This window comes from Scardinius erythrophthalmus (assembly GCF_964197995.2).
Source record: "Scardinius erythrophthalmus genome assembly, chromosome: 15".
In the NCBI taxonomy this organism is placed as follows: Eukaryota; Metazoa; Chordata; class Actinopteri; order Cypriniformes; family Leuciscidae; genus Scardinius; species Scardinius erythrophthalmus.
In genome coordinates this window covers 34,829,044-34,901,132 of record NC_138235.1, presented here as the reverse complement: position 1 = coordinate 34,901,132, position 72,089 = coordinate 34,829,044, and the positions used below count along the sequence as shown (strand labels likewise).

Below are 72,089 nucleotides of genomic sequence, written 5' to 3'. Positions count from 1 at the left end.
CTGTCTGTGAAACCAGGCCTTAAAGTTCTTAGTAGATCTTCCTGAAAAGTGCTCACTGACTTCTTAATGACTTTTTTTTTTTTTTGCAGCTGAACCGATTTCAATCTTGTGCATCCGGATTTCTAGAAATTGTGTAAAGCCAGCTGATTGCATTTGAGATTTTTGAGAAAGCTCTTCCCATTTTTCTGTGCAATATGCAGATGATACTGGAACTAGCTTGAGGCGATCAACAATCTGGGTAAGAAGGAAACAAAGACTTCCTAAGTTTTATTATTATTCCAATACTGTATCTTAAGATGTAAGACTTGCATCTTAAGATACAGTATTGGAATAATAATAAATGGCCATAAACTTCCATGTACTGTTATGTATATGTAAAATAAGTTTCCAGCAAAAATGTCATGCTGATGTCTACGCACTTTGGCTGCGTCTGAAAACGCACACTCTCTTAATTATACTTATTTTGAATAAGTAATTATGTAAGGACCGCTAAAAAAGGTATGTTTTATGTATTATGAATGTAATCTGGATGTACTACATTCACCATGTTGTCATTATCATGTGACCTACCAGCGACAGTTACGTCCCGTGGCCTCATGGGATAGTAAAGTGTCCATCGTATGCACACAGAATCTCACCAGAAGTAGTAGGTCATCCGGGTACATTTTGCCTTCACTTTATGAGTACTGTGAATTCGGACATACTTCTTTTGTCACATACTGTTTTTCACCACCTAGGCTATATAGTAGGAAATTATGTGATTTCGGATGCAGAACTTTTATCATACATGGGTTTCTGTGTACAGCAGATCACAAGTTTTAGGCTGAATTACCCAACTCAGCAAAGTTTAGATAACCCTGATTGCAACATAAGTTGCAATTTCTTTGTTATATACTATTATCCTAAACGTTATTGCTCGGTTTCACAGATAAAGAGCCTAGTCCTAGACTAAAATGCATGTTTCAGTTGTTTTAACTGAAAGCAACTCTTTTTTGTTTTGTTTCAAGATGAACACAAGTAATGATTTTTTTTCCAAGGCACGTTTATAAAAGCTATTTAAATGTCCAGATTGAACTAAGGCCTAATCCTGGCTTAATCTAAACCCTGTCTGTGAAACCAGGCCTAAGTGTTCATCTAGTAAAATCTTATGTTGTACTTTTAAACTGATGTGATTTTTGGTGTTTTAGACCACATTTGTTTGCTTCGGCCTCCTCTTATATGCATTTAAAATAGAAATTTGTCTGTCTTGTTTTCAGTTTCAAGCGATTTCATGTGTTCTTTAAATGCACACTACCATATACAATAGATTATCCTCAAAGCTAACAGACATGGACTAAAAACCACCAACAAAGTCTTTAAACAAATTTGCGTAACTGATGCAATAGGACATCATGCTATTTGTGTGTGCATGACTGTCTGTACAGTGCAAGGATGAGTGCGATTGTGACAGATATAGTGACAGATCTAGTGATCAGTGTCATAGTGAGTGTTATATGCTCGTCTTCAGACAGAGTGGAGTCCGGGGTTCATGAAACTGAGCATCTCCCAGGACAGACCCCTGTGGCACTCCAGTAAACTCGTTAAACTCAGTCTGCGATCACCCCAATGGCACACCCTTCCCCTTGTCCGCCAGACATACATCCGTCATTGTATCTCTATCCCTCCACTACAGGGGGGATGGATTGACTGATCTGCAGTAGCATCTCACTCCTGGAATAGCAATGGGAATGTTTGTATAGTGGCTGTTCACCTTCCTAGTTTCAACCAAACTTGGCAACTTGATATTCCAGGACATGCTTAGGCGTACATGTTCTTTCTCTGGGAATCGAAAATGTTTTTATTGTGCATGTGAGTGTGTGTATTTAAGGACAATGTCGTGTCTCTGGCTGACGCTATGTGCCCAACATGTTGGCACTGCGTCTGAGATGATCTCATTCTGTAATGTCTGTAATCATTAATAACTTTCATATGACACCTCACTGATGACATCTCAGCTCATTTTCTGCTGTGCTGTAGTCACGGCGCCGGCAAGTATGCATGGGTCATTCCCTGGGATCAGATCACAGTCGGCTTTTTAACCAGTCAACGATTTTAAAGGCACGATATACTGGGAATAAGGCCGCCTGTATGCTAGAGTTTGAATATGTTGATTTGAATGGCTGTATCCCCACTGTAAACCACATTTTACTCAGTGGTGTTTAGGTGCCTGAAGTTCTTTCACTGGGTGAAATAATTACCTTAAAAGAGTGCAATTTATGTGCCACTAGCGTCACTAAATAGAATAATAATCATTGTATTCAAACAGGTTTCCCCAACAGTTCTCCTGACTTCCATTGTTTGGACAAACAGGTAATTTCTCCCTAAACTCACACATGAGTCAATGTTGTGTCGGGCTGGTTTCGAAAAACAGTCATGTGATTTCTTGTGTTTTATAGCGAGCTGATTTTTAATAGTTATCAGCTTTTGTTTCACATGTAAGCGTGAGGAATTTTACATGATTCTGCTTAAACCGCCAGTGTGTTTTTGTCAGGGAAAGGGCATAAATAGGTCAAGCAAAAACTTGATTTATGCTTTTTAGAGGGATTATATAGCCTGGTTAAAACCAGACCATTCTCAGTAGTAACTGAGTTATGGTCTGGCAAAGCTTCATTAATAACTCATTTCCAAAGGGGCGTCACTAACGGACGTCGCTCAAATGCCTCTGGGTGCAATTGGATAGACCTAAAACCAATCAGAGCGATCGTCATCGTGTAAAGCCATAATGCTGCGTCCCAATTCGCCTAAGTTACACTACGCCATAAAAATATGTACTCTTTTTGAGAAGAAAATGTATTTACTTTTGAATGTGTAGCAAAAAAGTAGGCAAGCTTTGGGACATACTACTTCATCATCTTTATCGGACGGATCTGTCGCGTGCATCCTGTCACGTAAACTTCCCTGTCAATCATCTTGTCACAGTTAAAATCCTCTATTAAATCTAATTTAATTTCCTACCATTTCGGAGAGAAATGTAGTAGCACGTTCATCTGCCAGTGGGTCTTTCTTGGAGACTGTCCTCATGTGTTTGCAATTTGAATATAATAATGCATTTAAAAGTTGCACTTCACCAACGTACGTCGCTCAAATGCCTCTGGGCGCAATTGGATAGACCTAAAACCAATCAGAGCGATCGCCATTGTGTAAAGCCCGCCCCAACATTTCTGATTGGTGCCGCGATTTCGACGGATTAGAAATGGGCTTGAATGAGCTCTTTGCCAGACTACTTGCAGAGCAAATCTAAATTTGCCGGAAGTTGTCTGGGTTTTCCCAGGCTAGGGATTATAGGCTTTTGGGGCATAAACTCGATTTGTAGACCCTTTCTTCTACATTTTGTCAGCTTATCGAATCTGTTAATTTGACAACCACACAAGTCCATGTCGATACATTCTCCTCTTCAGTTTTCTATAGGGTTCAGGTCAGGGGACTGGGATGGTCATGGCAGAACCTTAATTTTGTGATCAATGACCCATTTTTGTGTTGATTGTGATGTTTGTTTTGGATCATTGTCCTGATGGTAGATCCAACCACGGCCCATTATACGATTTCTAGCAGAGCCCGTCAAGGTTTTTTTTTTTTTTATCTGTTGTTTTTTGATAGAATCCATCATGCCATGTATCTGAACAAGATACATGTTCAGGACTTCCGGCAGAAAAATAGGCCCACAACAATAAGATCCAGCAGTATATTGGGTTATTTTAAAGGGGAACTATGCAGTTTTTTTTTTGCATAATTTACCTTAACTGAACAGCTTCTGAGTCATTGGAATGGTTATATTTTCGGGTTGAATGGTGGCTGTCTCGCACCCCCTAGCGCTTGTGAGCGGAAAAACCACCCTTGCAACTTTGGGCCGGCGGGCCTCAGCGTCAGGAAGTATTGCGTGTTATCAGGTCTCGCAATGTAACAAGTTGCTTTACGGCACTGCACACATACACGTTTATATGCTAGCCTTCTGTGTATCATACATACCTCAGTGGACACGGCTCTGCTTTCGCTGGCTTCTTTGAAAACAAATGCACATGACCAGAGGGAAAAGATGGGGGGGATAGTCGCCAACGAGTTTTTACGACAGTGTTGTCAAATATCTATTCCGAAGCTGTAGGGGGAGCTCTATAGAGAAACCTGCGAGAAAACAGCGAAGAAATTGCCAGAACTGCATAGCGCCACTTTAACATTCATGTGGATACTGCCAGTAACCCACTCACAAGGGATTTCAATTATTGCTTAGACAGTGTTGGTCTTGAGCAATATGTGGACTTTCCAACTCACTCTAAAGGCCAAACTCTGGACTATTATCTTTATAAAGATGCTCTTCATGCTGCCAAAAATGTTTTTTATTCATATTTAATTGAGTCTGGAGATGGTAATACTATAGCACTGTTCTCAGCTGTAAATCGTATTCTGAAACCTCCCGACACACTCCCCGCACGCCTGTACTGCACTGCTCAATGTGATAAATGTCTTTCTTCAATGACAAAATAACTACCATCCACCAACAATTGGGCTCTTCGGCTACCCCTTACTGTAGTTCACCACACGCCGTCTCAATTAATTTTCCACTCTCCTTCCTTTCTTCTTTCAACTTGCCATCCGAAGAAGAAATTGCTCAGTTAATTTACAAATCTAATTCTTCCACGTTTACTTGATCCTATACCAACTCATTTGGTAAAGGCCTGTTTTTTCCTTCTCTTTCTTCTCTTATAACTCGTATTATTCACACTTCTTTTTGCTGTAACACACACACGCACGCACACACACACACACACATACAGATATAGGCCTAATATATTATATTATGCATATATATTCCGTCCCATCTCAAATCTTCCATTTATTTAAAAAATTCTTGAAAAAGCAGTGGCAACACATGTTCATGCTGACCTTAGTAATAATAACTAGTATGAGTGTTTTCAGTCAGGGTTTCGTTCTAAGCATAGCACGGAAACTGCCCTAGTGAGAGTAACTAATGATCTGTTAATGGCTGCTGATGGCGGGTTCTCATCTATTCTTGTTTTACTTGACTGGAGTGCAGCTTTTGACACAATTTCACACAATATTCTCTTGAACCGTTTTTCCGATATTGCTATCACTGGTATTCCTTATGCCTGGTTCACTTCATAACTTTCAAACCGTACACAGTTTGTACAACTAAAAAAAAATTCAATTCATGAATAAATTACTGTATTTTAGTTCAATAATGTTTTTTTTTTTTTAGGGGATTTTATGGTACTTAATTATCAATTTTGAGCTTTATCTAAAAAAATTGGCTTTCAGTAAGATTTTTGACCGCGAGGAGCTCAAGTGTGTCTATTTTTTTCAGGACCATTTAATCTTTTCGAATCATTTCCATGATTTTTATATATATGTATATAGACCTTTCTTTTCATTAAGGTACACTAACCGCTAAAGCTTTGGAAACTATCTAAAAGTATAACCCCTTTTTTAAGCAAAAATGTGAATGAGACATTCAGTCAGTTTGCTGCTGTAAGGAGGTTGTGGTTGCTGTTGCTGGTCTGAGGGACAGTATAGAGATCAGGTGATAATCTTCTCTCTGACAGCAGCTGTTGGTGGAGTTCACATTCCCACGTGTCAGACTGACTGAGAGTGTGATTTTCTCGCCCTCTTGGGCTGCTCTATTCTTCACTGTCTCAGGCGCCGAGCAAACGAGTCAGGACTGCTTTCACACTCACTAGAACTTTAGTCTTCTGTCTTTATACTTCAATCCATGTGATGTTTAGTGCTTATAAGTAAAAGACTTTTGTAACTATCGCTTTTTGTTGCAAGGCCTTTATATGTGTATTAATATATATGTATTTGCTGTCAAATCAATTATTCACATCTAACATCACATTTTGTGTTTATATAATATATGTGACCCTGGATCACAAAACCAGTCACAAGTCGCACGGGTATATTTAAACTATACATTGTATGGGTCAAAATGATCGATTTTTCTTTTATGCCAAAAATCATTAGGATATTAAGTAAAGATCATGATCCATGAAGATATTTTGTGCATTTCCTACAGTAAATATATAAAACATTTATTTGTGTGAGTGAATGCAGCACATTCGCGAACATAAATGGACAACTTTAAAGGCGATTTCCTCAATGTTTTCAGATTTTCAAATAGTTGTATCTTGGCCAAATATTATCCTATCCTAACAAACCATACATCAATGGAAAGCTTATTTATTTATTCAGCTTAATTGAAAAAAGTGACCCTTGTGACTGGTTTTGTGGTCCAGGGTCACATATGTGTATGTGTACATAATATTGTATTTAGATATATATTAGGCCCATTAATAGGTATATGTGTGTGTGCGTGTGTGTATACATGCATTCATACACACACATACACATTATATATATATATATATATATATATATATATATATATAATACACACACACACACACACACACACACACACACACACACATACCTGTATACATATATAGGCCTAATATATATCTAAATATAATATAATCCCATATTTAGTATTACAAAAGGACCTAATTGTATGCAATTATTTAACAGTTGTTTAAGATTTGGTCCTTTTGTGATGCATTGTTTGACAAACACATCATGTTGAGTTTTAATCGGGGTTGGAGCTAAACTCTGCAGGACAGTGACCCTCCAGGACCAAAGTTGCCCATCTCTGGTCCTAACCTATCAGAGCATGTCTTTTCAATAATCCAGTTGTCAGCACAGACCATCAGGACTGACTGTCAGGTCTGTATTTTACACAGGACTGAGCTATATCCGTTGTGAAGACAGTTCTCTGGATATAACCGAGCCATTAGCAGCAACCTCTTTTAACCTGTCTGCGGTATATAGCGCTAAATGGAAGTGTCTAGCTCTAGAACATCTGTCATTGGAGTTGGAGAGGGTTTTTTTAACTGACAGCTGTCTCTCTTAACATTCAAGGTCGAGCTGTGTTTTTTATGTGCAATGCCATGCTGCCCTTGTTTACCTTCTAAAGCTGAGTTCACATGACTCTAGACAGCATGAGCTCGATACACAGCATGTCAGTTACCACAGAAACTCACTTCAGACCAGGTTATGTAAACAAGCACAATTGTGTTTACATGTGTGCACTACTGTACACTACCGTTCAAAAGTTTGAGGTCGATAAGATTTTCTTTGTTTTTGAAAAAAGTCTCTCCTGCTCTCCAAGGATGCATTTATTTGATCGAAAATACAATCATATTGTGAAATGTAACTACAATTATTACAATTTTAAAATTATAAAAATATTTTTTTTTTGAATATATAGTAAAATGTAATGTATTCCTGTCATCAAAGCTGAATTTTCAGCATCATTGCTCCAGTCTTCAGTGTCACATGATCCTTCAGAAATCATGCTGATTTGCTGCTCAGGAAACATTTCTATCCATGTTGAAAGCATTGTGCAGCTTCACATTTTTGTGGAAACTATGATTTCTTTTCCAGCATTCTTAGAAAATTTGTAACATTATGATTGTCTTTGCATTTCTTGAACGAGATTAATATTTTGTACATAAAGTGGTTAATTATTTTTTTGTATTTTTGCACAAACAAATCACTCACGTCGTAACCTTCATAAAATTGAGGTTAAAACACTGGAATCACATGGATTACTTTTATGATGTCTTTACTACTTTTCTGAGGTTTACGGGTTTAGAACGACATAAGGGTGTGAAATTAATGAGAGAATTTTCATTTTTGGGTGAACTAACCCTTTAATCTACGATTGTTTAACTAATTGTATTTATACGACTGCTTTCTCCCATGCAGGTATTTATTTCCCTCAGTTATCTCAAGAGTTTCCTACTGGCATTACTGCAGTAAAAGTGTCAGGTCAGTAATCTGAGGAATGAATGTGGAAAATGATTGGCTCAGGGAGTTTTTGGTTCTCTACTGTGCACATGCTGTCGTCACTGAGGGACATTCAGTCTAGGGCTTTTGTTATGTAATAGTTATTTAACAATATTTAACACTGAACTAAATTATTATTGATTTTGGGGGAAATGAAAATGCTTTTCATTTCAGGGGAATATACTTGTTTTTAACTGTTATAAGTGGTGAAATACATTAAGATACAGTACCAGAATCAAGATACAAAAGTCTTAAAGGGTTAGTTCACCCAAAAATGAAAATTCTGTCAGTAATTACTCACCCTCATGTTGTTCCAACCCCGTAAGACTTTCGTTCATCTTCGGAACACAAATTAAGATATTTTTGATTAAATCTGAGTGCTGGATCATTCCTCCATATGGCTTCTAAGTGATTGGAACTTGCTGGCCCAGAAGATGTATTAAAGACATTGTTAATATAGTCCAAGTGACTCCAGTGGCTCAACCTTAAGTTTATCAAGCGACAAGAATACTTTTTGTGCGCAAAAAACAAACAAAAATAACGACTTTATTCCACTATTCATTTCCTTCTCTCTGGGCCTCGAGTTTTTTCACTTAGTAAAACAGCGCAGCGCTTCTGTGTTGTACGTCACACCTATGGAGGAGTGATCCAGCTTTTAGATTTCATCAAAAATATCTTAATTTGTGTTCCGAAGATGAACGAAGGTCTTACGGGGTTGGAACAACATGAGGGTGAGTAATTACTGACAGAATTTTCATTTTTGGGTGAACTAACCCTTTAACTATTGTAATTATACGACTGCTTTCTCCCATGCAGGTATTTGTTTCCCTCAGTTATCTCAAGAGTTTCCTACTGGCATTACTGCAGTAAAAGTGTCAGGTCAGTAATCTGAGGAATGAATGTGGAAAATGATTGGCTCAGGGAGTTTTTGGTTCTGTGCACATGCTGTCGTCACTGAGGGACATTCAGTCTAGGGCTTTTGTTATGTAATAACTTTGTTACCACCAGAGTAATGCAAGAACAGTAAGTGTGCTTCTGCAGGAAGACTGCGTCCAGTAAGGCTGCAAATGTCGGCTGCCACGTCATCATGCGCCGCCGTCTCAATAAAGGATACTTATTTCAAGACAACAAATATTCTCTATGCAAGCATGTAAATGAATAAACTCACTGCACCTTAAAATTGTCCAAATGAGGTGCGAAGAACAAAAACACCAATTAGGCAAACACTTCAAAAAGCAGCACTCTCTAACAATGAAGAGGGCCAACCAAAAAAACATAACTTTAATGAAAAAGTGGCAAACGTTTTGGTCCCATCATGTGACCTTTCTCAATGCCTATTCAATTCACATTTATTTGTATTGCGCTTTTCACAATACAGCTTTACAGAAAATGCATGTCTACATTACAATTTAGAGTGATCTGTAATCAGAGGTGACTGTGTCAAAGTAATGGATTTCAGAACTGTAAATCACGTTGTTAGCTAATATCACGTATTAATTTAAGGCAGAAACAATGAGCTCACTGAAGTAATTATTCCAAGTTGTGAACATAATGATTACAGTATAATGAAAATTTAGCATTGGTGCATGTTGATTCAGAGCCTGTGTCATCTGAAGTCATAGCTGAAATCATCTCTTCACATGTGTTGGGCATCTGAAGTCTTCGTAAGAGGCTGGATCCAAACTGGAGCTAAAGTAATCTCTAGTTACCACAGGATGGGCATCCCGAGATAAAACAGAAAAGCGAATGGAAAATAATTAGTGTAGCTGTTGTTCATAACATTTCAAGCTTATATAATTGGAGTACAAGGTTATGAGATGCATTATGTGAATGCGTGGCTAAATATATCCATCTGTCTTTAATCTAGATTTAAACTGGGAGTGAGCCCGAACATTATCAGGAAGGCTATTCCAGAGTTTAGGAGCCAAATGTGAAAACGCTCTCCCTCCTTTTTAGTGGACTTTAGTGGTACAACAAAAAGCCCAGAGTTTTGTGATCTTAAAGAGCGTGATGGATAGTAGGGCGATAGAAGATTGGTTAAATACACAGGAGCTAAACCATTTAGGGACTTATAGGTCAGTAGCAATACTTATACTTCAATATAATTGATACGAAACTTAATAACCAGTGTAAAGATGTTAGAGTGTGCAGGCTTTTTTTAAGTGTTTCTCAACGTGTATATGAAGAGACAAATGTTTGGCCAAGGCACTGCATGTGCATGTTTTCTGTGGTACATACTTAGTATGCATTCTTGTGTTACTGTGTTGGTTACAAATCTCTGTACACTCAAGGGGATCTTAGAGCTACCATGTAATGTCTGATTTGACTCGAATTGAGTGGAGGTGAGGAGTTGTAAAGGAGTTTGCAAAGTTCTCTTCAAACTGTTGCTCCATCATAACAATAGAGAAAGCGGTTTGGAGAATGATTGGATGGGTGCTTGTGCCCTCAATAACGCCCCTTTTGATAAAAAGTGAGAATGCACAATGTAGTACTTGACTACTTGTATTATGATTTGCGCTTCAGGATGCATCAACATGTAAATCAAACTTGCATAGTTAGAAGCATTTGATTTGCTAACTTGTGCATTTTATTGTACATTTTGGGCCACTATTGTATCTAATCATTTACTTGCATAATCTTATATCTCTTTCTCTTTTTATGTAGTGTACTGCAGCAGGAGACACATGGCAAGACATCTGAAGGGCTCCTTACTGGTTGTCTTTCCTCTCTGACATCACAGATGTGTTACTGGGCAACTCTTACACATTCAAGCGGTTCCCCATACACTTCTACAACAGCAGGTGACACGGGCCGAGATGATCTGAGATCAGCGTTCACTTACAGAGCTTTATATAGCCAAGTTGTCTGTGTTCTGCTGTCCAGGATTAGACGTTGGTAATTCACCAGTTGCACAGAGACGTCTTTGATCATTCGCTATTGCTATTACTTCAGTTTACATCTTACCTCAGAATATACAAAAGATTTAGCTATTTGGTCTGCAAGTAACTACTCAGCAATGCCCTAGCTGAAGAAACACCTTTGCAACCACCTGACAAACATCCTGGCAAAGAGTTTTGTTTGGGTAAGCAAAGCACCACTCACACAAACATCAGGTTTTCAAGCATGCAAAGGTGGTGGTTAAGGGGGTAAGACTCAGGGCTGGTAACCAGAACGATGCTGGTTTGAACTCAGCAAGAAATGTGCAATGCATTTAATTCCAGGTTACTCCTGTCCTATAATCACAAGGTCATGTGGCGTGCTATGAAGACCTCACATGTAAGTTGTGAACATCTATCTATATCTAAAGGCCTCATTAAGATACTGCTCTGTGCTTCCAGGGTGGTGTTATGATGAAGGGAAGCCTTTATTGCTCATTTACAGATTCAGAGTGAGACCAGTGAGAGATGCCCCCTGGACATCACACGTCCCCGTTAGCACTGACACGTCTAAGATTTCTGGCACCAAAACAACGTCACGCTTCATATTTCAGGCACAGGTGCAACATTTCAGCAGCGGGTCGAGTAACCGGGAGAGCAGGGCTCAAAGAGAGAGAGCAAAGCTCAGTGAGAGTAGGCTACATTAGGACCCTGAATGAGGAACAGGACACTTCCTAATAGCTTTTAGTAATGTAGGATAAGAGCAATGTTAATACTGTTTAACAAGGAGATAATTAAAGAGGGGGCTTCAATGTTGGCATAAAGCGTCTTATACTGTAGTTTTGCTTTTTAGGAAAATGAGCGATGTAAGAAGAAAAATGTACCCCCCTGTTGCCATATTCTCAGGAAACTATACTAGATTTTTACATTACATGCCCTTGGACAAGTTGCTGAGGTGCTACTAGGATATTATTGGTGTTTGCAAGTTTGTTGCTATGTAATTATTAGGGTGCTCAGAGTGGTTGTTAACACATTACTATGTGGTTGCTTACTGGCTAAAAGTCAAAAGAACCCACTCCCAAGTCCCTAGATGACTCGGGTTGATCCATAAGTTGCCTGTTTTATTGTCTTCCAGGTAGAAGACGGAAAAGGAATATAAGTGCTAATATTAGCAATCACCACTAAAAACAAAAACAATGAAGTGCACAGAGTCTAAAGTTCAAGCGTTTCACTGACTCGTCAAAGCACTTGCGTTTATTATACAGAGAAAGAAAAAAAAGACAAAAAGCATCACGTTTTTGTAAGGATCATATCACAACATTAAATAAACATTCCGAAGCATTTCTTCATTATAATATGGTCAAAAGACATAATATACTTTTCACAGATGTTGAACTTAAAGGATTTTTTTTACAAGGCTGGAGAATGCAGACATGTTCCCGCAGAAAGGTGCCATGCACCGCGTGGTTACAGCCCACGTCAGGCGCAGTCAAATAAGGCTTAAAAACGATTATGAGCCCATTACGACCTCTGTATGTCAATATTATGAAGCACTAATGCAGCACTGAAATGGACTTTGACAGAACATCAAAACATTTGCACACGCCTTTACAGATAATGCATAATAGATAAGGCTCAATAACTCCATGTTGCCATGTATGCTTAAATGTTATGCGTGTTGCATACATGCTTATATGATTACAAAAAATGCCCTACATGGCACCCAAAGAACTGAACCGTACACAGAGCACTCAGGAAAATAGAAAAAAATTGTAAAATAATACAAAATGTAATGAGAATGACAGAAAGAAATGAAGAGAAAAAGGCAATGAAAGGTTCATAGGCACAGAAGTTCACCAGGTCAGAGAATTTCCACTCAAGTTTCTTTCCAAAGCACTTCAAACAGCGTAGAGTTGAATGAAAACAGTATCCTTTGAAGTTATTTAATGAAAATATCATAAGCCATCTAGCAGGCTGCAATAATGTACTTTGAAGTTGTAGTGGTTATATACAAAAAAGTAGATCATGTTCTACAAAAGGTCAAAGGTTCGTCTATTCCCTCTGGTGAAAATGTCCTTTTACGTGTCCATTCAATGTTGTTCTAGTCTGGTCACATGATCACCGTTTCTGTGTGCCGGGAATATGAATTCAAGAACTGTTTGGCTTTAAGGCCAGGGCTTGATGGGCAGGATGTGTGGGTGATTTTGCTTGAGGGGGTATGCTTTGCCCACCTGGATGGACGGCGTTGATTGGCTGGTCTAGCAGGACGGGAAAAATTGCTACTGCTGGGGGCAGCAGATGACTCGTGGTTGACCTGGAGGGGAAACATTTTTAATGTAAATATATTTGTGCATAAATGATCAATACTTGGGTGATCAATATTCTTGCATTTTATGTACCAATATGTTGTCTTAATTGGCAGGTTAGAAGAAACAGAAAAAGTTAGTGTAGAAAGTAGTGTAAAGGAGAGAGGGGTGAATGGGATCGGGAGCACTACAGCTCAGAGCAGGGTTCCTCATTCCCGGTCCTGGAGAACCACTTTCCTGGAGAGTTTAGTTTCAACTTTATTTAAACATGACTGAAGTAACTAATCGAGGTGTTTGGGTTTACCTGAATTTAATTTCATTTAAAAATAAGTGGAATTACCCAATCATGTTGGAGCAGAGTTGGAACTAAACTCTTCAAGAAAGTGGCTCCCCAGACCCAGGAATGAGGAACACTGGCCGAGAGCATGAGCACTACCATTGCACCATCACTCAGACAAGGATGAATACTGCATTGTAATTTAGTGTGTGCAGATCACATTTGAATACCCTCTTCACCTGATTGGTGTCCAGTTGCTGGGTGAATGTGGCCCTCTGACTTCTGTTGTTCTCTATTTCCATCATTTCTAGAAGTTGCTCCAAGTTGTCATTTCCTTGTCTCATCTTATCAACACCAAGACCTGTGTGTATCTTACTGAAGTTTTGAGTTCCTGCTGCCAGAATCCTCTCCACCATCTGGTAGTCAGACAATAGGTCCTCACCCTGGAAGCCTGCTTTGTGGGCTTTTAGCCCTGGAGGCGCCTTGTGATTCTTCGATTTAAGGTGAGACTGTGATGGGCTTAAGTTATATGCCAAACCGTACTGTTCAAGAGTACTACCACCCCTCCCACTGTCTCTGTCTCCATTCAGGAGGTGTCTAGAAGGACCAGCTGCCCAAGGCTCCTGGCTGGACTCCAGTTCTGTTACCAGTATGTCACAGTTTGCAAGGCATTTCTGGACGGGCGCACGTGTGGATGCCCGCTTGGCGTCAAACTTGCTCTGGCAAATAGGAGTGCTGGTGTGCCTCGGAGGTTCAGTGGAGACAACGGTGGTCACAAGACCATCCTCTATCAGGGTTTTCCCCTCGTTCTCCTGCAACATGGCACCAAACTTACGTAACACTGATGGGCTGCCAGATTTCCTGTCAAGCAAGAGGCACTTTCTGTCAGGTTGTTGTGATGACTCATGGTAAGTGGAACGAGGGGTTACAGGAGAAGCATCTCTCTGTCTGACTGCCAGTTTGGAAGCTGCATTTTTAGGGGGAAGCTCGTTTGATGAAACTGGGTCTTTCCAGCTAACATGGCGGGCTTGGGAGTCATCCCAACTTGATTTCTTGTTCTTGTTATTCTCAGCCTCCTCAAACTCATCCAGAACTACACATGAGGCAGCCCTGAAGTGAAAAGACAAATCAACCAAAATCAATCAAAAGTATTCACAAAAGGGAATTGGGCGAACACTCATAATTGGTCAATCATCCAACAAGAAACATGCATGATGATAAGACAAACAATAGGATTCATTCTGATGAATTGAGATAGGAAAGGCTTTACCTGTTTGTCACCAGGCTAGTCTTCATGCTATCTTGATAACTGTGTGTAACTGGATATACCTTGGGGTTCTGATAGCAAAAAGAAGGAGATATTGGATTTACGACGGATATCAAAGGTACCAAATCCTTGGGGTTTAAGAGTCTAGATGAAGGATAGATTGATAAATAGTGTGAGAGGTACTCACTGCATTTGGATTTCCAAGATTCCCTAAGTTCTTTCCAAAATGCGGGCCCTGTTGGAGATATCCATTGAGGATGTCTAGGGTGGCATCTTGCCTTTCAAGATCATGACAACTGGCAGGATAATGGCTGCTGTTGCTCAGGGAATTAAGTGTGTAATTGTTGGAGCCATTATAGTAATCACTGGGGTGGTGAAACCCAAGGCTTTGCATAACTGAACGATCTGCTCGTACTTCATTGCACTGACGAATTGGGAGGTTGTTGTTGGGGTGACCATGGGGTTCATGATAACCATTGGCCTGGTGTCTATACTGAGAGTTGACAGGAAGCAAAGTAATGTCCAGGCTTTTGTTGTTTGTGACATTGCTAGTGCTGCTTTCGCTGGCTTCTCTTCGTGCTTTGACCTCGTTGTACAACTGAAATACATATCATAATATTAGAGACAAACTCGGCAGCTGCAAAGCATGTTTTTTTTGCCTACACTGTACATGAAAGCAAATGTTTCAAATGCACAAGTCAGCAAATACTACTGGTATAATGTCTAGACATGAAATCTTTGCTTAAAGAAAACGTTTCTTCAGTAAGGGGTCAGTGAGAAACGTTATTTGCTTAAAGGTTAATCAATCTACCAATAACAACATACTCACTTGAGAGAGAGAGAGAGAGTGAGTGTGTAAATGTTTTTGGGTTGTCTGTTACTCCTAGCCCTTTGGGTTTAATAAACTTGTTTACATCTGTCAAAATCATAGACCAGATGGAGGGCGAAGCACCTATTATTATATCCAAGAGATGCAGCCAACTTTGGCAACAGGAGGTCAAGGCCCTTTCAGCCAATCACGATCCTAGTTAGTGGCCACTATCACAACATAAACAACTTCATGGACTCTAGTAAATGCAGGATTGCAGTGCCGCTGGATCTTTTGGCATTGTTTATAGTCAAATCAGAGCATCATATTTTTTTATGTTTATTTACATCTTTATATAGGGATCGGGATGAGTTTTTCTCTCTCTCTCTAGATATGGAGATGGATTCTGTCACACTGACTGGCGTCGCTGCAGTTGAAAGTTTTTCTCACCTCTTCAATCTTCCTCTGCATGTCCTGTAGCTGATCTTCCCATTCCTGCATCTCAGAGTCAAAACTATCAAGCAGGTCAGCTCTCTCTCCACCCCACACACAACTCCTGGGCTCCGGCCCACAGTGCAATTCCAATGCGGCCATTCTTTTGCGCTTGCTTGTCTGTGCTCAGAATATTATGCTGCAATGCCTGAAAGGTCACTGGAGTGACCACATTGGCAAGTCCACCAATGCCTCTGTGAAGACAAAAAAGACATTCATCACTGAGAAACAGCCTATTGATTATTTAGAGTATTCTTAAGTAAATAAATGAATTCTACTGTGTCAACTGTGGATTGCTTTGCAGTTCACAGGTGCAATGAGTCTAAACATTAGTGAAGTCTTCCTGATTGTTTTGCATTCAAGAAGACTTATAAAAGGAAACCAAATCCCAGCTATTTGCTTTGGACACCTGCTTTAAAACTTTGACTCATTTCTATATGCATTCCCTGTCCTTCAAACCAGCCCTTAACTGTCAAAATTGTCAGCACGTTCTTTACACACCAACTTCATTAGACATGCTCAAGTTACCTAAAGGGACTTCAGGGATTCTGAAGTCAGCTTTATAACATGGACAGTCTCCCTGGGGTAACCTGATCTCTCTTGATCAAGGGCACAATAGTAAAGGGTAATTGGTTGCCCCTTACAAAATAGGAACCTACACCTTACAGCCAGCTTAAATCTTTAACTGTGAAGTAACACCACTTCTTTCGGGATAGGGATGAGGTCAAAGTTCCAAGCAAGTGAAGAACCCTTTACCCGCTTGGATGAGCTCAGAATAGTTGCATCCTTTCCGTGGTAACGTCACTGAGTTATTCTGTAACACAGCTTTGATTTACGGCAGTGATTTAAGGATGGACTTTTCTGCCATCAAGGAACATGACACCCAGTTTAACTCATGAAATTGCCAGAATGTACCGCCATATGACGTGTAGGCATTGAGGGATATTTATACCCTTTGCAATTATGTGTCATAAAACTAAAAAGACATAGAGAGTAAGTGTGTACCGGTTTATATTACAACATGCATGCACACTTACTATACGTAAATCTAACTGATCACAATAGTCATACTACTAATACTGTATTTACAGACAGTTCCAAAAAAAAATTACATATTAGCAAGTACATGCACTTACGTATGTAAATACTTTTAGTGTAAAGAATGACCAGTGTGGCTGCAAGGTTCTTAATGTTGTATAACACTCTCAGCCCAAGTGAAAGATCACAAAAAAGTTAAAAAGCTTCTAAGGAGTTACAAGTAGTAGTAATAATTTCATACTTTAAAGGCTTTAAAAGACTGTTCCGTTCTTGTCTACAAGCTTTCTTAATCCTTACCAGTTAAAATTATTGGTTCCTCCGGTAATTCCCTCTCATGAGCTTGTGATGAACTGATGCTCCAGAATATGAGTATGTTGCTCAAGTACAGGTTTGTCTCTTAAATCAAGATCACTCTTGTTTCAGTGCCACCTCTTCTTTGAAAGCTCCTGCACTCGACCAGCATGTAACAGCGCAAAAGACCCCGGAGTCAGATGCCCCACGGCGTGACGTAAAAGTCCTGCGTATAGGAACTTAAATGTTTCCTCTGTCCGGAGCTCAGGGGTAAACAACTGTAGTCCTGAGGGGGCCCCGGGGCTTTATAGTGACTCTAAGTATTTACCCCTGCGACGTCAGACCCACTAGGTATCCGGTGTCATAATGTCAGATTTATTCCAGCAATTGTGGTCTCCATGCAAGAGACTGTCGTCACCGACATTCTAGGTTAAAATTACAAAGGCAGAGGGAGAGTGTTTACATGGCTATTTTAAAATGCCCAGTTCTACCCCACCTCTGTGAAACTGTTGCTAGTCTGCTTTTAGGACTTGGCAGATTTTGCAGTCTTGTGACTCCTATTCCAGTTGTTTCGATTTCTACTAATCCTAACAGGCAACTGGGCTATTTGTGACTCTCAAAACACTCTGTCCATTTTATTTTTAAGATACCACCGTACAGAATTAGCGCATACTAAGTGTGCTGTCCGCGGCTCTTAATGGGCGCCTCACGCTTGTATTTATTTGACACATGTAGCTGTTGTGCAATAAACAGTCAGCCGACAGTTCGGCCCTAATATTGGCCGCTGACTCAAATAGTTTCCAGGCACAATAATGCAGAAAGGAAAACAACAAAGCAAAAACCTCGGAGAATGGAGACACCGTAAAAACTGTCAAAACCGGAGATGTATGTTTGACTGTTTTTCACTAATGTTACTTTCAGCTGGCAGGAAAATGAGAAGCAATTTCCAAATTCCAAAAAGAGACTCATTCTAGAAAACAGATGCGTTGCTGTTCTCTAAGTTTAATTGTCTTGTAAATAACCTGGACTCATCTAAACCAAAACAAAACAAATGTGAACCCAATGCCTCCATAGTTTTTGGTTTAAGCAATTATTTAATGGGATATTTCACCCAAAAAAATGTAATTTCAAATCCATAAGACTTTCATTCATCTTTGGAACACAAATGAAGACCTTTTTGATGAAATCTGAGAGCTTTCTGTCCCTCCATTGACAGCTGCGCAACTACCACTTTGATGTTTCAAAAACTTCATAAAGAGATCGAATAAATAAAATAACTATTGAATAAAAGCCTAAATCTGTTCATCATATAAAGCAAAAATTTTGGACTAAACTGCTCAATTCATATGGATTACTTTTACGATCTCTTTATGAACTTTTTGAAGCTTCAAAGCGGTAGTTGCTTAGCTGTCAACGGCGGGACAGAAATAGCTCAGATTTAATCAAAAAAGATCTTCATTTGTGCTCAGAAGATGAACAAAAGTCTTACGTGTTTGCAAAACATGAGGATGTGTAATTAATGATAGAATTTTCTTTTTTAAATACTAAAGAACTTACTAAGGAACTACTGCCGAAGACTTAAGAAGATTTGGGTCCGTCAACAGAGATTAAAACTGGAGATGCCAACAAGCTAAATAAACTCATAAAGAAAGCAAGCTCTGATGTTCAAACTGCTGATGAGTAACGCCTCCATAATAGACTTGCTGGAATGAGGAGCACGTTCAGCAAGAGACTGATCCAGCTCTGGTGCAACAGAAGGGGCTTTTTGCATACTGCTATCATGTACATAAGCACTTTCCCACACCCAAGCCACAGCTGTTATTTAGCATATCACATGAAACGTTATGCAACATTTCTGCTACAATTTCCCCAGGTTCTTGTGAAAAAAAACGTATTTTTTTCCTATTTATCTATCTATGCAAAACTGTTGTTCTTGTCACGCAAATTACACGTGCAAACAGATGATTCCTAGTTCCTACCTGTCATTTATTGTCTATCCTTCCATGTCAAGGCAAGTCAAGTCAGGTTTATTTATATAGCGCTTTTCACAATACAGATTGTATCAAAGCAGCTTCACAGTATTAAATTAAAATAATACATCAATGTTTGTTTCTAGTGGAAAACGTCCACGTTTGGTAATGCTGATCAATAGTATTGTTGATTGATGAATTAAATTAAATATCCCCAATTATCCCCAACTGAGCAAGCCAAAGGCAAACATGTGTATCCATGTGTATGCATGTCCTCTGTGACTGTACAATTGAATACCAGGTTCTTACTCACCTTGCTTGCTGCATGCTTCTAACAGGTAATCATTCCAGCTGATGTATCTTAAGAGTGCAGTGGCTGGCATTCTGGCAAATGTGGTCATGTGCTCCTTAATGGTAAATGCAGTTGCATATTTCGTTGCAAGTCTTTGGTGGCAAAGCAAGTGTCAATGTGCCAGATAACCTCAATGAAAGAAATGTCTTCTGGGTAATGTAGTTTCCAGTGCCTCAATAATGTTTATGTCTTCAATTTGACAAATGCATGTAATGTTTTTCATGATGTATAAAAGTCTTTATTTGCAAAAAAATTCATCTCGATGATGTGCCTTCCAGTGGCAGCCGTATGTCTGTAATTTGGGTAAAACAGCCTCCAGCGTTTTGGAAATTAAGGTTTTGCAGACTTCTGTGCTTAAGCGTGCTGTCTGTGCTTGGAAAGTGACTGTCCTGTGATTCTCCAACCATGGTGACATACACAACATTGACAAACAAACGAAACAAAGGGCGAGACTATGCTAATGAGTGGACGGATGGAGATCACAGGACAAAAAAGAGGGTAAAAAGAAATACAAGTTTAAAAATGGTGGCATAGGAGAGTGAGGAGAACAACACTAGAATGAGGATGAATAAAATGATGGGCTGAAACATCTGGATGAATAACCGACAGGATTGACGAACATGCATTAAAAAACAGGGGTGTGTGGGAAGACAGGATCAGAGAAAGAGAGAAAGGTTAAGATATTATAGCCATTAACATTTTCTATTTGCATAGTTTACAAAAATCTTGGCAAATCACAAAACTATGCTTTGTTATTTTGCTAAATGTTTAAAGCAGTCAGGCAATAGACTCTGTTAGCCAATAGTTCACCCAAAAAAATTAAATAATTTACTCACCCTGTGATTCTCTTTTTTGCTCAAACTTTAAATAGATTTTGTTTGATGAACAGATTAAAATATAAATTATAATTCACTGAAAATATTCCCTTTTTATTCGTTTTTTTATATTTCTATTTAGCTTTAATTTATATTTCAGTTTTAGTTGAAGAGATTTTAGTACTACAACTTAAACTTTCCAATTTTCCAAGTTTTTCATCTAATATTTGTTTTATTTTATTTAAACCTTAATTCAACTAACAAAAATGCTCTGCTGTAAATCATATCTCATTTGTGTTTGCGTACATTTCAGTAAAGTTTCACATCAGTAACATCAAATGTCATTGGTTCTGGCAAGCCGCTTTTCCACTGTCGGGCCGGTAGCTCCATAGATATCATATAAAGGCTAGATGTCTCGTGCGCGCTGCTGGCCAATGGAGGTCGACGTCCGCACACGGCGGCCATCTTACCACAGGGTGCTCGCTCACTCGTAACATGGTGCTTGTACTTTTAAATAACCATAACTTGCTCAATTTTCTACCGATTTTCAAACGGTTTGGTTTGTTATAAACGTCGGAGATGTAGTTATAACACTGCATACATATGAATAATTATGTTCAAAATGCTTAAGCATTCAGAATTATAGCCACGTTAATAACGTTTGTAAGAAACCAAACCGTTTGTAAATCCGTCCAGATTTCAGCGAGATAAGAGGATTTGTGTGCGTGCTGATCACTCACCTTAATTCACAGAGCCCTGTGGTAAGATGGCCGCCGGTGATGCCGGAAGTGACTCCGCCGTAAGACATCTAGCCTTTATATGATATCTATGGGTAGCTCCGCAAGCGCTACCCTAAAACCCGCCCTTAACACGCCTCCATAGAATGACGTTACACAACCCCACCATTTCATCAAAATGGTATTTACCATTTCACATGAGAGAACACACACCTATTCAGTTGCACCTGCTTCCATTTATTTGGAATGCACAAAACAACTCCAGTAAGGCTTTTAAGTCCAACGGCTTACAGGAAAATATTTATAAAACGTCACATTTCTTTAGATAGAGTAAGCATTTCTATTAATTTTCCATGAAATTATGCGCTTTGAGGAGGTTTGAGTGATCTCCCTCTCTCTCTCTCTCTCTCTCTCTCTCTCTCTCTCTCTCTCACTATACTGTTATCCTTTCAGCCAGAGCAACAGAGGGAGCTCACGAGAAGAAAACAGGAGTTATTAGTTACGTGTGTTAACCAGAGTGCATGTTTTTAACAACATATGCGGATGTATTCGTGTGGTCTCAACAAAGGCACAGGGAAGAGAAAGATAAAACATTAAACCAAATAAACACTCGGTTATAATCATATACTGTATGATTTGTCTACATTCTTCAAGCAGTCTCTGATATTTTCCATAAGCATGTATTTATTATCAAATGGTTAGCATAAGTAGCCTTTAGCATCGCATATAAATATATTTCTGCCTCATACGGTGATCAGATTCCCTATCGGATCTAAAGAAAGTTATTTCAAATACTCTGAAAGTGAGTTTTGAGATGGAAATAGTTTAAAATGTCTTAAATGTTGAAGTTGGTAGCCTGATAATAATAACAATGGAAATGAACAGCGGTGTTGACCGTCTCCTTTGTTCATGACCACTCCTCGAGCCCCAGTTGGCCAGCTTTGGACCAAGGTATTCGGTGGGCAAAAACCCCAGCCGTTGGCCCCAAGGAAGCCCGATCAAGCCTTGGAAGTGACAGTGGAAACGTGACTACTTATATGCCACGCACTAGCACACCAGCTTTTGGCCCGACAGTGGAAATATGGCTATTGATGTCAAACTTAGTGTCATGCATCTTGACGCAAATGAGATTTTCAGTGAATAAAGTCCCTAACTTTTTCTCTATTCCTCACTCAAATGTATTACTGTATATGGCTTTGGAAGACTTAGTGCAAGATTTATACAGACTACTTTTATTATGCTTTTTTTCTACTTTTAGGAGCTTGACAGCCCCTGGTAACTGTTCCAGCGAAGAAAGAGAATCATAAGGGTGAGTAAATGACAGAATTGAACTGAACTATACCATTACAATGTGGTAAACATTCTTATTGTGCTTCACATAGACACACAGACTCTTGCCAGACTCACAGATAATGGTTCTTCTGAATCTCTTTCCTCTGGTTTTGGGACTTCAAGTCGGTCTATAAACCCCTGTAGCTCCTTCCTGAAGGCTTTCATTTGAGCGTTGATGCGGTAGAGAAGCTCGTGCTCCCTGATCCGGCCACCGTCCTCATCATCTTCCATACGGCTGAAAAGATCCCCGTTAGATACGAACACCCGTGCCTCTGCAATGATGGTACTGGTGTCGGCTATGAGCCGATCAATGGTTCGTCCCAATCGCTCTGCTTCGGCACGGATGTCAATCATCTGTTGTCTGTCCCGAATGGAGCGCGAGAGGAGGCGGGCGGATTCAGGAGAATAGAGAGAGCGAGTTGGCGTGAGGCACCGAGCGTTGCGGACTTCGTCAGAGTCGCTTTCTCCTCCAACAGGACCCTCACGTTTGCGATGGGGAGGAAGACGAGAGGAAGACGAGTCTTCATCGCTACCTCTACGCCCTCCGACTCCAAGACCAGTGTCGCTCTCTGCGTCACTGTCCCGTGGCGTGACGGCTAGGTGAGCTGATAGATCATACCGTTGCATGTTGGAAAGCAGCACACGGTTCTCGTACTGCAGCTGCATCACTTTCCCACTCAGTTCATTGATCTGCTTCCTCGCTGCCTTCAGCTCCTCCTGCAAGGCCTCGGCTTTGGAGCTGTCTCCTGCTAAATTGGCGGCACTCATTGCATTACCAGCCGAGGCATGCCTCGTACCCTCTTTAAAGCGCAGTTTGTTCAGCTCACATGTCACTCTCTTATTCTGCTCCTCTACATCCGCCAGGTTCCTCCGCAGAAGCTCCGCCTCATCCTCCACCAACTGCAGTTGTTGCCTCAGCTCCGACAGCTCCGACCCCTGCTCGCGCCCCATTCCTCCTTCCGCTCCGGACAAGCCCCCATTGGACGAATCTTCCCCTCGAAGATCATCCAACTCCGCCCTCAGGCCACGGTTCTCAACCTCCAATTCGACAATTTTACGTCCCAGGATGTTGGCCTCCTCTTCCACCAATCGCAAGCGGAGTTTCAGCTCTGATTCCCTTGTTGTGGGTGGGCCACCAGCTTCACCCTTTGGATGAGGGCTGTCCAGATCTCCATAGAAGGAACGATACTTATGTAGTTCTTGTTCCAAACGGTCCTTTTCCTTGTCAATCTTGGCCATTTTCTTTCTCATTAAAGTAGCCTCCTCTTTAATGAAGGCCAGCTGGCATTTCAGGTCCTCATTGTCCTCCTGTGGACAGAAGTGTTGCGTTAAGGTACGGGACCAATCTCACGGGACAAGATTTTGCGGACAAAAAGAGGTCTGCTGAATCACTTTCAAAGGGAAATTTGTGTGGAGAATTGTTTGAATCTCACGTAAAACTCCTGATTGCACTGAAATGTTTCTACTGTATATTCTACTGAAATGTCTGAATTTCACCCATGACATTTTGAAGAGTAATGGTAAATGTGACCATACCTTTACATGCTATGGTTTAATAAATGTTTTCTGTGTATGCTATCTTTTCATTCTCTCTATAGTTTACGATGCACTTCATTTCTTTGCAAAAGACTGCATAACTACTTGAGCTTGAACTTGAGCTTGTCACTTAAAGTAACAGTCTTCATTTGACCCAATACTGGTTGACAGCAGTGTTTTGTCCTCACCTCTGTAGGAGTCTGAGTCTTCCTCTCAGGCTTTTGTGCATCTTTGCTTCCTCTTCGTTTCTGAGACTGGACAGAACAAATTTTTATGAATGCAATGCAATTAATATGTATTTAAACCTATTTAGATGTGCTTTATTAACTTGTGTTTGTATTCCTACTTCTTTGGCTTTGTCCAGCTCATTTTGCAGGGCCTGTTTGGTGACTTCCACCTCAATAAGTTTCTGTCTCAATCGCTCGTTTTCTTCTTCTGTCTTTGTTCGTTTCTCCTCCACATTCTCCAGCTCGTGGTGGAGTCTCACAGACACATCCTTGGCAACCTGTCAGAATGGTGGTGGTGTGGCTTAGTGGTTGCTTTGGATAGAAGCATCAACTAAATGACAAGTTAATAATCAGATAGAAATTGTGCAAACAAGTCATTGGGGATGGGTAATTTATCATAGACCTTCTCTGCATGCCCTTAAAGATATCAACATAGGTACTTGCCTTTAAATCTTGCTCTAAGCTCCTTAGGAGGTCCTCGTCAATTTCTCCAGTTTGTGCATAGCGAAGTCGTTTGCGTTCAGCCTTGCGGAGTCTGTACTGAAGGATGCGGCAGTTCTTATTCGCTCGCTCGAGCTCACGCCGCATGTCTTGTAACTGACAGGTGTCCTCCTCATAAAAGGTGTCGCGCATCTCCTCCATCTCTGTCCGCATCTCCTCAATCTCATTCTGTGAAAACCAGTGTGCTCATTAGAGCTTTCTGCTCTCCAATTACTGCAGTTGCATTATTTTAATAAGCTGTACATTATTTCCACAAATTACATGTTTAATGAGTCTCTTGGTTGAACATGCAAATTATTGGGGGCATATTTTGAATAAAACCAAGGCTGTTTTCATAACTGTATTTAGCTTTGTTCTAACACGGGCTGAATTGGAACAATGCTGCATTTCTCTCATTGTTCTGTTCATTTTTAGAAGGCAACATTTTTTAAATAGACCAAAATTCAATGATAATAAAAGACACATAAGCAAACTGGGTCATCAGTCATAATGTTTATGTCCTGTTTATGTAGAGCTATTTCCGATTTCAAGATGGCTGGACAACATCTCTGCAGGGTTATCATTGCTTTCTTTCTGTTAATTACCAGAATTCCTATTTATCAGGTTGAGCAGGAATCAAGATTGTGTTTGGAAAACAATATTGCCATGAACCTGCTGAGAGGAGTCATCAAAAAATGTACATGCAAACCCAATGATTTCGGATATGCTCAGTTACCAACATCAACAACATGCCAACTTTGCTAATGGTTATCAACATATGTATTGTTCATCAAATGAATGTGTAAATCTACATTTATGCAGGTATATATTCATATCTATCTATCTATCTATCTATCTATCTATCTATCTATCTATCTATCTTCTTCAGCTCTTAAAAAAGAGTTGTCTATCCATCCATTTTCCTCTACCTATCTATCTATCTCTCTGTCTATTTTGCCCTAACTATCATGTTTTCATTCATCCATATATATATATATATATATATATATATATATATATATATATATATATATATATATATATATATATATATATATATATATATATATATATATATGCATGATTAGTGTATCGTACATTTTCTCATGTATAACAAACAAACCTTAAGGTCTTCGTTTTCATCCTCCAGCCTCTCGATCTCGTCCTGCAGGGCTTCATTCTGCTGTGTCACGGGCTCGTCTGCGGCGCTCGTGGCCTGTGCGGCGGGTCCCGGTCCCGGTTGCGTCTCGACCGACGCTGTGCGCTGCATCCTGCCGCTTTTCTTCAAGCGCTTGTTGATGTGAAACTGAATGAGCTCTGACTGCAGACAGCCTCCGCCCCAGAAGGCCGGTCCGCAGCCCACGTACTCTCCTCCCGCAGCGGCCTCTCTTTCCCTCTCTTCCCCTCTCACAACACCACCGTACGAGCCGTCAGGCTGCGTAGCGGACGAGTCTCTGTTGACGCACGGTAAACGCAGCGCGCGGCGCGTGTCCGGTGGTGGAGGGCGATCAATCCGCTCCTCTGTTTCCCAAACCGCCTCAGTTTCAGCACCACGAACAGCTGCCGCACCTCGCACCCTCACTTCACGCGCCTCTTCTTGAGCCGCCTGCTCTCCCTCGCGTGCTTTAACGCCTTTAACGCCTTTTCCTCCGAGCTTCGACGCAGCGGGTGATGAGGAGCGGCTGGCGCTGGGTTTTGAGGCCGGTTTGACGGGGTTTTGTCCGGGAGACGGTCTCCTCCTCCCTTCGGCACTGTCCGCTGATGGTGGAAAATCCGCAGCGCCACTTGCGGCAGAGCTCATCATTTCATATCGCAGACCTCCAACAACACTTTTATCAATTTTATGACATTTAAAAGGGAAAAAACGAAATATTACACTTTGTTAGTGCAGAATACAACTAGGTACATCATTACAGTAGGCCTATACTGTATTTATGGCTATAAGTTTGTGTGTGTGTGTGTGTGTGTGTGTGTGTGTGTGTGTGTGTGTGTGTGTGTGTGTGTAGCCTACATATCATTTAATTAATAAATAAAATCCATAATATAAACCAATATGATCGAATAAGAACAGCAATTTTCAACACACACACAAAAAAAATGCTGAGTTGTGTTTCAACCGATGTTTGGGTAAAATAAAACACAATAATAAAAAAACTAAAACAAGAGTTGGTTGATTCAATTGTAAATGAATTTAACCAACAGTTGGGTTTAAAAATGTAAACAATGTAAAACAACCGTTGGGTTTGTCCATATGTGGCCCAAACATGGGATGAAACGACCACAACCCAGTAGGCCTATTTTTAGAGGAAAGGAGGACAAAAAATGTGAATTAATGTAATTTACAGATCGACAGGTGAGTTCTATGTACATGCACATTCATTTCAACACATATGTAGCTTTTGACAGTAAAGTTTTTTGACATCCGTCGCAGTAGACTTCCTTTCCTATAGCCTTTATGTTTTCTCAACTTTGCAAGTGTATAACTTGTCCAAATAAGCATACAGGCTTCTATAATGGTTACATATTTGGTGCAGTCGTAACTTGCGTTATTCTCCAAGAACATTAAATATCGCGATGTTTTCTTACCTGTTTATGAACTGTGCTCATTTGTTTCCTGAGGGAGCGGGACAGTTCCCTTCAGCTCGAGGGTACCAGGCACTGCTTAGGCTCGCGAGACACTGACGTTTAATATTCATGAGGTGACGTAACATAAGGAAGTGTGAGAACCTTTTCTCAAAATACTTTGTTTTATGTAAATATAAATATTGGCCTATTTAAAAACACACGGTAACACTTTAGTTTAGGGCTCAATTCCCACTATTAGTTATTTATTAGCATGCATATTAGGATATTGACTTTTTATTAATAGGCTTATAAACATATGCATGACCATATTCTTCATCTAGGTCGATGTATACAGGTGTGCTGTCCCTTTAAAACCCAAGTATGAGGAAGACTGGATGCTGCTGGAGTTTGCTGCTTTACAGATAAGCTGAAAGTGCAGCGTCATCCCACCGACCTATTCTACAAGAATAGATTCAAAAGGTCAGTCTGCAGTTTGTGCCACAGTCAGTCCAGTAGTCGAACAACAACAGAAAATATCCTCAGCCTGTTTAAAATGTTTTTTTTTTTTTGTAGTTTTTCTTTTTCTTTTTTTCCTGTTTTCACAGTTTCTCAGGGCCCATGCTCTTGGTTAATCACTAGACTTGGTCTGAGATTTAAATAAATCTCTCTCTCTCATATGCAGTTAGCACTTTAACTATCACTTTAAATGAAATGCTCTTAATTGCACTGTTTAAATGTCAGTGAGTCACAAGTGAGTCTGGTCATTTGCACTGTGATATCAGTTTGTAATACTACCTGTGAACACTAGAGAGCGCCGTCTGTCTATCTGTGTACTTAACTGAAATAAGTAATGAATGCTGTTTTGAATTCAGTGGTGAATTACAATATCTATCCATCCTTATGCTCACCAATTGCATTGTACGTATGTCTCACAGACAGTAGCCTACAATGATCTCAAAAGAATAGTACATGAAGATGTGTACCATTTAGAAATGTTATAGTGTTGCACTTGCGTTATTGTGTATAGTCCATGATAGGTGGCTTTTTGTGTAGACAGACACAAAGAGGAGCCAATTATCTCAGGTAATGTAAATTACCAGTGGAAAAGGTTGAGAGAAAGGTGAAACCACTTTCTGTTAATAGGGCCAGTGGAAATCTCTGGCCTATTTGCAATCCGCTTACTGACAAACATCCTTGTTCAGGAGAGAGAGAGAGAGAGAGAGAGAGAGAGAGAGAGAGAGAGAGAGAGAGAGAGAGAGAGAGGGGGGGAGGGGGGAGGGGGGGGGGGTTGTAGAATGGGTTTGGATAATACAAATTTAAAGATGCTAGTATGAGTTAAACAAATGCATTTTCTCTAATAGATCTCTAATAATAACAAATAGATTAACCAGCACAGTTAACTTGTAGAGCAAAATGTGTAAAAAGTACAAATTATGTTTCATGTACTTGGGTTAGAGTATGCCTGTACTGTATCAAAATAATACAGTATCTGGAGTAAAAATCAAAATGTTTCAATGTATTTTGCACTCAAGTATTAAAGCTTCTGAAACAGGCAGAGGAGATTTTCCCATGAAAGCCTGTCCATAATTAACAATGATTCTAATTAAAAATGCACAATTAAAAGAAATTTGCTTAAAATCAAAGATTTTTATTTTTACATTTACATTTTTCATTGACATGGATTCTGTTGGTTGTTTTAAATAAATGTTAAATCGCATCATTTAAAATATACAATAATTTGAAATGCTTGTAATTTAACCTTATTAAATTAATAATAAGGTCACTTGTGAAATGCAAATTAGAAATTTTAAGGAATAAAAAGTTTATTTTCCTTGAAAAAGTAATTAAGAGAGCAAGTTTTCTCAGATTAAAAAGCATTTGCTTCTTTTTTCCTTCATAATGAACATTTATTTTATTTTCTGGCTCACTACGTATAGAACATCTCTAGCTTTCAGGTGGATATATGCCAGTGAAATATTGCTTAAGTCATGTCTAAATGTCATATTTATTGCATCCATCCGGTCTGTTTAATAGTTTTAATTTGATACCAGTGTATGTTTCTCCTGCAGTGACCCGAATAACGCTACAAGCTCTGACGTGGACATAAGCTCTTTTATAGCGAAAGCCAATTTACGGCCTGATTAGACCAGATCTGTCTGCCCAACCCCTCAAAGCTCTGGCCTGGGAGCTCCATCATAGCCGAAAGGACACTTAATTAGAAGTCCAGGAAGGAGAGAGACGGAGTGTCTGTGAACAACTAAGATGAATGTGACTGGGGCCAGACCTGTCATCCTGTCCTCCAATTAAAAGTTATTAGGATTTTCTTTCTAATCACTTGGAAAAGGGAACATCACATCTCTCCTAACATACTGCAAGATTTGATGTGTCATTTAAGTTTATAGCAAAATTGTTACGTTCCTGTTCCTGTGAAGAACTATAGCAATATTAAAGGGATAGTTCACCCAAAAATGACAATTCTGTCATTAATTACACACCCTTGTGTCGTTCCAAATCCCTTTTGTTCATCTTCGTATCACATAGAGATCTTCTTAATAAAATCTGAAAGCTTTCTGTCCCTCCATTGACAGCAACGCAACTACCACTTTGATGCTTCGAAGAGTTAATAAAGAGGTTGTAAAACTAATCCATATGAATTGAGAGGTTTAGCCCAAATTTTCTGAAGAGAATCAATCAATTTGGTTCTTGCGGAAGTGGTTCAAATGTGCTGCGTAACACGAGAATGAACCTCATTGGTTCGTGCGGAAGCTCAAACGTGATGCGTAACATGAGAATGAACCTCATTGGTTTGTGCAGAAGCTCAAACGTGATGCGTAACACGAGAATGAACCTCATTGGTTCGTGCTGAAGCTCAAACGTGCTGTGTAACACGAGAATGAACCTCATTGGTTCTTGCTGAAGCTCAAACGTGCTGCGTAACACGAGAATGAACCTCATTGGTTCGTGCGGAAGCTCAAACGTGATGCGTAACATGAAAATGAACCTCATTGGTTCGTGCGGAAGCTCAAACGTGATGCGTAACATGAGAATGAACCTCATTGGTTCGTGCAGAAGCTCAAACGTGCTACGTAACACGAGATTGAACCTCATTGGTTCGTGCAGAAGCTCAAACGTGCTACGTAACACGAGATTGAACCTCATTGGTTCGTGCAGAAGCTCAAACGTGATGCGTAACACGGGAATGAACCTCATTGTTTCGTGCAGAAGCTCAAACGTGATGCGTAACACGGGAATGAACCTCATTGTTTCGTGCAGAAGCTCAAACGTGATGCGTAACACGGGAATGAACCTCATTGGTTCGTGCAGAAGCTCAAACGTGCTACGTAACACGAGATTGAACCTCATTGGTTCGTGCAGAAGCTCAAACGTGATGCGTAACACGGGAATGAACCTCATTGTTTCGTGCAGAAGCTCAAACGTGATGCGTAACACGGGAATGAACCTCATTGGTTCGTGCAGAAGCTCAAACGTGCTACGTAACACGGGAATGAACCTCATTGGTTCGTGCAGAAGCTCAAACGTGCTGCATAACACGAGATTGAACCTCATTGGTTCGTGCAGAAGCTCAAACGTGCTACGTAACACGAGATTGAACCTCATTGGTTCGTGCAGAAGCTCAAACGTGATGCGTAACACGGGAATGAACCTCATTGTTTCGTGCAGAAGCTCAAACGTGATGCGTAACACGGGAATGAACCTCATTGGTTCGTGCAGAAGCTCAAACGTGATGCGTAACACGGGAATGAACCTCATTGTTTCGTGCAGAAGCTCAAACGTGATGCGTAACACGAGAATGAACCTCATTGGTTCGTGCGGAAGCTCAAACGTGATGCGTAACATGAAAATGAACCTCATTGGTTCGTGCGGAAGCTCAAACGTGATGCGTAACACGGGAATGAACCTCATTGGTTCGTGCAGAAGCTCAAACGTGCTACGTAACACGAGATTGAACCTCATTGGTTCGTGCAGAAGCTCAAACGTGCTACGTAACACGGGAATGAACCTCATTGGTTCGTGCAGAAGCTCAAACGTGCTGCGTAACACGAGAATGAACCTCATTGGTTCGTGCAGAAGCTCAAACGTGCTACGTAACACGAGATTGAACCTCATTGGTTCGTGCAGAAGCTCAAACGTGATGCGTAACACGGGAATGAACCTCATTGTTTCGTGCAGAAGCTCAAACGTGATGCGTAACACGAGAATGAACCTCATTGGTTCGTGCGGAAGCTCAAACGTGATGCGTAACATGAAAATGAACCTCATTGGTTCGTGCGGAAGCTCAAACGTGATGCGTAACACGGGAATGAACCTCATTGGTTCGTGCAGAAGCTCAAACGTGCTACGTAACACGAGATTGAACCTCATTGGTTCGTGCAGAAGCTCAAACGTGCTACGTAACACGAGATTGAACCTCATTGGTTCGTGCAGAAGCTCAAACGTGCTACGTAACACGGGAATGAACCTCATTGGTTCGTGCAGAAGCTCAAACGTGCTGCGTAACACGAGAATGAACCTCATTGGTTCGTGCAGAAGCTCAAACGTGCTACGTAACACGGGAATGAACCTCATTGGTTCGTGCAGAAGCTCAAACGTGCTGCGTAACACGAGAATGAACCTCATTGGTTCGTGCAGAAGCTCAAACGTGCTACGTAACACGAGATTGAACCTCATTGGTTCGTGCAGAAGCTCAAACGTGCTACGTAACACGGGAATGAACCTCATTGTTTCGTGCAGAAGCTCAAACGTGATGCGTAACACGAGATTGAACCTCATTGGTTCGTGCAGAAGCTCAAACGTGCTGCGTAACACGAGATTGAACCTCATTGGTTCGTGCAGAAGCTCAAACGTGCTACGTAACACGAGATTGAACCTCATTGGTTCGGGCAGAAGCTCAAACGTGCTGCGTAACACGAGAATTAACCTCATTGGTTCTTGCCGAAGATCAAACGTGATGCGTAACATGAGAATGAACCTCATTGGTTCTTGCTGAAGCTCAAACGTCCTGCGTAACATGAGAATGAACCTCATTGGTTCGTGCAGAAGCTCAAACGTGCTACGTAACACGAGATTGAACCTCATTGGTTCGGGCAGAAGCTCAAACGTGCTGCGTAACACGAGAATTAACCTCATCGGTTCTTGCTGAAGCTCAAGCGCGCTGCGTAACATGAGAATGAACCTCATTGGTTCTTGCTGAAGCTCAAACGTCCTGCGTAACATGAGAATGAACCTCATTGGTTCTTGCTGAAGCTCAAACGTGATGCGTAACAGAAGAATGAACCTCATTGGTTCTCGCACATCAAGCGAACATGCTTGAGCTTCCATTTACCACAACTTATGTGAGTTGATAAATGTTTATATGTGAATAAAAGCCTAAATTCCATCTGTTCATCATATAAAGCGATTGAAATTTGTACTAAACCGCTCAATTCATGGATTAGTTTTACAATCTCTTAAACTTAAAGTGGTAGTTGCGTAGCTGTCAATTGAGGGACAGAAAGCTCTCAGATTTCATAAAAAAGATCTTCATTTGTGTTCCGAAGATGAACTTTCGAAAGGCTTACGGGTTTGGAACGACATGAGGGTGAGTCTAATATCCCTTTAGTGTCCATGACACCAACGTATGATAATGTTCTGTTTATTATAATCGTGTGCTGCAGTAATGTCGTCTGTCATTTGCTCTAGCTCGTTAAATAGGGTGGATTCTGATTGGCTGTCAATGTTTTATTGTTTTCAAAGTGACTCCAACGTTCCTCTGTGTCGTTTATAGTTATAGCTCGTTATCTTTATAGTAGCTATCCAAACTTTATTATCGTTATAGTTATCATCCTTGGTGTAAATGGCCCTTAATGCTTAAAATTGAGGCGTGAACTAATAATAGTAATGCTTTTATTTGCAAAAGATGAGTAATTTGTTAGCAATTGAGTAGTAGGCCAACATACACGAAGAGAGAGAGTGAGACAAGACAGAAAATGAGGTTGATATCCTGTTTATTTCATTCAGTTTTGTATCATTTGGTATAATCGTTTATTATAAGAGAAACATTGAAGCTGTACACGATGAACATTCACCAAAGTACAACATTATCCTGGATCAACTGTCTTTGCTGATCTCGGAACAACATTTCAATCGACCAATCAGATTTGAAGGAAAAGTTTAGGCTTACAACCAGGGTTAGGTGCTTCTACATCAGTGTTATCCACCTATCATTTCCCTCTGATTTTAGGGATAAGTTATGGGTAGAGTTAGGACTACATTTTCGGAGAAGAATGTCTTAAAATGACAATATGCAGATCACAAACAGCCTGCGTACTTCCCGAGTGAACTTAAGAGTATTCATTCATACAGAAAATATACCGCATAAATAGCACGTTTCGAGAGTTGTCTACCTGTTCTTTTTAATTGTGGGATTTTATTAATAGGGAATTTTGTTTATAAAAGGGAACAAAAAGCAGAATTAGTGTAATTGTAATGCAATATGACTTTTGCAAAAACTTAAAAAGCTACATGCACAAAGCAATAGATATTAAGGACACGTGTGTGTGTGAGTGTGTGTATGCAGTATATGTGTCTAAATTTACATGTGAACAAAAACATGTAAAACTACCTGAGTATAAAGCCATGATCCCATCATTACTGCATGCATTCTCAGGAACTCGTTTAGTTCAGGAAAATTAATTGAAACATATCTAATGCAAAAGTATAAACCCACCAAATATAAAGTGATTTTCTTTGGTAGAATTGTATTGGCCCTTTAAAAATCGCCTATTTGTAATAGCGGTCACCAGAGTCCTTAAACACCACTGTTTCACTACGAATAAAGATTCAAACAGACAATAATTATAGCTATTAAAAAAATTGTGGAATTTGCGTGATTATTCGCATGTGTTATGATTCAGTCTTGCGTCTTGAATGACTCCATATCACTTGTTTCAGCATTCAAGAGTGTGAAGAAAACTGGCTGCCACTGAGACCAGATGAAGGACATGTGAAGCATCCAGATGAGCCATTTGTGTAAGAATCTTTCATCAGCTGCCTATATATGAGATCAAAACTAAGAATCAGCTGAGTTTGTGTTTCAGTGAAAAAGCATAGGTATCTGTCATTCTGTGATGAGAAATGAACATCTCAAGGTAGTTTGCCGTTCAGATTCGGCATGCCACAATGGACATTTTAGATTATAACATTTACACAAGTAGCCTAAACATCAGCAGATGAAAGTGAAAAGAAAGTGACATCACACAGAATTGGTTGCGTTGTCCCTAGTTTGAAAGACAATGAGCAAGTTAACCAAAACAAAGACCAATTTCATTTTTACAATGACTAAACAGTCTGTAATGGTTGAGATTACATGGGAATTTTTGAACCCCATGAGACCCAGTGTTTCTGTGTTCCTTTTCAGTCATGTTTTCCTTTTCCTTTCTTTTGTTTCTTTCCGTTTTCCGTGACCTCCGGTGCCTTACTGGTGCCATTGGCTGCTGTGGACACCCCGTTGACAGAAGATTTGGCTGACTTGAGCCGTGGCTGGCGGCGGTAGGTCTGGTAGTAGAAGTTGGCGAACAGAATGATGAACGTGACGGCGTAGCCAATCAGAGCCCACTGCATCCAGGCCGGGAACGGGCAGTCCGTGTAGAGCGAGTGTGTGGCATGGCCAATGGTGACGTGGAACTGAATCTAAACACACAGCAAACAGGTGTGTAACAGAAACTGTGAAGACTTTGATTGCTTTAAGTAGCCTAGAAGAGCTTTGAGGTGTCAAACAAAATCATAAAATGACAATTTGTACTCACCAAGAGATGTTCTGTCTGGTTAATGGTATTTTACCACTTTAGTTTGAACACAATCACTATATTCACCTTATTTTGCAACGTGGAAAAAGCTAATTTCTTAGAATGTGCGATAGGCTACTTTTGATTCATTAGCAGCTATAGGTAAATTAATAACTAGAAGAAAAACATGTGCAGTAAAACTATTTGAACTACAAATCAGTGTGCTTATGATTGCAATGATTAATTAAAAAATGTAAAGCCCCCCTGTGGTGAAAATCAAGCTTTTAAAGTTGTTTATATGTGTATGTGGTGTTTTTAATATGCTTTTAGACAAACCATGTACAAAATATTTAAGTCAACCAAAAACAGTCTCAAAAACACGGTTTGAAAGCGCTGGTGTTTCTGACGTCACAAACTACCTTGTAACCAATCAGATCGACGTGTGATCGTCAACGAGTGGATCTCTGAACTGAGTGAGTGAAGGCGGGGCTAATTTGCATATTCATAGAACCGCGTATACTAAATGAGGCAATGGTGTAGTTACAATCAAGCTATTTTAAGGCATGATGGATTTTTTTTTTTCAAAGAAAAAACGTTTAAATATGTCATTTTGGTGATCAAAGATGAGTTTTAAGGGATACAATTATTGACTACAGGGGGATTTAAAATCCAGCTTATTTACCAAAATAGATTTGAAATTTAAACATCTGAACTGTGTATCTTGAGCTGTGAAAACTAATAGCAGGACAAATCAGTTGAGTCCATGCACAGTTGTATTTCAGCCAGTCAAATCATTGTTCTTTAATATTGCACTTTGAGGAGCTAAGAGTGATGTGGAGTGTGTATTTACCATCTGAATAATAGTGAGGTATTTCTTCCACCACAGGTACTTCTGGATCTTTGGTCCGAACGCTGCCAAGCCGTAGTAGCCGTACATCAGCACATGAATGCCTGCGTTAATTGTAGCTCCAAAGAAAGCTGTGAAGAAGAAAGGAGATTTATAACATCAAAACATATGTTGGTCCAACAAAATATTGATTACGTTTCAGGATTATGATACAGTAAGATGGTTTATTTTTTGGAAAAATTAGACTCTTTCATGGATCACGAACAAAATTCATTTTCATTAATTCATGTGGAAATTTTTGATCCACATAAATCCATTCTGATCGAGTTTCATGAATGAGGTAAATTGCTTCAAGATGCATGAGGAGCCACATACTTTTATATTGCTTAAGTTCACATCAAGCGCTGAATATCAAATATTCTGGAAATGTCACCAGCATTTGTTGAGACACAAGATTACAACATCCAATCATCTAAACGCAATCCTCAGATCATTAACCTTTGTTCACCCTTTCCTCCTTATTACCCTCTGACCATCTGTACTCCCTTCCACACCTCCTAAGCTCCCCTAACCTTTCCTCCCATTTCCTCAAATCTCCTCTTCCTTCCTCTTGGTCAAGCCCCAAAAAGCACATAAAAAGCCAAGAATTTTCTGTAAATGGTTCTCATGCGTCTCACCATTAACAACAATTTGAGGAAAGTAAGTACTTCCTATAGATATGTGTGTGTGTGAGTGTGTGTATTTATGTGTGTATATATATATTAGTATATTCAAATAAATGTTCACAAACATAGGTATCTTTGTGAGGACCAGTTTGAGTTTTAGACCAGCGGAGTGAGGACAAAGTGAATAAAGTGAGGTCATTTGGGCCAATCCTCAATTTCTGAGATAATTTTAAAGGCCTGTTTGAGGGCTAAGTCTTGGTTTTTAGGGATAAGGTTATTATCATTAGGTTAAGGGTAGGTTTAGGGTAAGTGTTCGGGTTTGGCTCTTAGTTGTGATGGATGTGAATGTGATTAGTTGAATGAATGTCTTCACAAAGAGAGCTGTACGAGAGAGAGTGTGTGTGTGTGTGTGTGTGTGTGTGTGTGTGTGTGTGTGCGTGCGTGCGTGCGTGCGTGTGTGCGTGCGTATCACCATATTTAGCCATAAAATGTTTGTGTCCTCAAAAGTTAGAAAAACAGAAAAACAACTGTCCAAAATTACAAGTGACAAATGCTTTATAAAGAGACTATCATATCTTTGTTCAATTATACAACGTATTTTGGCTTCATTTTAGGTTTAGGCTTAATATAGGCTTAGCTAAGTCTATAATAATCACAATTGGCTTAATTTAGCAACAATAGAAGCAATTTAGGTACATTTAGGTCTATGTAATGAATAATGTAACTCACACTGTCCGCCGGGGACCCACTTGATGCCGATCCACCACAGGATGAACATGGTGCAGTGGTGATAGACGTGCAGGAAGCTGACCTGGTTAAACTTCTTCCTCATGATGAAGAACACTGTGTCCAGAAACTCCACTCCCTTAGAGATGTAGTACCACCACAGAGCCGACGCTATCTGCAGGAACACCACTAGTCTCAGTGACACTAGACATCTGTCATCCAGTAATGAACATTAAAAACACATCAACATGCATTCAGACAAAGTTAACAATATAACGAAGGCAGATTTTAACTGAAGCTTGAACCGTGTTCATCTATCTATCTATCTATCTATCTATCTATCTATCTATCTATCTATCTATCTATCTATCTATCTATCTATCTATCTATCTATCTATCTATCTATCTATCTATCTATCTATCTATCTATCTATCTATCTATCTATCTATCTATCTATGCCTATCTGTCCATCCATCTATCCTATCTATCTATATATCTACCTGTCCATCTATCCGTCTATCTATCTATCTATCTATCTATCTATCTATCTATCTATCTATCTATCTATCTATCTATCTATCTATCTATCTATCTATCTATCTATCTATGCCTATCTGTCCATCCATCTATCCTATCTATCTATATATCTACCTGTCCATCTATCCATCTATCTATCTATCTATCTATCTATCTATCTATCTATCTATCTATCTATCTATCTATCTATCTATCTATCTATCTATCTATCTATCTATCTATCTATCTATCTATCTATCTATCTATCTATCTGTCCATCTATCCATCTATCTATCTGTCCGTCTATCCGTCTATCTATCTATCTATCTATCTGTCCGTCTATCCGTCTATCTATCTATCTATCTATCTATCTATCTATCTATCTATCTATCTATCTATCTATCTATCTATCTATCTATCTATCTATCTATCTATCTATCTATCTATCTGTCTATCTATCTATCTATCTATCTATCTATCTATCTATCTATCTATCCATCCATCTATCCATCTGTCCATCTGTCCGTCTATCCGTCTATCTATCTATCTATCTATCTATCTATCTATCTATCTATCTATCTATCTATCTATCTATCTATCTATCTATCTATCTATCTATCTATCTATCTATCTATCTATCTATCTATCTGTCTGTCCGTCTATCCGTCTATCTGTCTATCTATCTATCTATCTATCTATCTATCTATCTATCTATCTATCTATCTATCTATCTATCTATCTATCTATCTATCTATCTATCTATCTATCTGTCTGTCCATCTATCCATCTATCTATCTGTCCGTCCGTCCATCCATCCATCCATCATCTAAGAACTGTATCTATCTGGTAAACAAATGTTTGTAGGAGTAAACACAAGGGGTGATCCATAACTACCATAACCATTTTGATCAAGTCACATGACCTAAGCTTACTCCAGTGCGACTGTTCGCCTAATGAGTGTCTTAAAGTCACTTTAGATAAAGGTATAAAATGACTCATTTGAATGAATTTGCTCTTTAGGGACACTGTTAGCAAGAGTCCTGAAGATGGAGGAGTGGCCTACAGGTGGAGGAACTCCTGACCTCATCTCTGTCCTCATGTCACCAGGGAAACCAAGCTTGCCAATGAGGGTGATGATGAATGCCAAGATAACAGCATGAGGAAACTCTAACCGACGTCAGAGACAGTGGTATCCTGGGATTCTGCATTCCAGTTAAGCCTCTCCTCAACTTTCTCCCTTTTCCTTACAGCTGTTAAATACCCTCTAGTGCTAAAGGTCTACAAGATCTTGGCTTCAAGCTGGATTTTTTTGATTTTTTTAGTTAGTCTGTATAGTCATTAGCTTTATAAACAGTAGCAGTATGTGGGCATCTAGTATTTCTTACCCTGACTTCATTAACATCATTGGAGTAGTTGACGGGCTGGCAGAGGTAGCTGTATCCGGCCGCTCTGGAGCCCAAGAGCAGCTAGAGAGAAAAACATTGACATTATTCATTATTATTAATATGTGCTCAATGAAAGGTTAAAGGTGAAGTCTGTATGTGATGGACTGGTTGATTTGCCACAGTTTATTCCTTGTGCTTTTAATGCAGATAAGTGCAGGTCTGTGTCCTTTCATTGCATATTTTTTGTTTGTTGCAGAAAACTTACGAAACAAGCAACTCTGTGTAAGAAGTCAAATATGTCACAATTTATTTTTGATCTAGTGCCAAAACGTCTGACCTGTCTGTGGTCTGTCTGTACACTATTGCACTATTGTTGGGCTGAAATCACTGCAGTACTATTTCTTTTTTCACTTTTCAACACTTTATGTGTGAATATAAAATCCTAATGAACACCCCCAGGATTGTTGCACACTGTAGCTGGGAAGTTGACATTTCCTATATTATATTATATTATATTATATTATATTATATTATATTATATTATATTATATTATATTATATTATATTATATTATATTATATTATGAATAGCATTTTTTCATAATTTTTTACAAAGAAATATTTGTATTTATTTTCTTATATATATATATATATATATATATATATATATATATATATATATATATATATATATATATATATATATATATTTTTTTTTTTTTTTTTTTTTTTTTATATACAGTAGTGGACAAAAGTGATGTCTTGCCTTTGGAAATTGACATCTTCACCCTTTATTCAAATATTATTTAAAATGTGTTAAAGATTTTGTCAGCATTGGGTAGTTGTTCTTGGAGTCAATTGTTTTATCATTTAGCAGACGCTTTTATCCAAATGAGGAGAGCAATCGAAGCAATCAAACCAACAGTAGGGCAACAATATGCAAGTTTATTTGTGATAATAATGCAATGAAACATTACAAAATGTGCAGACATAATTTCTGGCCAGGCTGCCATACAGAGAAATTATGAACTAATGCAATTTTAACAACTGATTATGTTGTTTGTATGCATTTTTTAATGCATTTTTCACTTATTTTCCTTTCATTTTCAGCTGTAGTTTGCCTTTTTTGCCAAATAATTTTGTCAGATAAATACCTTATCCAAGTTTAGTGTTTTGTTCTTGTAGGGTAATAATTAACAAATATCACTTTAGGCCACGACTGTAAATCTATTTTATATCAGTATATATTATATATGTGTGCACTTTTCATGCAAAATCAATTTCATTAGCAATTTTTTAAGCATAAATATATGAGGTGTATCCTTAAAACAATTATTGCCTAAAACACTTATAAGAAACATAAATGTTACGTAATTCAATATTATATTATTATATTATCTGAAAACACTATATTTATCTTGTTTTAAGGATGTTTAAGTCTTTTGATGAAGAAAATAATTTTTTTGTCACAGTATAGAAAGTAAAGTTGCCTTCCACTCAGAATGCAAGTGAAAAGCAAACCGCCTCTCGTGTATATCCAATTTCTTTGCAATGCTGCTTATTTTTGTAAGAAACACAAACAGAATGCCGTGATTTCAGTCTTTTGCAAGTTAATGCATAATGCAGAGTATTTTTTATTATAGTATTTATTATTACCATTTGAAAAATCCTATCGCATCACCCGTGATGCCTGATTGGTTGACAAGAAGGAGCTGAACAGACCTCTTTGCAGATGTAGAAGTTTAGCAGCACCATGCTGAAGTTGTACACGATGAGGGTTTTTCGGAGCTGGAAAGGCTCGCGGTTCTGCATGTAAAGGGGTCCGGCCCACAGGAACAGCAGGTAGAGAACGCTGATCCCCAGGGTGGGGAGCGGCGATGACATCATCGGCCATTTCTCCACGCGCTTGTCTGAGAATCAAACACATAAAACAACCTTCAGTTCAGGAATTCATATTCCGTTTGCTGGGTTTTAATATTCTTCTATATTGCTATCTCAAAATCTTCTCACCTGCTATGGTAAGGCTCCATTTATAAAACTCTACAGAGTCATTCATGAAGTGAACGACTGTCTCCATGGCTCTAGTTCTAAGATGATTGTCCTGTGAAGGAACAAACAGAATAGAGGCAGTTTAAAAGTGATTTTCCTTGCACAATATGACATGAATTCCTTCAGGACAGCGAGTCATACAAAGATCCTTTCACAAGACTGAATATTGGATTTTGATTGCTGATCACATTGTGCCACATTAATGTGCTGTAATAAGATTCTGTTACACAATAACTGATCTAAAATGTATGATGGGTAATAGTCAGTGTTATTTTAGTATCTTGAGATACTATTATAGTTTTCAGTTAAAAACATTTTTCAAAGTTTTTTTTATATGTCTATATAGTTTTTATTCATTTAGTTTTAGTTATTTCAGTGCTTGAAGTTGAAGTTAATTAAAATGTTTTTTATAGATTATTTTATTTCAAGTAACACAAATTATTTTGGTAACACTTTACTTAAAGCCTTTTGTGTATAATGCATAAATAATTTTAACCAAAGTTAAAATGCGTTATAATATTTGCAGATTTCTTGTTAAATCTGAACGCATTATACTTTCTAATGGTGTAACATAATGTATTTTACTTATAAATGTGGTTACAATTATTCATGCATTATATATAAAGGTTTTAGAAAAAGTTTTTTATGGTTTTAGTTTGTTAACTTTAACAGCCGTGGTAATAGCATGCTAAAATATAAATAATTATGTGTTTGTGTTTTTTATGTATGGATTTTTTTTCCAGATTGAAAGACATAAAGACATACAGAGAAGTGGGTGTCACTGTTTTTTCAAGACTGTATGTAAATCATCAAGTCAAAACTAAATCATGTTCCACACCTGAGTGCCAGGTAAGCAGAATAATTTGGGTCACAGTTCACCAGTGTCGTTACATAATCAGCTCGTCTCCCATGCTTTATTTAGCAGCCCTATCGTTTTACACCGAAGGAAAACAGGACAGCTGTGTACGGTACTGGGCCTGAATTTAATATAACACGAAAGAAAAATATGCCAGCAAAGCAGTGAGAGAATAAGCTGTGGTAAAAATACTTGTTGTTACAGAATATCAGTTTAAACTTGATTGTTTTTTTTGTTTTGTTTTTTTTGCATAAGAAAATAGTTCTATTTTCTAACAAATGAAAGAAACAATACATATTCCTGCACATATACATTGTTGTATGCATATTATATATGGTGTTCCCAAAACATGAGACTAAAGTCATGCTTAAAATGTCTGAATGTCAATGCATTTGACGGAAAATATTCAAATCAAGTGTTGCTGAAATGCTGCAGGATCTTTTCTCTTCACTTTTTTTTTCATCATTTTTGCTCAATGTCTTTGAATCAGCTGAGTTTTGTGGATGTATGAAGTCAGTTCTCCTCGGATTCACACAGTTACATTAATTATGAACATGTTTCACAAACAAACTCAGTCACACAATACTTAACTCTTCATTTTCAGGGAAGACCATGCAGGGATAGTTGTCACACACAAGGTCTTTATCTCAGTAACTGACAAGTCTAGTAACACAAATGTGTGTTTTGTCTGTGGTTTTACATCATGGTTAGTAGTTTAACTCTTGAATTAGGATATTGTTTGTTTGTGATTCTATCCTCCCAACTAAAGTTGAGTAAATATAATGAACATAAAAACACATCAGCATGCATTCAGACTATGAAGGTTGAACTGTGTTTTCAGAACATTGTTATGTGTTTTATGTTGTCTTTTTATACAATTTATTAATTGTCATTTCTGTTTCCCAAAAAGTTGGTTTGATATTTTATAATTTTTTTGCTGTTTTAAGAATTGTTTTGTGTTTTCTATAGTTGAAAAGTAAAATAAAAATGGAAATGTTCAGTATTTCGTTTTGTACCTAAAACCCATTCACACCAGGAACATAACTATAACGATAACTGTATTAGCTTTAAATGCTCGAGCACGTTACAGCAGGATGGATTCTGATTGGCTGTCAATGTTTTTATCATTCATCAGCTGGATAAAATCGTTCTGAAAGTGATTCCAACTATATCGTTTCTCTGTGCCGTTATCATTAAAGCTGTGGTATGAACTCTGCTATTCTTTCATGTTTAAAGGGGTGGTACAATGCCCCTTTTTACAATATGTAAAATAAATATCTGATGTCCCCAGAGTGTGTACGTGAAGTTTTAGCTCAAAATGCCCCACAGATAATTTTTTAAAGCATGTTAAAATTGTCCCTTTTTGAAGGTCAGTAAAAACACGTTTCGTGTGTGTCCCTTTAAATGCAAATGAGCTGCTGCTCCCGGCACAGAGGGCAGGGCTTCAAGAGCAGCAGCTCCAGACAAGCACTAAAATGTCAGAAACTGTTCTGCTTTTTACGTTAACTGGAGTCGGACATTTCTGAATGGTTAGTTGATGAATTTATGTTGCTGATGTGGTGTTAACTATCTTCATTTAGCATATTCTGTCATGATAATCTATAAAATCGCTTGTGTGGGTACTGCTGTAAGATGCCTAGAGAGTGACATGCTATTGCATTTGTGTTATGTACTGTTTAGCATTTGAAAAGTCGGATGCGACAGCTTGAGCAGACTCATGTGCTCTACTACAACAACTCTTCCTCTTCTCAACACTACTTGTGTGTTCCCGGGGCGTTTTTTTTGTCGATTTCAGGGTTATTGATGTCACTAACCCGGGAGGAATGTCATTTAGTCCCTACCAGCCGTTTGTTATAGTCCTTAAAAAACGATTTCTTTAAAAGCAAATATCTTCCTTTGCTTTGAACTTTGTGCATTGTAACTTTGCAGATGTTGTTTATGCTCAAACAGCAACATTACACACTAACTAAAGTTAGAAAAGTGAAATCATAATCAACCACCCCTTTAGGGCCCATTTACACCAAAAACGAGGATGCGTGCTTGACTGTCACTTTAAATGCTCGAGCTCTGAAACCGGATTGATTCTGATTGGCTATCAATGTTTATCGTTCACCAGCTTGGAAAAAAGTTCTGAAAGTGATTCCAACTATATCGTTTCTCTTTGCCATTATCGTTCTAGCTATTCTTTAATACTGAGAACGATTTTTAGAACTATATCGTTTATCGTTATCTTTATAGTTAGGCCTACGTCCTTGGTGTGAACGGGCCTTAATGGGATAGTTCACCCACAAATGATGCTCATGTTTTAAAATATGTTTTGAGGCCACTTGGCAATGATGATTTTGCAACTATGATTTCACACAACGCGTTTTTTGCATTTCAATTATTTTTCTATGCGTTTGACCATTGGGCTTGCGTCTTTTGCGGCGTCTCGCGCACAACAAAATCGAGAACTTGCGGTTTTCCCCCATTCCGCTGCCCGCGTCTCACGTTTTTTAACCCAAAAACGCGATCTGTGTGAACCAGCCCTGAAACGGAAGAGACGGTGCTCTGTTAAAACAAACATGTCACCGGACAGTGCAAAGTTCCCGTCAGTCCCTAGTGAAGACAAAAGCCTCCGTGCGCGTGTGTCAGCAGGTTTCACGAGCATTTGTCAGTCAGGCTTTAATTCCTTTTGATCTACGAGCTTAATTGCCCAGCGACCCACATCTGAGGCCGCAGCTCTCAAAGGGATGATCACTATGAAGGTTATTATCACCAGCAGATGCTTCCAATGCAACCTACACTGAGAGGTCTACAACTTTAACAGAAACGAAGAAACCATAAGTTGCAGCAGTCAGCTGTTTCCAACAGTCTGATCATTATAACTCATATGAGCAACCGAAGTGAGCATATGAAATAATACGAACATGCGCAGAAATAAAGAAATATCCACAGAATAAAATAAAGGTTCTTCAATGTTTTTTTGCTGTTAGATTTACCCTGTAGCCTACACATGTATTGTCAAATAACCTAAACATATGTGGACAATTAACTGGTCAAAGTGAGATTTATTAGTTATTTGTCAATAACTAACAATTAACTTGTTAATCAATCTGAGTGCATTAGGTCAATTAAAGTCTATTTATGAGCTCAGATCATGCAGAAATGGCTATAGGTAACAATGATTACTATTCATGGTTCTTTTGAGATAGAAAAAGAAGGTTACACTTTATTTGGTTACACTTTATTTTAAGGTGTCAGTATTACGGTGTAATTGGGTGGGAGACATGACATGCAATTCTACCCGTCCATGATGTCATAACCTAATAAAAATGGGTATTTTTAAAAAATATAAATCTTCATGTTGTTCCTCAGACAAGATATTATTACAGCATACCATAACTGTAGTTGGTGTATAAAGACCTCTACTTCAAATTTTTATCTAAACATCAAAATTGTCATGTGGTGTGACTGTCCGGGATATGTGTGACCTTACTAATATGACAATATATATCAGCAAAGTATAAATAATTGATAGATTTACAGTTTAAGTAACAGAATTAGGCCATTTCAACAGACACAGAAAGTGTTGATGTCTGTGTATGATTTTAAAGCAAGTTCTGGCCAAATACATTTTGTCCGCAAAATGGGCTTCATATGATGAGACACTGCAATCTATATTTTGAACGGGTAATAATTTGGATATCATTATGATGAAGAGGTCCACACTCAACCAGGAAGTTGCAGTTTCATCTCTGGAGTGGTTTGCAAGGTCAAGAGTTGAGTTCTGGCTTTTTAATTTTTAATTAAAAAGCTCTGTATCTGACATGCTCACTAGTGGTCAGTGTTTTGTGTCTTATGGTGTGACATTATTTACATAAAAATGAAACACTTTTATACAAATTTTACTTATTAATTCTTAAAAATCATTCCTGCCATGTGGCAATTTACATGCTAAGTATAAGCTAGCTGTTTTTAGTTAACCAAAAGATTAGCCTAACTGAGCAAAACGTCATATGGTGTGACACTGTATCATATGGTTTGACTGTTTTTCTAAGTCACACCAAATGATATTTTTGTCACACAATATTACATACACCTTTTTTAATGATAAATAAATAAGTATTCAAAACATATTCAATGATAATAGTGAATGTTTAATAGTGATCATTAAATTACCTATACAATGAATGTATTTCTTTTCAATTTTATACTTAATTTAATGTTATTGAAGTGAGATGGTGTTTGATTTACTCATATTTATGGGTTTCTTATAATTTTAAAAGTTTTAAAACAATGTTAGTATGTTTTTTGATTAATGTTAACTGAATTGAATTAATTGAATGTTGAATGCAAATAAAATACAGTTTTTTGCATTGACAAATTATGGAGTGGTGCAGTTTATCATATAGCGTGACACTATATAATTTGGTGTGACATTCAGAATTGTGCCAGTAAAAATACTTTCTTAATTATAAATCATAAAAAGGTCAACAGAACACAAGAGAAATAGTATCAGCAAGAGTCACAAGCATTTTCATAGATGTATAACTGGGTTTAACATAATTAATCTAAAATATCTGGAAAGGCTGAGGAGAGATGACTTACTTTGCATGATGGTTTAGAAAAACAATACAAAATCGAATGAATCTGCAAAAAAGAAATGTTAAATCTTAAGAGAGTAATGAAAACTATTTATGTTGAAGTTAGTTAATTAGGAAGAGTATATCCCATTTTCATTTTATATAGAATAACTTTTATGTCACACCATATGACAATTTTAGGCACGAATGCAACAAATTGGTGAATAAATCCAAGTACAAATACAAAATCTAAAAGACCACATATGTTGTGGGAAAAGCAAGAGTCAGTACAACACAACTCAATATTTTTTATGCCTAATATTTGAAGTAAAAAATAAAAACTTTTTTCAGGCTTATATGTCTTCCACCCAATTACACATTTAAAGACTAATACTAATTAACTACATATACTTACTGTACTATAGGGTCAGATGTTAGGATGAGGGTTTGGTTTAGGGTTAGTTGCATGTAATTATGCATAATTTATAGTTATTATACATGTAACACCTGTAACAATAACACTGTAAAATAAAGTGTAGGCTACCCTTTATTTTAAGGTGTCAACATTACAGTGGAATTATTTAAGTACTGAGTAATAATAATTAACTACATGTACTTACTATAGAGTAAGGGTTAGGATGAGGTTTGGTTTAGGGTTAATTGCATGTAATTATGCATAATATAGTATATTAGCCTAACTACATGTACCGTGTAGGCGAATAATGACACTGAATAAAGTGTTCCCAAAGAAGTTCTTGGCGTTCATTATAGGTTCCTCTGATTCTGGGTTCTTTAAAGCAGTAGTGCAAGATGGTATTCTCAAGAACTAGAAAACGAAGAGCTATTTGTGGAACTTTTAAATATTCGTCTGTGATATCAAGCTTAAAGGCCCCTTAAACGAGCCACTGAATGACTCCAGGGAACACGACTAATCTCCATTAAAGCGATTTAACTGGATTTGACATTTTGCAGTGAACGCATTTGCATTTAACTGCATGCAAATGTACAATACAAGTACGTAGATCTAGACTGAAATCAGGAGCTGATGCAGAAAATGCACTTGCCACACACAGTCTTACCTTGCGAGCGCGTGCCTATGCCGACATCAGGTGCAGTGCAGCCCAGGTGGAATATGAGAGTGAATAAATGTCTGGATTTAAATCTACAGTGTGCGTTTAAACACATCAACCCCGCAGATTTGGCAATAATAACGCGAAGGCAAACGGAATGTAACTAACGGGACTGGAGCATATGAGGCAAACGCATCTGATCAGTGTAAGCAGACACTGACTGGACACCGGTCTGTCCGGCACTGAGCATGCGCAGTCGCGCCATGTGGGGCTCATGCCGGTGCGCTCGGATAACTCCTTTGTTTAGGCGTTAAGCTTTGTCTCATCTGGGGGAGGTTAATCAATGCATCAGCAGCGCTTGTCTTAACTTAAATATTATATATTTGCGTCTAAGCAAAAATATCTCGAATATATGGCTATAGTTTTTTATTTTTATAGGCTACTGCCACGTTTTAATAAAATACATTCAGGTTTGATCATAACTTTGTACTCAATTTGTATAAATATAATTGTTTTCATATTTAATGATTTCATCTAATAATAATTATATGTTCTACATCATATTGGCATGCAGTGATGTTTACTTATTGTTATACCTCCTGTATTATGTGTTTTAACGATAATGTTCCACTGACAGGAGTAATTTGTATTCAATTAAAAAAAATTGACTTCATTGATTTAATAATTTAATTTCTAATAATTAGCCTATTATATTATATTATATTATATTATATTATATTATATTATATTATATTATATTATATTATATTATATTATATTATATTATATTATATTATATTGTTATCATTTAGTTTATGTGGTATTGTATACATTATACATTGGCATGCTGTGAAGTTTATTATTTGTTATATTGTATAAAGCAATGGTAATTTTTCCACTGACAGACCCTCTGAATGAAATTCCCAAATCCATACATACTGAGTAACCTGTTGCTGAAAATATTTTGTCCCAATGTGAGGACACAATGTAGACACAAGGTGGCAGCAAACCCTAAAAAAATCTTTTGAATTTAGAAAAAAGTATTTTTTTGATCATATTATGATATCATCAAAAATATATACGTTTTAACCACATGGTATAGTTTAAAAATCAATCATGTGTTTTTACACAAACTTATGGTATAATGACTGCACAAAGACCTCAAAATGAGACAGAGCTGAAGTAATAATGTATTCTTATAAATATATGTGAATTGGTGTGGTCTTAGCTGGTCTTGCAGCCTGGTCTGGTTTCAAAGGCTGGTTTTAGGCTGGGAGACGAGCTGAACACCAGCTTGATCAGGCTGAGATCAGCTAAAACCAGCTAAGACCAGCTGGTTTTAGCAGGTTTTTTTTTTTTTTTTTGCAGGATCATGTTTGTTGTCAGCATGCCGCATGTTTAATTCAGCTAGCGAAGTCCAGAAAGTTATTTTGCATTTATAATCCTTTTTTTTTTTTTTTTTTTTTTTTACTGTTTGTTCAGATAATGTGTCAAGAAAGAGATGTTGACTAAAGTTAGTTTAGGTCTGAGATGAGCGTTCAGGGCTAATCGCGTGACTGATTCTCTGTGTTTCTGTGTCTCACAGGTGTTCTGTTAACAGCGTGATCACTCACAGCAGGAGCAGATGTGCAGTGTGTGAGAGTTCAAGTCAATCTAACACATCATCTCACCTGTGTGTCACACTGACAGCTGACAGCTATACTGGACAACTCAACACACTCTACAGGTTTACTTTCTTTCCTGCATAGAAGATTTGTCTTTCCTTTCTTCCACAACACAATTCTTCCTCACTTACTTACGTTTTTCTTTTTGCACATTACAGTTGCAATATTTCAAAAGTTTGAGGTCTTAAAAGAATTAATACTTTTATTCGTAAAGGATGCATTCAAATTTTTAAGTAAAAAGTTACTTTTAAAAGTAATGTGTTACAATAATGCGCTAGGCTATTCCCTAAAAAAGCAACTAAAAGTAACTAATGGAAAGTAAAATACTTTTTTCTCACCTTGGCTGGACTCGAGCTTGCTTGTTCTATATTAACTAAATAAGAAATTCTATATTTGGCCAATGTAAAGGCCATTTTACATCATAAGTGAAATGAATAAGCACAAAAACTAAATGTGATGTTTAATGTTAAAAGTCATTTTGGATTATTAGTATGGTTGAACTGGATCATCTAAAGACATTGGTTAATAAAGTGAGATTAAATACATAAAGTATATTTGTGTTATTTAACATTTAATCATTGCAGGTTTGCATATTATTCTGACTTTGCATTTGACTGCTTTAATACATTTCGAGGATTACTGAATCTGTTTTTGTGCAAGTGAGATGAGTAAATGCATGCTCACATTATTCTAGAACTACAATAACCATCATGTTCACACACAAAGCCTCTGAACTTATGATTGCTCTCAACATGGGGACAAGAGAGCTGTCAGTCAATACAGGGGAAAACCAAGTCATTTGTTTAACTTATAAGTCAGATATTTTGTGTTAATTTAAAAGCAATGCGTTACTGTAGTAGTTACTTGAAAAAAGTAATCTGATTACATAACTCTCATTACTTGTAATACATTACCCCCAACACTGGTTACAAAAGATTTCTATTTCAAATAAACACGGTTCCTTTAAACTTTCTATTCATCGAATAATCCTGACAGCCAAGTGGTTTCCACAAAAATATGAAGCAGCACAACTGTTTTCAACATTGATCATAATAAATGTTTCTTGAGCAGCAAATCATCATATTAGAATGATTTCTGAAGGATCATGTGACACTGAAGACTGCAGTAATGATGCTGAAAATTCAGATTTGCATTATAGGAATAAGTAATTTTTTTATATGTATAAAAAAAAGTTTATTTTAAATTGTCATAATATTTCACCATATTACTGTTTTTACTGTATTTTTGAGTATATAAATGCAGCCTTGGTGAGCATAAGAGACTTCTTTCAAATACATGAAATATCTTTCTTTCTTTCTCGGATTCATTCACTTGTTGTTGTAGAAAAAAGTCAATGTAGCCGTTTCTCGCTTTATGTGTCTGTTGAGATTCGCCAGGAGACGTTTAGCATCTGTGCTTTCTGAGTCATGTACAACTGTTGTTCACTTACATTGGGACAGAAATGCATTCCGAATCATAAACTCATGAATTAAGGCTGCACATGTGTTTATGGAAGGAATGTTTTGTTCCAATCCTGTTACATGCAAAGTTACATTTCAATTAAAGCAGCACAACTGTTTTCAATAACATTGTTTCTTGGTCACCAAATCAGCATATTGGAATGATTTCTGAAGGATCATGTTTCACTGAAGACTGATGCTGAAAAATCAGCTTTGATCACAGGAATAAATGACATTTAAGAAATATATTCAAATAGAAAACCGTTATTTTAAATTGTAATAATATAACTGTTTTGATCAATTAAATGCAGCCTTGTCGAGCAGAGGAGACCTCTTTAAAAAAAAATTAAAAATTTAATTATTCCAAACTTTGCTTGACACATTCGAGTTAAGTCAAGCAAATAAAGTAACGAAGTTCAGCATCCTGATAATTATCTCAATAAGTCATGGAAAAAGCAAGTTTCCTCCGAATGACCCGAATACCTGCGGGTTATTTTGAAGACACTATTACATGCGAAAAGTTCATATTTTGTAAGTTCATCCAGACACATATCCAGATGGATAGTCTTTCCTGAATGTGAGTTGAGGTCCGTTTGTCTGCTGTCTAGTTTTCATTCACAAACTGATCTAATTTAGTGTCGCTTAGGGCTTTTCACTCTCCATTTTATAAAGCTTAGCTGAGATCATCCAAACAAACCGAAGGAGTCTCACATTTCAGCTCATGGGAGTGTGTGTTGTTTTGAAGTGAGATGAAAAAGAGAGAAGGGCTGTTTTGATTACAGTGTAGACGTGATTATGAGTCTGTATGTTGATTTGTTTCGTATGTGAGCTCCATTAAATAGAAGCTGCTCTGTTTGTGTCCTCCTCCGGCTTTTACTCCGACGCTCAAGGGCTGATGGTCGGACACGTGGAGACGGAAAGAACCCCTGGATGGCACGAGGGAAGGAAAGAAGCACAGACAGATGTTGATGTAAAGCTTTAGACACTGGATCCATTTCTAGCCTATTTAAACATTATATGTTTACAGTATATATGCATGTGTAGATACAAAATCTTATTGAGTGATACAAAGCTGAATTTTCAGCATCATTACTCCAGTCTTCAGTGTCACATATCCTTCAGAAATCTATCTAATATGATTCTAATATGATTTGCTGGTCAAGAAACATTTCTGATTATTATCAACTATTTTTGTGGAAAGAGTAATGCATTTTATTTTTTCAGGATTCTTTGATGAATAGAAACTTCATTTATTTGAGACAGATAATCAGACATGATTAATCATAATAAATGTTTCTTGAGCAGCAAATCATCATATCAGAATGATTTCTGAAGGATCTTGTGACTCTGAAAATTCCGATTTGATCACAAAAATAAATTACATAAAAACAATATTCAAATAGAAAACGGGTATTTTAAATTGTAATAATATTTGACAATATTTTTGATGTAATAAATGCAGCCTTGGTGAGGATATTAAGTTAAACATCACAAAACTTTAAAAAACCTTACTGACCCCAAACGTTTAAATAGTAGTGATGGATACAAGAAAATTTACAGCATAACAGTAATGTCCCAGCTGTGTGTTTGTGTAAATCACAGTGAAGTTTGGACTGAGTGTGTATTGTGCCTATACAGAAGTGAAGAAGCCATGTGTGCATGTGATGTTTAACTCAGCCAAGATGTGAATCCTTCTCACTCACACACTGTTGGGAAAGCACAGCATGCTGGGAGACGCTCACACGGGACAACGTGTTTCACTTGTGTCTCACATGCTTTGTTTTACCTGTGTAAGTGTGTGTCTGTGAGAAAGAAGGAGAAACATTTGCTTTTATTCGTTAGTAGAAGCTTTTATAAAAATCTATTTACCCAATATCAGTTTCTGCTGTCTGTGTTAGACTAAAAGTTTGTAAGTGAATGTTAGTGAATGCATGCATCCCGATCTGATTGGACAAAGACGTTGTGGCTTTCAGCTCATTGTTATTTCAGCTGGAAGTAGGGCTCTTTTTTTCCAGAGGTTTTTAGCGGTTGTAAAAGCACATTAGTGTGTGTAAGGGAGTGAATGCACTGAATAAGGGTGCAACTGGTGTTGAACACATGCAGCAAAACCGCTCGAGTCCTTAAATGAACTCAGAAAAGGACACACCCTCAGACACAGACTGAAACACTCCAATGTGGACGAGAGACACTCTATTTCTCTCTCTCTCCATCTCTCTCTCTCTCTCTTTTTCTTTCTCTCTGTAATCTCAGTTTCAACTGCTGTTGCTTTATTAGCATGACCCAAAAAAAAACCCATAAAAATAGCATTTGTATGGCCAAAGTCTTTACAATGAGATAAAATGCAGCATACAATGACAACTACAGTAATATTAAAAAGTAAATATATTGAAAAATAAATGAGAAATTTTAACAAGTGAAAGATTTATGGTATAAAAGTGGAGTAAACTAAAATGAGAAAATAAAGTCAAATGCAAAATAACATCAGTAAAAATGCAGTATAGGCTACACGTAATATTAGCAAACAAACAAAATAACACAAAGCGAAGTAACCATTAAGTCAGTGAAAGTAATGTATTAAAATATGTAATATTCCAAATGCAGCAAACAATTAGAAATGGAACAGAATGAGTGAAATAAAGTAAACGCATGCAGTGCAGTAAACAAATAATACTAGCAAATAAACAAAATAATGTAAATAAAATAACCTAATACACTATTCATTAAGTAATCATTAATTTAATAAATGTTAATACAATCCTTCCTATGCTTATTAAGAGTCTCTCATGATCTGAATATGTTGTGCGTCTGTGGTGGTCACATGTTGTCTGGCAGACAGCGCAACTTTGCCCTCGCCTTCGGAACGCATTCTCAGAAACAAATTATTGTATTCATGAAAATAAGACCTGGCTGTAAAGGTCGTTGCCGTGTGGCAGGCGAGGCGGCATAATCTAGAGGAGGCGTGTTGACCTTTTTGTTTCGTGTAAAGTGATCCAGCATGGAATAAGCATGGAGTTATCGTTCAATCACGGCCCAGTTTATCAAACGTCGGGCTAATCAGTCTAATGCGTCCTGAGGCGGAGGGAGAGTGGAACAAACTGATGCGACCCCTCCGGCTCCACACCGTATGAACCAGTAAATCATACCTCAGCCTTCTCTGATCCTCCCGTGAATCCGCTTCTGTCAAAATAAGCTGTCAAGAGGGGTTTTGCCGCGAAAGCGTAATGCATAATGCACCTGGTCAGTTGTTTCTCTTGGATTTTTAGGTGTGTTTCAGTAATGAGAAAAATGTTTGTCACATGCATATGAAAGTGTTTAGTGTAATGCACTTAAAGGGATGGTTCGGAGTAAAATCAACCTAGGGTCCTTTGCACCATGACCTCGAGCCAAACACCCGAAGCCTTTTTTCCCTTGGTCGAACATTATTAAAGTTAGAGCTTATTTAGAGATATCAGCCGGATGGCTTAGTGCAGGCGCTAATGGATCCTAGGATGTATCTCGTACATTACCCCACTAATAATGCCCAGAATGGTACCAAACCTCTACAGTATAGTACAAATAGGTTCTGTACTCATAAAACGAGGCATTGGAAAGTTTGTAAGTACATCAGGAGTTTATTTAAATAACACTTGCCTGATGGCTCATGCTATCGCTAACCCGCACGTCGACGTCACTTCCGTTATTTGGAAAAAGCCCGTCCTGGCAGAAAGCGAAATAAGAAATTATTAGTCAACACTAAGTTGTCAACACTTCGGAAAACTAATAATTCGTCGATACATTACATCCTCATGCATCACTTTCTGCCAGGACTTTTACGGGCTTTTCAAAAACGAGCCCAACTGACAATGGAAGGCAACGAGTCTCACACAGAGTTGATTTGTCGATGCTATAAGATGCCTCTGCTCATGAGCTTTTTAGATGGATGGATGACAAGGCTTTTTATGTCTGGGAATCTGCGATCTCTGACCCAGTTTGTTTGCTGGCTTCCACTGATGCAATAGGTTGTGTTTTCCGCCAACTGGCAACCTGGAGTGTCAAAATTGGCAGTGGGCGGGACCACACAGATCAAAACCTAAACAAAACATTCTGACACAGAATGCAGATTCCACATTAAGAATAACAAGCTGTAGCAGTGTTTTTGAGAGAAACAAGTATGTGAACTTTGCATGTTTCCTAAATATCTGCAAACATATTATAGTGTTTTTATGCTTTAGTACAGTCTAAATAATTACATAAAGACCAGATGACTTTGAACGAACATTCTATTGACATTAATCAATGTGGCGAGCAGGACGAGGACGAGGGCCGTGAGAGAGCGGCACGAGGCCGGTGGCGTGATTACTGATGAGCGACACCTGCGCGACGCTGGTGCGTGTCCAGTGGCGCGGTGCGAGCGGAGCGGAGCGGAGCGGAGCGAGCGTTTTCAATCGATATTGTCCAGCTAAACTTGGTTTTGATCGATTCACTTCAGTTACAACGATCATTAGCCTAGTTATGAACTTACACGACACCGTTCCAACAGAAAAACCCCTAAGTTCTCTAGCTCTGCGCAAACTTTAATAACGCGAACCTGTGAGAACGCTGATGGCGTGCACATGCGTATACGCATACATAACTTTAGTATTGGTAAAGAGCACTCCCAGGTTCCTAACCGTCGACGAGGACTTGACAGAGCAGCCATTAAGTGTTAGGCAGTATTCTGGGTTATTACGTGAGGAAGTTTTTTGTCCAATAAATAGATTTTATTTAAATTTTTTCAGAATTAAGTAGTATAGGAAATTACTAGTCATCCAATTTTTTATATCACCTATGCATTCCGTAATATAGAGCTAACTAACTCTGTTATTATAATTACTGGACGGACGTTTGTTCATAACTTTGAGAGAACGTTAGCCTAAGTTCTGTGAATGTTCCCTGTTAGCTGGGCATTCACTGATAATCTTACCCTCTCTAAAGCTCACTTTCTAGGTTGCATCCAGTTTTAAAAAATTTTGCAGTGCAATTTTTAACTACACATACTGAAGCAGTGCCTTTTTGGCATCAGTTTACTGTAATGGTGGCCATGCTTGGTAAAAACAGAGCCGAAAAGAACTTTATGTAAAGGACACCTCATAAAAGTAGTTTATGGTTGCTTGTAATATATTTATTGTTGTGTTCTGGACATGATGTTGTGTGCATGTGGGTAGACGCTCTCAAACTGAGTTTTGTCAAGCCAGATCGAACAGTACAATTAATTCTGCATTGTGTGTATAAAAGCTCTGGTAGAAACAGGGTTCTGGCATTTTTCCCAAACGCTGAGATGGCGTGTCCTTTTTCCCATAATGGACTCCAACGGCATGCGGACTTCCAGGGTAAAACTGGAGCCAAGCAGACCTGCCAGCATCCTTCGCCCAGAGAGTGATGTTTTGTTGGGAAAGTTTCCTGCTACTTGAGCCTTGAGGACTGTCATGGCTGGAGGGTCTTTTTCGGGAAAGTCTGTGAGTTTTTCTTCTGTGTATGGTTACAGTTAAGACAAAAACAATGGTGCATTGAGGTCAGATTGTTGTACCATGAGAGAATGAATTATGCAACAATCACGCACAGGCAGAAAAGACCAGATTAAACCAGCCTGATGTGGTCTGCCAGTCTTAGCTTGACTCTCTGCATAGGTGTTCAGATTTTTTGGCAAGCTAGCAACTGACCAAACCATCAAAAACCCAAGTTTCAACAGCCTGAAGTCCAGAAAAATGCTCTAGGTTCATTGAAGCTTTTGTTGTTTTGCAGGGTTTACACAAACAAACTGGCTGCCAAGTAATTGTGATGTATTTTTTCTTTTTATAGAGTTTGCCGCATGGAAACACAAGCCGAGGTGCCCAGTGACGGACTAGCAGAAACTGGTATGGTGCCCTTTCTTACTTCCACACCACACTTCACTTAAAACACCCCCGAAACTCCCACAATCCTCCTTTGATCTTTAGAGTCTTCAGGGATCAAGTCTGTATCCTCAAAGGCTTATTGAGAAATTGAAAAATTGTAAAAAATTGAAAAATCCACCAGCAAGCTGCAAGGCTTTGTGCCGTGACTCAGTATTTCCAACTTTTTTTCTCTGTGTGTGTGTGTGTGTGTGTGTGTGTGTGTTACCAGTTTAGATGTTCAAACTGTTCCTGAATTTAAAAGATGAAATTAAATTGTTGCAAAATATTTTTTTAATAATATTATTATACTAATTTTTACAGTGTAAAGTACAATAGTAATATTTCTGAATAATTATAATAAAATATTATCATTATTAATAAATCAGAAAATTTGTCCAAATTGTGTTTTTCAGTGGTTTAACATAAAGAAATTAAGTACTGTATTAGAAAACATTAAATATAAAATAATTCAAATATTAGATTTGTATTTGTACAGTTGTTATGTAAAATAAAACAATAACAATAATAATATTTATTATTATTATTGTAATACTCATTTTTATTTTACAGTGAAATAGTACAATAGTAATATTTGGTTTAGGGTCTGTATGGAATTTGCATACAGCTTTCATAGTATTTTAACGTATTACTCAACATGAAAATTGGTGTTAAAACACAAACCAAGCAATTATTATTATTGATATATGATTTAAAAAAAATGGCCAAATTGGGTTTAATGAAAATTAAAATTAATTAAGACAGCCACAAATTAAAATATAACATTTCTTTTCTTAAATACTATTTTTGCAGCAAAATATTACAATTTGTGGCCAAATTGTGCAGCCCTACAAACAAGCACAGCAAACACGTTTTTTTTTTTTTATAATCACAATGGCAATTTTCACTTGATTCCCCCCCCCCCCCCCCCCCAAAATTGTGCAGCCCACAGTAGGTTACATTAGGTTAGGTTTCATCAGCATGGAAGGGGTTAGGTGTCTCAGGGGGCGGAGTCGTGTATTCTGACATCTTGGCTGACGGGCGGCTCAGGTAATCAGCTCTGCTGGGATTCTAGAGCTCTAATCGGCTGAACTCCGTCATTCTGTGTTAGAGCTAAACCTTCAGAGAGCCCTGCACCAGTAACCCTGTGCACTCCCCTCACATCCAGGGCCAGCGTCCACGTCAGTGTGGGTCACATTAGCGCCAAGCCAACAGGTGCTTCTGATGACGGGGCAGCGCAGGAAGGCGAAGAAAGGAAAAAGTTTTTGTGGAGTGACGTGAGAAATTGTGGGTGCGTCACAATCAGCTCCCGAGCTCGTGAATCAGTGTATCGTGTACATGAATTCGGGCACTGGTAAGGATCCTGGTTCACTACACACTGAGATAGTGATTACTCAGTGTCCGGTGACATGACTAAATACAGTGTCAAAATGCAACATTAACGCTGCACTCAGAGTGCTCATGGGCATTCATTGGATGACCATAAATCACTCTTTTTAGATCAATTAAAATAATATATATTTATAATGTTTTTTTGTTTTTTTGAAGAAATGTAAATTGCCTAGGTTGTACATGTAATGAGAGTGAATTTACTTGGATTAATGACTGAAATTGAATGGTATTCAACAAAGGGCAGGGCCTATATCTTTTGGATATTATTATTTAAACACATTGTTCTGTTACATATCCTTACAACATTTCAGCCAAATATAATTATAATTGTGAACAAGGTGGGTTCACTGTCTAGCGATGTGATAAAATAAAATAAAACTGTTCGTCTTTTTAAATCTATCACGTGTCATATTTACTGAGTTGGCTCGTACGTTTTATTTTTCTTTCTTCAGAAATGTGACGTAATTTCTGGTAAGTGAGCATAGTGAGCATTGATGCTTCCTGGTTTTTGTGGTGCATTGTGGGATTTTTCAGGGAGCGAACTGTCCCATGCACTGGAATGATTTTGCGATTGAGACAGATCTTATAATAGCCGACCCCCTCATCAGTGTCCTGACTACTGAACTAGGGAGTGGATTGAGACGCACCTGTAGTGAGCATTGATGCTTCCTGGTTTTTGTGGTGCATTGTGGGATTTTTCAGGGAGCGAACTTTCCCGTGCACTAGAATGATTTTGCGATTGAGACAGATCTTATAATAGCTGACTCCCTCATCAGTGTCCTGACTACTGAACTAGGGAGCTGGTTGAGACGCACCCGTAGTGAGCATTGATGCTTCCTGGTTTTTGCAATGCATTGTGGGATTTTTCAGGGAGCGAACGTTCCAGTGCACTGGAAGGATTTTGCGATTGAGACAGATCTTAAAATAGCCGACTCCCTCATCAGTGTCCTGACTACTGAACTAGGGAGTGGATTGAGACACACCCATAGTGAGCATTGATGCTTCCTGGTTTTTGTGGGGCATTGTGGGATTTTTCAGGGAGCGAACTTTCCCGTGCACCTGAATGGTTTTGCGATTGAGACAGATCTTATAATAGCCGACCCCCTCATCAGTGTCCTGACTGCTGAACTAGGGAGCTGGTTGAGACGCACCCGTAGTGAGCATTGATGCTACCTGGTTTTTGCAGGATTGAGACGCACCCTATGTCTGTGCATTGCAAAGATAAAGCGTCCTGAGAGATTACTCATCAGTACGACACAAGCCAACAAATCCATTACAGCGGCCGTTTTTATGTCAAATTAGATCACTCAGAAATGTGTTTATGAACTCGCTTAAATTATTCCGGATAAATGAACCGAGCAGCGTTTCCAAAAATGAATTAGAAGCTGTTAGTTGCTCAATACTTTTATGCTGTCATACAACTAAAGGAACTTGTAACCATAAAGACGACTTACATTTTCATTAAAATGCATCATAATTACTCCATTTCTTATGCTGATTATAGTTATTAAGGATATATAGAAGCTACAGGAATTAAAGGATTCGGCCCTTTTTGTGATTTGTGGCACATTTTCCACCAAGTCAGAGCCTGTTCAAGCAGCGCTTCAGCCAAAACAGCCGGAAAAATACATATTTCTTACAGCCACAGAGTCAAAAGCCATGCTAAACAATATCTATGGCCTCAATATTCCCATGCTGAACTGGAAATAAAACAGAAAAACTCATTTTGTGAGGAGTGTTTGGTCTGTCATATGAGCTGAATTATAAACACACTTAAAGAGGGTGATTCTTCTCATAATGTGATACGGAGATCTGATGCAGAGATGTGGAGCAGCACACAACATAAATATCACTGCAAATAAAATGTGTATATGACAAAAAGTAAATGAAGATTGTAGGCCTGTCACAAAGTCTCCACAATTAAGACTTGTCATGCAGGAGAAATATTTTCACAGAATATTGACAGAAAGACAAAAGGCTTAATATGCATTGTAAGTGCAAGTGCCCTGGTTTCGCTGTTTATCTTGTGTGTGTGTGTGTGTGTGTGTGTGTGTGAATCACAGAAACAGAGGTATGTGTCTAATCTGTGGATTTTGAGAGAAACATAATTTCATAATTTATGAGAGAAACATCTTAGAGGTTCTGAATTTTTCTGTTCAATGTGGAGTGGCACTAAACTGACTGAGAACACACACACACACACACACACACACACACACACACACACACACACACACACACACACACACACACACACACATGCAAGGTTTCTGCATGATTTGATTCTGGGTTTTCACAGTACACTTACTGTAAATGCAAACATAGGGCACGAACACTTCCTGTTGGACAATTGAATTAACAGCTGAATAAAATGATATGGTGAGACATGAAAACACAAATAATATGATGCCAGACAGGATTTCGAGTATGTTTGTGCATGAATTATCTTAGTTTTATTGTTGTTTTTAGTTCGGTAAGGTCGGTAAGATGTTTTTGAAAGAAGCCTCTTATGCTCACAGAGGCTGCATTTATTTGATCAAAAATACAGTAAATACAGAAATATTATTAAAATTCAATTTTCAGCATCATTACTCCAGTCTTTAGTGTCACATGATCCTCCAGAAATCATTCTGATGATGATTTGATGCTTAAGAAACATTTATGATTATTATCAATGTTGTGCTGCTTCATATATTTGTGGACACAGTGATACATTTTTCGGGATTCTTTAATGAATAGAAAGTTAAAAACAGAGGAAAAAAAACATAAATCCTTTGTAACATTATATAAATGTCTTTACTGTCACTTTTGATCAGCTTAAAGGAGAACTCCGGTCAATTTTAACATTGAGCTCATTTTTTTGTCAATTTGGAGTGCTGTCAATACAGAGAACAACGACAAAAATCGGTGTTGCCTACACCGAGTTATTCTATTTTTAAAATTTGCACCCTGGGGCAAGTACTAAACCTGCTTTTAGCCTCTTAACATCCTTGATGTGTCATTACAAGTGCACAGGTAATGTGAGTGATTCCTTCAGAGTGATCACGGGTGAATCTGACTGCAGTAGATGTGAAAGATATAAATAAAAATGATGTTTATTCAGCCAGCGCACATACCTGTATTTTCTTCCTGTTTTCAGTCGAAGTCCATAGTAATCGATTGTCGAGTTCACGTGCGTGATAATAGGTAACTAAACCCATAGATATCATATAAAGGCTAGATGTCTCGTCCGCGCTGCTGGCCAATGGAGGTCGACGTCCGCACACGGCGGCCATCTTACGACAGGGTGCTCGCTCACTCATAACATGGTGCATGTACTTTTAAATAACCATAACTTGCTCAATTTTCTACCGATTTTCAAACGGTTTGGTTTGTTATAAACGTCAGAGATGTAGCTATGAAACTGCATACATATGAAAAATTATACAAATGGACTTCCATATGAAAGAATTATAGCCACGGTAATGACGTTTGTAAGAAACCAAACCGTCAAGATTTCACCGAGATAAGAGGATTTGTGTGCATGCTGATCACTCACCTTAATTCACAGAGCCCTGTAGTAAGATGGCCGCCGGTGATGCCGGAAGTGACATCTAAGACATCTAGCCTTTATATGATATCTATGACTAAACCTATGCGTGTGAACTCGACAATCGATTACTATGGACTTAAACTGAAAACAGGATGTAAATACAGGTATGTGCACTGGCTGAAATAACATCATTTTTATACATTTCTTTCACATCTACTGCAGTCAGATGCACTCGTGTTCACTCCAAAGGAATCACTCACATTGGCTGTGCACTTGTAATGACACATCAAGGATGTTAAGAGGCTAAAAGCTGGTTTAAAACTTGCCCCACTGAAGTCAACAGGGTGCAAATTTTAAAAAGAGGATAACACAGTGTAGGCAACACCGATTTTTGTCGTTGTTCTCTGTATTGACAGCACTCCAAATTTACAAAAAAAAATAGCTCAATGTTAAAATTGACCGGAGTTCTCCTTTAATGCATCCTTGCTGAATAGAATAATTAATTTATATTAAAACAATTGTACTGACTGACCCCAAATGAATGGTATTTAGTGTACACACACACACACACACACACACACACACAGGCTGGACTTGTGTTTTCAGGTCTCGCCATATCATTTTATTCATCTGGCCAGTCTAGCAGGAAGTGCTCTTGAGTTCATTCTCTGTATTTGCAGTTACAGTTTGTGTTTTATGTGATATTTTGTTAAATATGACGTTCAATTTTTTTTATTTTTTGGACTTCATGTTGAACAGACAAATCCAGAACCAGGTTCCTCTCATAAATTATGGCTCACTAACTCACATGACTATAAAACTATTCTTTCAAACACAAACACACTCTACAGCCATGGACAGATGGATGGTAAATCAAATGTTTTTGTCTCATCCTTCATCCTTCACTTTGAGAGTAATACTAATTGGCCAAATACTTATTCATATATTTACAGTATGGGCTTTTTGCCTGTTTTTATAGGACAGTAAAGTGTAGACAGAAACTAGGGGTGAGAGAGAGGGAGTGGGGTCGGGATATGATCCGGGACATGTGCACAGTCCCATGCAGATCATCTGTGAGTTTAACCCAAAAGCATGGGTCAAAATACTATCTGGAAAAAATCTGGATTTTTTTTTTCGACATTGTGCTTTATCTATCTTCACTATCTTACAGTATGTTATGCTATAGCTTTTAGATCATTTGCACAGTAAAAAATGATCCGAAAAGTTGCATCTGCTATGAGCTGCTATAGGGGAAAAGTGCATGACCCAAGTTGTCAGAGACATGAGAATGCTTTAAATTCAGCGCTTCAAACTAAAAGCATAAGCGGTTCTTGTGGCTGGCCCTGTCATGCTTTGACAGATGCTTTTGAAATGTGTTTTCCTCAGTGCATAATTAGCATTTTACTTTTATATCCTTACCTGTAAATAAAGTCTCCATTTTGCATCAAGCGAGTCTCCGTTAAACTTAACAGACTTCGATGAACGAGCGCCGGTGCGCATGTGTCAAACAGATGAAGTGCAGTAGAACAGGAGCACAAGAAGTCTTGTCTGACTAAAATATACAGTACATTTTACACACACATATACACTCACCGGCCACTTTATTAGGTACACCTTGCTAGTACCGGGTTGGACCCCATTTTGCCTTCAGAACTGCCTTAATTCTTCACTGCACAGATTCAACAAGGTGCTGGAAACATCCCAAATCTGCTCTATTGGATTGAGATCTGGAGACTGTGGAGGTTTGAGTTTAATGAACTCACTGTCATGATCAAGAAACCAGTTTGAGATGATTTGAGCTTTATGATATGGTGTGTTATCCTGCTGGAACTCGTCAGAAGATGATACACTGTGGTCATAAAGGGATGGACATGATCAGCAACAATACTCAGGCTGTGGAGTTTAATCGATGATCAGTTGGCACTAAGAGACCCAAAGTGTGCAAGAAAATATCCCAGCATCATTACACCACCAGTAGCCTGAAGCGCTGATACCAGGCAGGATGGAGCCATGCTTTCATGTTGTTTACGCCATATTCTGACCGACCATCTGAACGCTGAAGCAGAAATGGAGACTCATCAGACCAGACAACGTTCTTCCAATCTTCTATTGTCCTGTTTTATTGAGCCGTGTGAATTATAGCCTCAGTTTCTGTTCTCATCTGACAGGAGTGTCACCGGTGTGTGTCTTCTTCTGCTGGAGCTCGTCTTCTTCAAGGTTTGATGTGTTGTGTGTTCAGAGATGCTCTTCTGCTTCAAGGTTTTATGTGTTGTGTGTTCAGAGATGCTTTTCTGCTTCAAGGTTTGATGTGTTGTGTGTTCAGAGATGCTCTTCTGCTTCAAGGTTTGATGTGTTGTGTGTTCAGAGATGCTCTTCTCCTTCAAGGTTTGATGTGTTGAGTGTTCAGAGATGCTTTTCTGCTTCAAGGTTTGATGTGTTGAGTGTTCAGAGATGCTCTTCTCCTTCAAGGTTTGAAGTGTTGTGTGTTCAGAGATGCTCTTCTGCTTCAAGGTTTGATGTGTTGTGTGTTCAGAGATGCTCTTCTGCTTCAAGGTTTGATGTGTTGTGTGTTCAGAGATGCTCTTCTCCTTCAAGGTTTGAAGTGTTGTGTGTTCAGAGATGCTCTTCTCCTTCAAGGTTTGATGTGTTGAGTGTTCAGAGATGCTCTTCTCCTTCAAGGTTTGAAGTGTTGTGTGTTCAGAGATGCTCTTCTCCTTCAAGGTTTGATGTGTTGTGTGTTCAGAGATGCTCTTCTGCTTCAAGGTTTGATGTGTTGTGTGTTCAGAGATGCTCTTCTCCTTCAAGGTTTGATGTGTTGTGTGTTCAGAGATGCTCTTCTCCTTCAAGGTTTGATGTGTTGTGTATTCAGAGATGCTCTTCTGCTTCAATGTTTGATGTGTTGTGTGTTCAGAGATGCTCTTCTGCTTCAAGGTTTGATGTGTTGTGTGTTCAGAGATGCTCTTCTCCTTCAAGGTTTGATGTGTTGTGTATTCAGAGATGCTCTTCTGCTTCAAGGTTTGATGTGTTGTGTGTTCAGAGATGCTCTTCTCCTTCAATGTTTGAAGTGTTGAGTGTTCAGAGATGCTCTTCTCCTTCAAGGTTTGATGTGTTGTGTGTTCAGAGATGCTCTTCTCCTTCAAGGTTTGATGTGTTGTGTATTCAGAGATGCTCTTCTGCTTCAATGTTTGATGTGTTGTGTGTTCAGAGATGCTCTTCTGCTTCAAGGTTTGATGTGTTGTGTGTTCAGAGATGCTCTTCTCCTTCAAGGTTTGATGTGTTGTGTATTCAGAGATGCTCTTCTGCTTCAATGTTTGATGTGTTGTGTGTTCAGAGACGCTCTTCTCCTTCAATGTTTGAAGTGTTGAGTGTTCAGAGATGCTCTTCTCCTTCAAGGTTTGATGTGTTGTGTGTTCAGAGATGCTCTTCTGCTTCAAGGTTTGGTGTGTTGTGTGTTCAGAGATGCTCTTCTCCTTCAAGGTTTGATTTGTTGTGTGTTCAGAGATGCTCTTCTGCTTCAAGGTTTGATGTGTTGAGTGTTCAGAGATGCTCTTCTGCTTCAAGATTTGATGTGTTGATCGTTCAGAGATGCTCTTCTCCTTCAAGGTTTGAAGTGTTGTGTGTTCAGAGATGCTCTTCTCCTTCAAGGTTTGATGTGTTGAGTGTTCAGAAATGCTCTTCTGCTTCAAGATTTGATGTGTTGATCGTTCAGAGATGCTCTTCTCCTTCAAGGTTTGAAGTGTTGTGTGTTCAGAGATGCTCTTCTCCTTCAAGGTTTGAAGTGTTGTGTGTTCAGAGATGCTCTTCTGCTTCAAGGTTTGATGTGTTGTGTGTTCAGAGATGCTCTTCTGCTTCAAGATTTGATGTGTTGATCGTTCAGAGATGCTCTTCTCCTTCAAGGTTTGAAGTGTTGTGTGTTCAGAGACGCTCTTCTCCTTCAAGGTTTGAAGTGTTGTGTGTTCAGAGATGCTCTTCTCCTTCAAGGTTTGATGTGTTGTGTGTTCAGAGATGCTCTTCTCCTTCAAGGTTTGATGTGTTGTGTGTTCAGAGACGCTCTTCTCCTTCAATGTTTGAAGTGTTGTGTGTTCAGAGATGCTCTTCTCCTTCAAGGTTTGAAGTGTTGTGTGTTCAGAGATGCTCTTCTCCTTCAAGGTTTGATGTGTTGTGTGTTCAGAGATGCTCTTCTCCTTCAAGGTTTGATGTGTTGAGTGTTCAGAGATGCTCTTCTGCTTCAAGATTTGATGTGTTGATCGTTCAGAGATGCTCTTCTCCTTCAAGGTTTGAAGTGTTGTGTGTTCAGAGATGCTCTTCTGCTTCAAGGTTTGATGTGTTGAGTGTTCAGAGATGCTCTTCTGCTTCAAGGTTTGATGTGTTGTGTGTTCAGAGATGCTCTTCTGCTTCAAGGTTTGATGTGTTGAGTGTTCAGAGATGCTCTTCTCCTTCAATGTTTGAAGTGTTGAGTGTTCAGAGATGCTCTTGTTCTTCAAGGTTTGATGTGTTGAGTGTTCAGAGATGCTCTTCTGGAGACCTTGGTTGTAACAAGTGGATATCTGAGTTACTGTTGTCTTTCTATCAGCTGAACCAGTCTGGTCATTCTCCTCTGATCTTTGACATCAACAAGGCATTTTCTCCCACAGAACTGACGCTCACTGGATATTTTCTCTTTTTCAGATAATTCTCTGTAAACCCTAGAGATGGTTGTGCGTGAAAATCCCAGTAGATCAGCATTTTCTGAAATATTCAGACCAGCCCATCTGGCACCAACAACCATGACACATTCAAAGTCACTAAAATCAACTTTCTTCCTCGTTCTGATGCTCAGCTTGAACTTCAGCAGATCGTCTTGATCATGTCTACATTCCTAAATGCATTCACTGCCATGTGATTGGCTGATTAGAAATGTGTATTAATGAGCAGTTGAACTGGCGTACCTAATAAAATGACAGGTTAGTGTATATTTACTGTATATGTATATATGTTTTGCTTTTGTACTGTATGGCTGTCAAAGGACAAACATTGTCCTGGAGTCATCCAAAATAAAATGAGGCACTGCTGGAATGCTATAATTTTCTGCGATTTAATGACCTTTTTTGATTTAATATGGAATAGTGATCAAAGGAGAAACACATTTTTTTTTGCCAAAACTTACTTACAATACCCACATAATGTTGTATTTACAGCATCGACCAGCAGAGGCTAACTTCTTCAGCGAACCAGCCAAACCTTGACCCCCCTCATCAGAACATAAGCCTTTTTCTCCTGGTCTTTTCCAGTCCAAAGCCAATGATTCCCACAGCGCTATCCTGCCCTTCTTCTCTTTGTAATCTGCTCCGTCTGCCCGTCCTGTATGTGAGGATACGCCTTTGGTCTGCAGAGCAGTTGTGTCCCCCTTAGCAAACACACAAATAAGATCCAGTCTACTTTTCTTTAATCCCGTCCTTCAGAGCAGGAATGTCTTTGATGTGAGTAAGTCATTCCTTGTGGTTCTTCCGGACTGGGCTGGGGTCATCGGGACTGAGCGCTGGTGTCCGTTTGCACTCAGCAGTGTTGATTATGGCTTGTGATTTACAGCTGTTGTGAGGGCTCATTGTGTGCTTTAGTCTTCCTGATTTCAGGTTTGCAGCAGTCAGTTATACTTACAATCAAATACAGGGAGTTGAGCAGGAAACACCCAGCGCAGACTGATAGATGACTCAAATGCATGTGTTTGCTTTTATACTGTAAGTATGCTGTGGGAGGTTTGGCCAAACACTTTTATCACAGTCATTTATTATATCATGACATTGCAATTTTTTTTTTTTTTTTTTTTTTTTTTTTTTGCTGGGAATTAAATTTAAATAAGTAACAATTTTAATAAAATGTTTTTTATTTTGTATTTTATGGCAGCAAACCACAAAAGAATATATTCAAAAGCTCAAAATTAAAGACTTAAAACAATAAAGAAATATTTCAGTATAAAAATATTATATATATATATATATATTGTTTTAAGTCTTTTATTTGTATGTGTATGTGTGTATATATGCACAGTCATGCGCACAAACACATATATATACACACACACATATATTATATAAACACAAACTTTTATGTTAGCACACATATGACAGCATTAAAATATATACAGTGCTATGCATAAGATTAGACACCCGTGCTAAAGTTGACTAAAAAGAGGAATAAAAAAACCTTTTGGAAATTGAACTTAATGCCTTAATTAAAAAAATTAGGAAAAATCCAACCTTTAAGTACACCAATTTTCTGTGTGAATGAATAATGTATCGTAAATAAATAAATGTTCTTCCTTAAAATACAGGGTGCATAAGTCTGGACACCCCTATGTTAAATTCCCATAGAGGCAGGCAGATTTTTATTTTTAAAGGCCAGTTACTTCATGGATCCAGGATACTATGCATCCTGATAAAGTTCCCTTGGCCTCTGGAATTAAAATAGCCCCACATCATCACATAGCCTTCACCATACCTAGAGACTGGCATGGAGTACTTTCCATAAGATCATCTCTCAATGCAAATCAAACTAGCTATTAGGCTTACTGAAATAAAACCATGCCAGTCTCTAGGTATGGTGAAGGGTGTGTGATGATGTGGGGCTATTTTAATTCCAATGGCCAAGGGAACTTTATCAGGATGCATAGTATCCTGGATCCATGAAGTAATTGGCCTTTAAAAATAAAAATCTGCCTGTCTCTATGGGAATTTAACATAGGGGTGTCCAAACTTATGCACCCTGTATTTTAAGGAAGAACATTTATTTATTTACGATACATTATTCATTCACAATGAAAATTGGTGTCCTTAAAGGTTGGATTTTTCCTAATTTTTTTAATTGAGGCATTAAGTTCAATTTCCAAAAGATGATTTTTTATTCCTAAACTTATGCATAGCACTGTGTATATATATATATATATATATATATATATATATATATATATATATATATATATATATATATATATATATATATATATATATATATATATATATATATACAGTGCTATGCATAAGTTTAGACACCCATGCTAAAGTTGACTAAAAAGAGGAATAAAAAATCATCTTTTGGAAATTGAACTTAATGCCTCAATTAAAAAAATTAGGAAAATTATTAATTTAATAATTATTAATTCTGCAGGTATGTATATATATATATATATATATATATATATATATATATATATATATATATATATATATATATATATACCTGCAGAATTAATACTAAAATATAAAATGAAAAGAATAAAAAAATGATAATATTAAATACAGTATAAATATAAAAAATGCATACAGTACTTATTCAAAAGCTAAAAATAAAAGACTCAAAAAAATTATATATGAAGTCTGTATGCTATGTAAGGGTTAATGCCCGACGAGGTGTCCATTGTCAGGTATTAATGGACGATGGCGAGGTGTGAACCGTCAGACGCGCAGCGGAAGTCGAAGTCCATTAATACCTGACAATGGACACCTCGAAGGGTATTAGCCCGCTTATACCATGGTCACTTGCCAAATAACACATTTTTAAAACATTAGTTTATATTTTAATTAGTTTTACAATCGAAATCTAAAGTTTTTACAAACAATAACTTGGTTTCCCTGGTTACGCCTGACGGTTTATTTACTAGGTGTCCTCTATCACTTTTTAATGGACACCCTGCAGCCAATCAGAATCGAGTATTCACCCAGACCATGGTATAAATTTGTATAATGTACATAATGATGTATTTACAAATGATTAAAATTGCTTTCATGCTTTGCATGATTATGTTGGTAGCAAGATTAGTAACAGTCTAACTAGCCATGACCAGCATAAACTTTCAGCAGGGTTTGTATCTTTTGGCCTGTATTCTTTGTATTTTCTCTCATGAAAATAATATTATATTTTGGCTGTACTGTAAATCCAGTTAATGAAATATAAAGAAGATTCATTTTCACAAATAGCCTGAAGATTAAAGCAGCAACTCATTCTTCTGGCTATACCTTGACAGCAGTTTATGTGCATGTAAGTATTTTCATCATTTTTACCTGTCTAGATCTCTGAATAATTTAGTCACACAGTACAAATATGTTTGCATATATAACAGGGAGAATTAAAGCACAGGAGAGGGAATGTTTATCCGTGTGATGGTGCAGGTTTCAGTCTCTATCCCTGCAGACGCTGTCAGTATGGCATTGCAGGAGCCAGTCTGATCTCTGCTTTGAGACCACAGTGCGTGTCTTGGTAGAATTTGACTTTGCTTTTCAACAGATTTCAGGAGCCTATTGTGTGTTTGAGTCCTCAGAATACCAATTGAAGCCTGTTAACGTTTCACTGTTGGCCCAAAGAAAGTTGCATGCCTCAGTTTTTAAAGTGATTATGAAAATACAGCGAATTTAATACTGCTATTGAGCTCAGCTCAAATCCCGTAGAAATTATCCTCTATTTATTATTTCCGCCGCAGTGGTCGAGGATCTCAACATCTGCAGAAACTCATAATAACACATAGGCTACAGGTGTCCCAGCTTCCCATGGGATGAGATTCATTTTACAGTAGGTTGCATATATAATGTTAGTATTGTGTTTAATATAATATTTATACAGTGCCAATTAAAAGTTTAGAATCATTACAATTTTAGCTTTTGAAAGAAGTCTCTTATGCTCATCAAGGCTGCATTTATTTGATTAAAACATACAGTAAAAACTGTTTGATTTCTGTTTGAATTTATTTTAAAATGTAATTTCAATGTTGAAATAAGTTTTTGCTGATATATTTTTGTGGAAACACTGATGCATGTTTTCAGTATTCTTTGGTAACTTTATAAATACCTTTACCTTTTGATCAATTTAATGTCTTCTTGTTGAATAAAAGTATTCATTTCTTTAGAAAAATCTTAGTGAAGTTTTCAACATCAGCAAATCAGCATATTGGAATGATTTCTGAAGGATCATGTTACACTGAAGACTGCTGAACATTCAGCTTTGCATCACAGGAAGAAATGACATTTTAAAATATATTACAATAGAAAACCGTTATTTTGCATTGTAATAATATTTCAAAATATATATCTTTGACACTTATGTAGAAAAGGATTCTGCAACAACAGCCAGGGTTGTCCTTTAGCATTCACATTATTTTCTCAATTTATCTCTGAAAGTTTTGAAATATGCCACTCAGTTTTTCAGCCAAATACCATTTGTCTGGATTTGCAGGAAAATGATTTCATAATGATGCTGATTGGCTGATGGCACCACAAGAACAAGTTCCCTTGATGAAAATTATGAGCTATGACATCAAAGGCAAAAAGACAGTCTGTTCCACATTTTAAGAGCCTTTAAAAAATAATAAACATCTTGCTTTCAGAAAATTTTATTAAGTCCTAATTAATTTTGATCGTCCAGATGATGTAATTTCGTTGAGAGATGTGTCTTAAACCCTATTCGATGGAATTAGTTTAACAAGGGTACATGGAGTAACAGAACTTTACCACAGGACATCTGTAATATTAATGGCCAATTCGCACGGGGCAAGATATCTCAGTAAAACTATCAGAAGTGGGAGGGGAAACTCGATTTATGCACCGCCATCACCCTCATGTCGTCATGTGCGCAAACACATATAACCTATATTTTTTATATATAAAAGTTATGTCCGGTCGAACAATGTTTTAATTAAATTTAGATTGGATTAAAGAAGTTTCTTGCTTCTAATAGCCTATAAGTGCTTTCGACCTTCTCTTTGATCTGAATGGCATGTGGAAAACACTTGAGTTTTGCCACAGATTTGTCCCACCGTCTAGAACGCAACTGAATGCTTTTTCAAGCGCCTCCATACTAGAAAAAAAAGACTTTTAAACAGGAAATGAAATGACAGAATATTTACGTACATATTTACAGTGGGTCTATTCGCACGGGATTAGTATTACTTGAGGTAATTTTTCCGGACCTTTTTACAGAAGGTAAAAGTCGGCGTAATCTTTACTGATATTCGGCCCTACATCTTACACCCGACGAAATGCAGTGTTTTTTGCTAGTTTCAGCCCAACGCAGTTATCATTTTCACACCCTGCCCACGTTGTTTAAGAAGCAAATGCATTTGCACCCATTTGTGTGCCCATGGGCTGGTCTGAAAACCAGTGTGTTCTGGCGCATTGTTGGCGCGTTGCTATTTTGAGGCAACAGAAATAGACTGCGCCATTGACCAACTGAAACCTGGTCTAAAGTCAATGGCAAAATATTTTTTTTGTTATTTAAAGAGCACGTCATTAATGTGCTCCTATAGGCGGGTCCACAACGCGTGTACAATCTGCTTATTACACACACAGGGACGCACAGCAGAACACAAACATGCCAAATATTTAAAATAAAAGGATTACAATGTAAAAGATTATTATTGTGTACAGAAAGATATGGTGGAGTCCGACTTGTCCCGTCGAT

At 38.2% G+C, this 72,089-nt stretch overlaps 3 protein-coding genes across 4 annotated transcripts; all 3 read right to left on the bottom strand.

Annotated features, from left to right (window-relative positions):
• Positions 1–11,990: 11,990 nt before the first annotated feature.
• On the bottom strand, positions 11,991–17,644 carry LOC308703599 (uncharacterized protein). Its single transcript, XM_081387255.1, has 6 exons — positions 17,258–17,644; positions 15,881–16,116; positions 14,810–15,220; positions 14,626–14,693; positions 13,595–14,465; positions 11,991–13,086 (listed from the first exon to the last, which is right to left on the bottom strand). Exons 2-6 carry the CDS (start codon positions 16,022–16,024, stop codon positions 12,883–12,885), a joined length of 1,698 nt encoding a protein of 565 aa, XP_081243381.1. The 5' UTR covers positions 16,025–16,116; positions 17,258–17,644; the 3' UTR covers positions 11,991–12,882.
• Positions 17,645–19,938: 2,294 nt separating this feature from the next.
• On the bottom strand, positions 19,939–26,504 carry mtcl3b (MTCL family member 3b; the record flags this gene model as incomplete). Its single annotated transcript, XM_081387270.1, has 6 exons — positions 19,939–20,163; positions 22,533–23,765; positions 24,182–24,247; positions 24,340–24,498; positions 24,665–24,889; positions 25,824–26,504. 6 exons carry the CDS (start codon positions 26,502–26,504, stop codon positions 20,053–20,055), a joined length of 2,475 nt encoding a protein of 824 aa, XP_081243396.1. The 3' UTR covers positions 19,939–20,052.
• A 6,750-nt stretch (positions 26,505–33,254) lies between these two features.
• On the bottom strand, positions 33,255–48,002 carry elovl4b (ELOVL fatty acid elongase 4b). Of its 2 annotated transcripts, XM_081387264.1 has the most exons (8): positions 47,738–48,002; positions 46,684–46,725; positions 41,199–41,289; positions 40,911–41,098; positions 39,190–39,270; positions 37,291–37,462; positions 35,900–36,027; positions 33,255–34,954 (listed from the first exon to the last, which is right to left on the bottom strand). In XM_081387264.1, the coding sequence occupies exons 3-8, from the start codon at positions 41,263–41,265 to the stop codon at positions 34,679–34,681; spliced, it is 912 nt and encodes a 303-aa protein (XP_081243390.1). In that variant the 5' UTR covers positions 41,266–41,289; positions 46,684–46,725; positions 47,738–48,002; the 3' UTR covers positions 33,255–34,678. The 2 variants fall into 2 exon arrangements, with proteins under 2 accessions (XP_081243390.1, XP_081243389.1); XM_081387263.1 differs by lacking the exon at positions 46,684–46,725.
• Positions 48,003–72,089: the final 24,087 nt, after the last annotated feature.

Bases quoted from the DNA above. Each gene is read 5' to 3' on its own strand.
- elovl4b (XM_081387264.1), bottom strand. From the start codon at position 41,265: ATGGAGACAGTCGTTCACTTCATGAATGACTCTGTAGAGTTTTATAAA. The intron at 39,271-40,910 runs GTCTGTTCAGCT...TTTTCTCTCTAG, and splicing joins ACTTCTACATCTGCAAAGAG to CTGCTCTTGGGCTCCAGAGC. The intron at 34,955-35,899 runs GTAAATACACAC...CTGTGTGTTTAG, and splicing joins ACCTCACTATTATTCAGATG to ATTCAGTTCCACGTCACCAT.
- LOC308703599 (XM_081387255.1), bottom strand. From the start codon at position 16,024: ATGGCCGCATTGGAATTGCACTGTGGGCCGGAGCCCAGGAGTTGTGTG. The intron at 14,694-14,809 runs GTGAGTACCTCT...TTTTGCTATCAG, and splicing joins ATCTTGGAAATCCAAATGCA to AACCCCAAGGTATATCCAGT. The intron at 13,087-13,594 runs GTGAAGAGGGTA...TTTCCCCTCCAG, and splicing joins AGCAACTGGACACCAATCAG to GTCAACCACGAGTCATCTGC.